Below are 65,000 nucleotides of genomic sequence, written 5' to 3' on the forward strand. Positions count from 1 at the left end.
CCAAACCCATATGACTAAGTCCCAACCAACACACCCAACACAAAACATTAAGTCCAACCTACACATATAAATACACCGCCTCCAAAAAAAAAAAAAAAAATAACAGTTGTATAGAGAAACTCAACCCTAGGGCTGATCAGCTGTATAGAGAAACTCAACCCTAGCCCTAGAACTGCGAAACTCAAGTAAGTGATCAATGCTATATCTCGGCACCTGGTGGAGCTAGAGTGATGAAACCAAGTGCAATCGACTGGGCATCATCCATTTAGTATACACACCAAATTTCAGCTCTCTAGGTACAACAGAAATGAACGATCAATACCATATTTCAGCACCTGGTGGCGCTAGAGCAACGAAACCAAGGGCAATCGACTGGAGGGGGCCCAAGGAGTATAATAAACTAAGTTTGAGCACTCTAGCACATACGGGTCACGAGACATGGGGGGGTCGACCACTTCATAAGTGACCACTCTTCGCATTTATCTATATAACCTAACCCTAACCCTAACCTCTAACACTAACACCAACCTGTAACCACTAACCTAAAATAACCCTAACAATAACCCTAGTAACCCCGGTGGCTATACCCACCCTGGCTCTAAACTTAACCAATGGTAACCACTGTGGCGTAACCCTGGGCAAAATACCTCTTTAACTGCCCTTAACCCTAATTACTCTAACCCTAGGCTTCTTAAACCTAAGTAACATTGCCCTCCAAATGACAGCCCTAATTCTCTTAACCTTGATGTTAATACTAAGAGGGACCATTGTGTGGCTGTGTTGGTTTTCGGAGGAGTCGGGAGGTCGTGCCCATAATCAGATGTAAGGATGAGAGGGGATGCGTGCTTGTGAACTTGGCCTGGCTTGGATGGGTCTTTAGTGGTCAGTGGACGGATGGACCGAGCACAACCAGGTTCAGACCTTAGGTTTGAACCTTGGACGTTTCATTCCCCTACTCAGTATCGATGAAGAAGAGGATATTACTGGAGCAGCACATTTTCTTTCACAAATTCAGGAGCTTCCCTCAAGCTGTAACCATGTTAGTTTGCTCTAACCTTTATTTTTTATGGCACTTTATACAATAATAACAGATTGTTTCTAAGCAGAAAACTTCAAATCAAAATCCAAATGCCGCTATAAAGCAGCTGATACGCCATTGTAAGTTGTTCATTTAGGGTTATATTAAGGGTGTTGTTGTATAAATATAGTTAGAACGTTTTTATATAGTTATAATATGTATAAGAGAAAACTTTACAGTATGTGCGTTGCTGCATCACTTGCAGACAGGAGGGGGCAGCGCTGCACACTTCTCCCTCAAAATCTCGTGATGACATTCCACGGTTGCTAGGCAACTCAGAGGCGAGCGTTTGGTTTGCCTGTTAAAGCAGCTACACTATACGAGTACAAACAAAGGTAAAGGTAAGCGATCACTTATTAAATCACGTAAAGTTAATTTTACTTGATTTACTTTGGTTTGTAGCTGAAAGGACTTGTACAACGCTGTATTTTATACCTCATGTTCTCTGTACATTCAGAATGACAGTAGACTGATGAGCTGTAAATCAGGGTGTTTTATTTAAGCTGTTTGTCTCAAACATTGATATAATATTCCCATATAAACAGCGTGTTTAATTGCTCTGTTGTTCTCATTACTCTGTTATTGAATTCAGCTTCAATATCCAAACATCCTACAGTTCGTCCTGTGTTTTCTTCTGGCTGTGTAGAATCACATCTGGCGAATAATTCACTCTTATGAGTCGGTTCTTTTCAATGAATCGGACATGCATAATGGCAAGGGTGTACCTCATAAACCCTGTTAATACCACGGTAATTTAATATGGTACTCAGTGGGTAATGTGGTGTTACTCTCTGATGTTATGATTGTCATTATGTCATGGTGCTCCCACTGCACCTTATTATAATCATGCATTTAATCTTATTACAGCTGTTTTATTTGTTTTGTATTTTAAATAAAGTGGCATTATCTTGCTGTGTCTCTAAACTGCTTATTAATATTCAAGAACCAGAATTTTTCATAACTTCATTTTGACTTTGTATTTTTAATTTAATACATAATACTTATGTACATCAAATGTTGTCATAAAAATAGATCAGGAATGTTTCCACTGTCGTTTCCCAAGTGTAAAGTCTGGTATTCTGCTCTTAAATGGTGTAAAAATGCATTCTCCTGTATCCAGAATGATGGCGTTCATTCTTTGTTCTTCTAGCATCTTCTTCACATTTGAGTTCATACTTACAGTGACTGTACGATGTTGAGAACTGTCTTTTCACAAAAACTCATCTGCAATTTGTTCTACTGTGCTGTATTATACTCTGCTCTAATCTAATATATTATAATGTGCAATATATATATTTTTTCTTTTCAACTTTACATTTCAGACCACAATGGCAAGCCAGAGACCCGTGAGCCGTGGTTTTTTTGGACCGGTTTCTGGACGACCGCCTACAGCCCTCCGACCCCCGCAGACAGCCGTCAGAGTCAGCACCGTGGTGAGCAATCATTATTACAGTCATGCTGTCTGATATCATGCAGCATTATAAGAGTGTAGCGACGTGTGTGTGTGTGTCTCTCTGTGTGTGTGTGTGTGTGTGTGTGTGTGTGTGTGTGTGTGTGTGTGTGTGTGTGTGTGTGTGTGTGTCTGTGTGTGTGTGTCTCTGTGTGTGTGTGTCTCTGTGTGTCTGTGTGTCTGTGTGTGTGTGTCTGTGTGTGTGTCTGTGTGTGTGTGTGTGTGTGTGAGGGTCACAGATGATCCCGGGCTCCACTCGTCCAGGCAGCAGAGCTGGAACCGTGGCTTCTCCTGGTGTTTTATCGGCTCAGATTAAAGTCGCTGATCGGCCGGTGACTCAGCAGGGTCTCAGCGGAATGAAGATGGCCATGAAGGGTGAACGAACTTTCCTTTTTCTAACGAACATTAAAGTGATGTGAGACCTGCACTGATTGCTTTATTTTCACTTCTTGAGGACCACAGAGACAAATCCTGGATAAGTCATATTACCTTGGGTTATTACGGTAAAAAGTTATGAAGGACAATTTTTTTTTTTTACCACATTTCAGATAAGACAGCCTTATAAATATTTCTTTGTTTGCTTCAGGAGTAAAATAAGTGAGCTAACGATGGAGTCCAGCAAACTACAGAAGGACATTGACACCTTCAGTCAGGAGAATTCAGTGTATCTTTCTTATGAAAAAAGGTAATTCAAATTTTAGATCCACCAGAATAAAAAATCAACAAAACTTTACAATACATGCATAATATCAAATAATCCTTATATAGCAAATAATCAGAAACAGTAATTATTATTACAGTTTAAGGTCCCACTTTATATTAGGTGGCCTTAACAATGATGTACTTACAGTAAATTAAACATTTGGTACAATGCACTCATTGTGTACATACATGTTTTTACATTATAATTATATTTTTAAAAATATATGTAATTACATCTGTAATTAATTTCTGTAATTACATTTATAATTACACTGTTGACCCTTCCCTTACACTAACCCACCCTTAAACCTACCAAAACCTGTCCCTAACCTACCGCAGAAAAAGTGTTTTGCAATTCAATATGAACACAATGAGTACATTGTACTTATTTTTAGATGTAAGTACATAGCAGTTAAGGCCACCTAATATAAAGTGTCACCCAATTTGAAATAAATCATCAGTTTGAATATATTTTACAAGCAACATTTCTTATTTTGATCAGAATCACCACTGAAAATATTTGGAAACCATAATAGAGTTTTCTTTTTTAGGTCAGAAAGTTTAAATAACATTGTTTATTTGAAATAGAAATTAACTGTAATATTGCAAATGTTGCATAATGTCTTTAACACCACTGTGATCCCAAACTGTATAGTCTTTTAAAATGACATGGACCATCTTACGCTTAAATTCTATATATTTTCATTGTATTTTATGGAATTTCCTCTAGTAAGACCCCTTAACTAGTCAGTGGTTTAGCACTGATGACATCAGGATGCAGTAATTTAATGTAATGTTTTAATACTTTTTCTGTGAACAGAGCAGAAGTCCTAGCTGGAGAAATCAAAGATCTTCAGGTTCAAATCACTAAAAACAATATAATAAAATAATTTAAATCAGTACTACAAGTCTCTTTACAAGCTCTGCATGTAATGACCTAGAACGCTGTCTAAGCCTTGATGGCTGCTCTGTCAATTCTTCGTCATCAGTTAGGAACCTAAGTGTGCTATTTGATAGCAACCTTTCCTTAGAAAGCCACGTTTCTAGCATTTGTAAAACTGCATTTTTCCATCTCAAAAATATATCGAAATTACGGCCGATGCTCTCAATGTCAAATGCAGAAATGTTAATCCATGCGTTTATGACCTCAAGGTTAGACTATTGTAATGCTCTATTGGGTGGTTGTTCTGCACGCTTAGTAAACAAACTCCAGTTAGTCCAAAATGCAGCAGCTAGAGTTCTTACTAGAACCAGGAAGTATGATCATATTAGCCCGGTCCTGTCAACACTGCACTGGCTCCCTATCAAACATCGTATAGATTTTAAAATCTTGCTTATTACTTATAAAGCCCTGAATGGTTTAGCACCTCAGTATTTGAACGAGCTCTTGTTACATTATAGTCCTCCACGTCCGCTCCGTTCTCAAAACTCTGGCAATTTGATAATACCTAGAATATCAAAGTCAACTGCGGGCGGCAGATCCTTCTCCTATTTAGCGCCCAAACTCTGGAATAACCTACCTAACATTGTTCGGGAGGCAGACACACTCTTGCAGTTTAAATCTAGATTAAAGACCCATCTCTTTAACCTGGCTTACACATAACATACTAATACACTTCTAATATCCAAATCCGTTAAAGGATTTTTAGGCTGCATTAATTAGGTAAACCGGAACCGGGAACACTTCCCATAACACCCGATGTACTTGCTACATCGTTAGAAGAATGGCATCTACGCTCATATTAGTCTGTTTCTCTCTTATTCCGAGGTCACCGTGGCCACCAGATCCAGTCTGTTTCCAAGTCAGATGGTCACTGCAGTCAGCCGGGTCCAGTATGTATCCAGCCCAGATGGTGGATTAGCACCTAGAAAGGACCTCTACAGCCCTGAAAGACAGCGGAGACCACGACTAGAGCCCCAGAGACAGATCCCCTGTAAAGACCTTGTCTCAGACGACCACCGGGACAAGAGCACAGGAAACAGATGATTCTTCTGCACAACCTGACTTTGCTGCAGCCTGGAATTGAACTGCTGGTTTCGTCTGGCCAGAGGAGAAACTGACCCCCGACTGAGCCTCGTTTCTCCCAAGGTTTTTTTTTCTCCATTCTCTCACTGATGGAGTTTTGGTTCCTTGCCGCTGTCGCCTCTGGCTTGCTTAGTTGGGGACACTTCATTTACAGCGATATAGTTGACTTGATTGCAAATTATTGCACAGATACCATTTAAACTGAACTGAGCTGCATGATGACATCACTGAATTCAATGATGAACTGCCTTTAACTGTCATTTTGCATTATTGACACAATGTTTTCCTAATTAATGTTGTTCAGTTGCTTTGACGCAATCTTTATTGCTCAATATCTAGCTAGATCCACCAACTAATTTTGAATCAGTAAAACCTTTGGAATTAGATTTTGGGATGCATAATGTCATTATTTAAATAATCTTTTAATTACCAGCTGGTTGACAAGCTGAACACAAACAATGAGATGGATGAAGTGGTGAATGACATCATCATGGTGAGACGACATTATTTACACAGCAACATCTTCCTCTCTGCTTTTCTCATATTCCTGCTCACTTTATTGTATGTATGTTTGACTCATTAGCTGAAAGCACAGAATGACAGAGAAGCACAGAGTATGGACGTGATATTCACCAAGAGAAGAGAGTGAGTAGTTTTGTTTCTTCACAAGAAAAGGTTTGGGAGAGTTTGTGCACAAGAGGGCAGCAGCTGACCTGTGCAATTTTTCTCGATCTCCTCCCGAGTATGACTGCTTTTCAGCTCAATCATGCCAGAGCTTCTTTTTAAATAATTCTATATGATTCTACATATTCTACAGAAAAATTACATGCAGTCAATTTACATCCTGGATATTTTGTTGGATATTAGAGATAAGATATTGCACACATCACTAAAAAGCTTTTAAAAAGAAAGATCTCTCATTAAAAATTTGAAATACTTTATGATAAAATGCTGTGACAGACAATTTTACACACTATTACCTGATGAGATACATGCATTTGCAATTCCAGTTCAGTGATCTTTGATTTTCATATTTTAATGACTTTTTCATATTGCACTTCTACACTGGAATAAAAAGATCCTCACAGTTTAATGCAAGAGCTTGGAGCTTCATTTTTCCACCCGCTTGCAGCCCCTGTCCTCCTCCTGCTCAGATCTCGCTCATGACTCGTCAGCATCCGCGTGTTCTCTGTAGTTTCCCGGCTCAATGTAGCCATCCTCTATAAAGCCATCATCTTCATCCTCAAAGGGCTGCAAGCTCAGTCCAGTGTCCAGGACCTCGTCCAGCTCCTGAGCGCTCGTGTCCGTCTGCTCTGTGTCCAGACTGAAGTTGGAAAAGCGTCCGGTATTGAAGACGCTGTGCTCCACGTCCTCACGGAGCCTCTGGTGCCGATAATTAAACAGAAGCTTGTACCACGAGGGAGATTTGACAGCGCATACAATGAGCATGGAAGTGCTGAGGGTTAGAGCCACGACACCAAGCAGGAACTTCCAGCTGTGGCTTCCTGTGGGTGTCTCACCATCCCTCGCCATCAACCCTGAGGAGAAACACATGCTCTGTAGAGTACACTGACTTCAGCTGTGTATTCAACAGTGTTTGTGAAAAATGTTTTTCTCATTGGCTACACAGTTATCTATCCTGTGTCCACTAAGAGGATCCACAGCAGAGTGCTATAACTTCATCTGCTTTTGTTATTGGAGCTGCACTCAGGGCTTAAAGTTCTCCGGCATTTTTTTTTTCTGCAGCGTTTGGCATGCAGAAAAAAAATAATACTACATTTTAAAAAAATCTTGTTGATGGATATCACTTTCGAGTCCATGAGTTCACCTACCAATGGTATGAGAGGAGCAGCTCTCAACCAAACTAACATTACTAGCCAATCAGAATGTTTTGCTCTTATAAACACGAGACGCGCATAATAACGAGAAGCGTGACAAAAAGCTGCGAGTTGCAATGGTCAAAGATGTCCATCTAGTGCATATTTAAATAGAAAAGCTAATTATAAAGCAGCAGAGCTTTGTAAACAACTCAGAGTAATCATATCATCTCCATAAGAAAGATATGATTTCCAGAACATATTTACCGGGATTTTTGAAAAGGTCCTGTTCACACATGATCTATTAATAGTAACTTACCTGTAATTTACCAGTAAAGACTGTATGTGTGAAAGGCTAAACTCTTCCTCTGTATATGCTATGAGTTTGAATTGCAATAATATTTATCTGGAAAAACAGTGTGCATTATCTCATTAGATTTGTAACATAAATCATTTATAAACATTTGCCAACACATATGCCATGTATTGTACATCGTGATATCAAAATAAAAGTTTCTGAAAGTGGCCAAATATTACAATTTAATGGATTTAAACATTGTTTAATCGCGCAGTAAAGTGAAACACCACCAGGCAGTTGGTGCCCTCTGCAGGTATTTATTTTAATACATCATATACTTAAGTTTGTTATGTTCATATTATGTACGGGCATATTACATTATGTATTTTAACAGTGTTGTTCAACACACTCATGTAATTTCTTGGTTTTGATATTTTATTTGAGCCAATTATTATTGCCTCATTAGTTTATATATAAATAGTCATACTAAAGCCTGGTTTTCACTTAGGTCTGTTTGTGTTACTAAAAAATATCAGATTACTCAGTTGTCAAAATAATCAGTAGATTACTTGATTACCAAAATAATCATGTTACAGCCCTAGATTAGTTAAAATATTTTCTAAATACAACTGCATTGTTTTACTTTTTGTAAGTGAAAGACAAATATTTTGTCATTGAAATTTTCTTAAAAATAGTATCAAAATATTGTCACGTTCTAGTGAACTAAGTATCTGTATTTTGTCTAATCTCGTGAGTTAAGTGTATTGTCACACCCCTAGTGTTGATAAGCGGTGATATAGCTCATAATTTTCCAAGTGTATGATATAGCTTTCATTCTTCAGGTCAACCATATATTCATGAAAAAAAATCAGCTTGAATAAAGAAAGCAAATATACAAAAATTAAAAAATTCACACACACATCACACACTTCAAAAGCTCCTCCACCCCCCCCCCCAAAAAAGTTCAGGCTCAGGATTTTTATTTTTTTTGCTTTAACCCCTGTGCACTGTTTGAGCTCAGCACAAGTTAGTGTTTTAGAGACGTCAGGCGTGTTACTGCTTGTGTGTTTACCTTTGCTGGAGCTGTTGACGTGACTGCTGTTGCTTGGCTCTACGGTGGGTGCTGGTGTTGATGTTGATCTGGTGTTCAATGTGGTGGCTGTAGATTTCTCCACAGATGTTTTGACGGTTGTGGCTTGAATTGAGCAGGAATGGTTTCCATCAAGCACAGTTGTTTTCTGGGGGGTGTAACAAGTGACTTCTTTCCCTGAAAGACCAACACGTAATTTTGCAGATTATTAAATCCAAACAAACATTAAATAGGCAAAGACTTATAGACCATATCTGAAGACAAAAACCAACTAAAGGGCTCGTTCTCACCTATCAATACGCCGGAGTCGTTCAGCTCTTTGATGAGGCTTGTGAGCGAGCAGGAGCAGTTCAATGGGTTGTCCTTCAGATCCAAACTCTTCAGATTTCTCACTCCTTTAAAGATGTCTTTGTCAAGGGTTTGCAAGCTATTTCCCCTCAGTTTAAGAATCTCTAGGTTTGTGAGTTTGTCAAAAGCTCCAGGTGGCAGCATCTGTATGTGGTTATAAGAAAGGTCTAGCATCTTAATCCTGCGATATTTCTGTAAGGTGTATATATCCGAGGTGGACATCACAAGTGAGTTGTTGCTCAGGATCCATCCGGTGATGTTTGTAGGTGTATCATTAGGAATCTCTGTCAGGGATGTGTTGCTCATGTCCACCTGAACACAAATGGTGAATGTTTGTTTGACACTGGAGTGTAATGCTCGACGAGCCACAAGGACAGGAGACTGCAGGTCCCCTCTTTTCACTGTAGTTTACATCAACTTGTAACTCTCCAGTCTATGATTTGGCTGTGACTTATTGTTAAACAGTGACTTAGACATGAATATCACTTTGATACAGAACATGTTGGCATAACTGAGTGTGAAAGACACTCACCTGCTGTGCGATCACACCTGAGCTCATGAGAATTGCTGCGACCCACACCACGTGCATCTGTCTCCCGGCCATGATCTCTGTTACCTGTGATAACAGCACTGCATCAACCAAACAAACAGCGTCCTGTCCATAAGAGGAACCACAGTTCTTGCTAAATGGTCCTGTCTGTTGTGAGCTGTAGTCCTAAAGAGCAGAGAAGGCTCTTGAGAAAGTAAAAACCTTCTTCATGAGTGTCACACAAAGAGGATCTTTGTGCAGACGAGTCCCTCTCCTATCAGCATGCTGCTGTCCCGTGTCTCTCTGCTTGTGTTTGTTGCTGTTTTATGTTATCTGCCATCAGCCACAAAGATACTCATGGTCTTCTCTGGCTGGCATGAGACACAAAGTCACCCAGTGTTCTCTAGCGGAGAGAGGCCTGTTTTCTTGCTGTGATGCATTATTGTTCAGTTGCATTAAGGACAGATGCTTGTTTCTTTCTTATCTTATAAACACAGACCAACTTGAAGAATGTTTTAAAATATCTTTAATAAAATATATTTTTTCAATTGCAGAATTAGTGTCATATGCTTTGCGTTTGCTCTCATGTGTGCGATTCTCAAGGTCTCTAACAGAGACTTGGTCATTATAGTACGTTGTCTAATATAGTTGCAATTTATTGAATTACCACATCTTTAATATGAATGTGTTTATCAGAATCTGTTTTAATAGTAATGTTGGGCCAATTCCTATTACTGGATTTAAAAGACTCTCTAGTGATAATTGTAGCTCTGTTTTCCTCCTAAACTTCTCCAAAAACCTTTGTCGTTGTCTTTTCCTGTATTGCCTGTATACCACTCACAGTCCCTGTTGGATATTTACATGTGTCAGTGTTTTGCGTCCTGTGCACTCCATTTGAGACTGGTTTATCCCCCCCACCCCCAACATTGTCTTCTGCTGTAAAGCTCCGCCCATCTGTCTTGATTGACACACCTGACAGCCCGTCGTCTCTATTTGCTTTAAGGTTTGTTCAGTTCAAAATGTATATTTGTTTTTCGTTTTGTTTCAGGTCATGCTTAACCATACATGGAAATGAAGTTGCATTTAATAGATCATTTGAAAAGCCTCTTTGAACCTTTGAAGTAAAGAAAAGCCTGTGGTGACCATTATATGGCATTATTCCAGGTTTTCATAATGTAATCAGTTTGTTTCAACTGGCTGCTATAACATTTCTTTGAGTCAATCTAAAGTCAAAGTGTTATGATAGCATTGAGGATCTTTGCCTCATAATCTGCATAAGACATCAGTTTTTCACTTTTGTTAGGGTTAAAATAAAAAAAATAAAAAACTTTATAGATATGAATGTAAGAGTCACTTACCCTTGAGTGCTGTGTAATAGTCTGTGTCAACTCATGCTTACAAGATCTCAGACAGAGACAAACCTTTGCTCTCTGTAATAAAAAGACTGGCTAAAGATTGACCACAGTCACTGACTTAAGATAGTGAACTATAGGTTATATTGTGCTGTTCCTGTATCTCAAGCAGTAGAGCACGCTAATAGCAAATCCAAGGTCATGGGTTCCATTCCCAGGCAATACATGAACTGATAAAATGTATACCTTAAATGCAGTGTAAGCTGCCTTGGATAAACTTCTGTCAAATTCATGAAGTGAACTTTGGTACAGTCTCAAAGTTTCTTAATACAATCATGAAAATAATCTTTAGTCTCTTTTTAAAGGCCAATATATTCTAGAGCTTTTTAATAAACTTAAATAATTATCTAAATTTGTTTCGAAAAGTTGCCATGGAACTGTAAATTGTAAAAATGTGGATTATTATTGACAGCAAAGTTGTTTATTGTGGTTACTGTTATAGTTTTTGTGAGGTGTACAGAGATGTGAAGTGTGCTTAAATGCTCTCTTTAGGCTCAAGTGTGTTCAGGTAGTTCAGGACAGAGAACCTGGACAAGGAGTTGTGTAACACGACCAGTTTTTCTTGAAGTTGTAACACAGATGTGCACACCTCTGTCTGTGAACTTACCCTGATCTTACTGTCTGTGCTGGGGTGACTGGAAAGGTACAGTAAGATGATCAGTTTTCATTAGATGGAAAAATGGGAACCACTGGAGATTTTTTTATTCCAAGTCAAGATTCATGCAGCTACTGCAGGATCAAGTCAAGTCAAGTCAAGTCACCTTTATTTATATAGAGCTTTATACAAAACAGATTGTGTCAAAGCAACTGAACAACATTAATTAGGAAAAGAGTGTGTCAATAATGCAAAAAGATCATCAGCCTGGAGAAGCAGAGATGTGTGTCATCAGCACTAGTGGTAGGAAACATCATGTGCCTGGATAAATAGTGATGTTGTGTATACCAGGAAAAGTCACAAGTTTGTTTGAAAAGATCCAAACCCAGTTCACTTAAAGTGACCTCAGTCCTTTTGGTGTAAAAATTATAAAGGACTCAAAATAAAAGTTTCTTTGATTGGTCCACTTGAGCACTGAAGTGATCTTAAACCCTTTCTTGATCACTCATGGAGTTAATTGGTTAACAAATGTTCAGGAGCAGGGGCACGCCCCAAACAATCGCCTGACTTCCTGAAACCTCCATATATATCGGGTCACCTTATACCATACTGCTAGTCTTGTTCTCTCGAAGGACAGATGGACTTGCCTGGCCTGGACGGCGCTCTGTTCGATTCAATGTCACTGGCGACACTTGACGATCAACTCTCATCGCCCCGATCGCAGTCTCTTTCCGAGCGGTCGCGTTCAGTCGCGCACATTCTGGGCCACGAGTGTCTATTCCCAGGCTCATCTCGGGAAGACTCTTGCGCGGTGGACGCAGAAACTGAATTTTCGCTCCCCTCGCGAGCCACTTCTCTGATGCTTCCTAAGCACTCCCATTGAACGTCTTTTAGAATCCAGAGCCGAGGACAACTGAACCACGGGTCACCTTAAACACGCACTTAAATCCAAGGTATCCAATTCAATCGTGCAGATAACAAACAGTTATTTCAACTATATTCAGTATCAATAAAACTTCTGTCATTACAAACTTTGAGCCCTCAGCACTTCCGGCAACTCCTAGGGAGTCACTCTCCATTACACGTGACGTCACAAGAATTCTCCTCCAAAGCATCAGACAGCAGCTCCCTCTAGAGGCAGGCAAGACGTAATTCCACCTGCACTCGCTCAGTCTGATCTCTCCCAAAATTCTTCTCTTCTCTATGCTCACAGTTTGCTCATAAAACTCCACTCACAAACATCCTTTCATCCCAAAATCCATTCCTATACCCTTCCCTTCAGCTGATTACAGCAGTACGGCTCACAGCCCAAAGACATGCAGGCTGGTTAAATTGAACATTCTAAATTGTTCCCCCTTGACTCGTATGTATTACAGACTTGTGTATGGATTGATTTATGTATTAACACTGTAAAACCTGACAAGTAACTTAACTCAAACCATTTGAGTAAACAAATACCCTTAAAAACAATCAGCAATACGGCTCCATGTTTACTAATAATTATCTATAGCTACTTCTAAATTCCAGATGCCCATTCACTGTCCCTCATGCCAAAGTCCTTTTAAGACAAGTCATGTCACTCGGTGGCCATCTTTGAAATGCCTCTTAGAGCAACTCCTATCTCTTTGTATGGGGAAACATCAAATTCTCCAAAACTGTTCACTAAGCTTATGATTAAATTTCATATTTGAAATCACCAAAGAAATCTGACAACAACTGTGTCATAAATGTTGTTACTTTTGCTTAAATAGCGTTATTAAAAGCTTAATTGTTCAGGCTAGATCAGTCAGTGCGCATGTGCAGTCCTAAGCGCACGTCTCAGACCACTGACTGTTTCTATAGCAACCGGGACGCTTCTAACAGCAGCTGCAGTGACATGCTCACTTTTCAGATTAGCAATTAGCTCTTTCATTCAGAAGGCGGGGCTTCCTGCGATTTAGTGGCCATATTGAGCATTGCATATTTCCCCATTCAAAACTAAAGGAGTGACACGTCTTGGGTATTCTATAGTCTTTGCTCATGCAGACCAGCCGGTCTCCTTCAACCTCCAATTCTATTTCCAAATCTTCTATTCATTCTCCCCCTCCCGCCCTCGCTCCCTCCCTGCATCTTGCAACACACCCCACTCATACTCATTCACTTAGCAAACCACGGAGCTTGGCTCGCCAAAGCGGATACCACTAATGCCAAGTCTTGCCTATCCATCAAGAATCCAGTGAGGCTTCTGGGAAGGTGCCATTAATTCACCGTGAGCCACATTCGATTGCAGAAGCAGCCCAATGATGTTAGACTCTCTTTCCGAAGCTACGATGGATTTTTACTAACAACTACAGACTCCTTTACATTCTTCACTTGCTCAAAGACTTCAAATCGTTGCACCTTCATCTGCACCACCATAATTAGGATATCCACACCAATCTACTTTTTCACTAAAGCAAGCTTTTGACAGAAATCTACTCATCCGCTCAGACTATGCAGCAGAAGTCAAAATATAAAAAAGAGATGATTATGTTTGGCAGTTATGCAATTCATGCATTGGCCTACTTAATCTCTACTCAACAACAATTCCTCCTACGAGCAACTCATATACCAGGACTCCTCAATCTCATGGCTGACTGTTCGTCTCATTTCCCATTTCCAGAAGTTAGACTTGGCCCCAGAATAAACATGCATCCCTCCCCGGTCATACCACAGATCAGACACCAAGAAGCCATTCTTAATTGCCTTGCTCCAGGCATGATCTCCAGAATACCTCTCCAGCTGGAATGGTCTCAAAGCTTCCTTTCCCATCAACCGACCCGTCGTCCATTCACAACTTAACATCTTACGCTCATTCCTTCCTAAGATCCACATGTGCGTTTATAAACCTACTTGTCAGGGATCAACTACTTGTCAGTCTGTCCATTTCTCCCTCATCAATACTCTCTCATCCTGCCATCTATCAACAGGTTGGCTTAAAACCCACTCACAAACATCCTTTCAGGCCAACATCCATTCTTCCACCCTTCCTTCAGCCACTTACAGCATATGGCTCCCAGTTTTCTAATGATTCAAGCAGCTACTTCTGCAGTCCAGGTGCCTCATCCAGTGCCCAAGGGACCCTACCTCACGTGGGCCAGCCAGGACTCCTCCAACCACCAATTCCATTTCCTCTGGTCTAACATTTCCCCTTTTCCCCTCCATCAATACCTGCACATCCTGCCATCTAGCAATAGGTACATACTTAGCCAAAGCCACACCACCTACTCGGCCAGCTTCAGCAGTCCATCACCTTCTGTCTCAGTAGCTTTACGCTCACAAATAATTCAGCAGCAGGTTGTCTACAGCATTCCAACCAAGGGTCATTCAGGAGCCCTCTCAACCCTGAACTCTACTGCTGGATATTCAAATTTTAAACATCTCTTTACGTGAACTTGTGGAGCCCCCTCAAATACAGCTTCAGCATGCTCAATTACAGCCCCCCTCCCCCTTAAACCTCAGCACTTCTCCATGCAAACTACAGCTATCTGTTGCAGCTCCATCCCCTCCAGTTATTCCAATGCTGATAGAAATGCCCCTCAGTAAACATTAACCTTTCCTTAAATCATTGACATAGAGGCCGGCCAATCCTGCAAGAGAGAGGCAGGATGGCACCCAACAACCTCAATCATCTGGGCTGCCACTTGTCTAACTGCAGGCTCCTTCACACCTGCACGTTCTGTGACAGAGCCCATTCGAGAAACTCCTGCCCTCATAACCCTACAACACCAGCAGACTGACTTGCAAAGCACCTCCACACTCCTATCAAGAACCTGATATAGTTGACAGGCCACTAGCAGAAGAGGCTGAATTAAATCAACTTATCTTCTCTCCACGACACTCGCATTCCAACCTTTAACAGTATCATCACAACCCCAGAATACTCATTCACTTAGCAGGCCACAGAGCTTGGCTCGCCAAAGCCGATACCACTAATGTCAAGTCTTGCCTATCCATCAAGAATCCAGTGAGGCTTCTGGGAAGGTGCCATTAATTCACCGTGAGCCACATTTGATTGCAGAAGCAGCCATAGGATGTTAGACTCTCTTTCCGAAGCTACGATTGATTCTTACTAACAACCACAGACTCCTTTACGTTCTTCACCTCCTCGAAGACTTCAAATCAGTACCAGAAGAGGCTGAATCAAATCAACTTATCTTCTCTCCATGACACTCGCATTCCAACCATTAACCATATCATCACAACCTCAGAATACTCATTCACTTAGCAAACCACGGAGCTTGGCTCGCCAAAGCAGATACCACTAATGCCAAGTCTTGCCTATCCATCAAGAATCCAGTGAGGCTTCTGGGAAGGTGCCATTAATTCACTGTGAGCCACATTCGATTGCAGAAGCAGCCCAAGGATGTTAGACTCTCTTTCCGAAGCTACGATGGATTTTTACTAACAACCACAGACTCCTTTACATTCTTCACTTCCTCAAAGACTTCAAATCGTTGCACCTTCATCTGCACCACCATAATTAGGATATCCACACCAATCTACTTTTTCACTAAACTCTGCCTTTCATTATCAGAGTAGAAATCTCAAAGCCTCACCCTTCATCTGAGCTAGACAGGTGTATTAAGCGTCAGCTACCAGGACTTCTAGGCCACCTTAACAATGCCATCCAGATAATACCTCAAGGGAAATCTTTAAAACAAGAAACACCACATCAGAAATCTACTCATCCGCTCAGACTATGCAGCAGAAGTCAAAATATAAACAAGAGATGATTGTTTGGCAGTTATGCAATTCATGCATCTGCCTACTTAATCTCTACTCAACAACAATTCCTCCTACGAGCAACTCATATACCAGGACTTCTCAATCTCGTAGCTGACTGTTCGTCTCATTTCCCATTTCCAGAAGTTAGACTTGGCTCCAAAATAAACATGCATCCCTCCCTGGTCATACCACAGATCAGACACCAAGAAGCCATTCTTAATTGCCTTGCTCCAGGCATGATCTCCAGAATACCTCTCCAGCTGGAATGGTCTCAAAGCTTCCTTTCCCATCAACCAACCCGTCGTCCATTCACAACTTAACATCTTACGCTCATTCCTTCCTAAGATCCACATGTGCGTTTATAAACCTACTTGTCAGGGATCAACTACTCCTATGAATAACCACTGGCTACGATTGCCCAGCTTTCTTTTATTCTCACACATTCGTACTAACAAACGCTTACGAAAACAAGAACCTGCATTAACCATCGAACGCCTGAACTATTTAGCCTCCGCATCCTCTCTGTATGATCAGGCATTCCGAGGTCACGCTTAAATCAGCTCTCCCCAACTTTGGGGGTCCTAATTGTCCGGCCTAAATATATGCTAGAGACGGTACCCCACCCTGAGTCTCACTGAGCCAACAATTCTAGATGCCCTGATCAACCTGACCATCATCCCATTCCCTTGACCCCTTCATCCTCTTTCTACTCTTCCCCAACTCGCTGTTCAACTAACAGTTTCATAGCTTGTTTGTGGTGTGGTCCTAGCTAGTGAAATGGAGTTAATTGTTTAACAGATGTTCAGGAGCAGGGGCACGCCCCAAACGATCACCTGACTTCCTGAAACCTCCATATATATCGGGTCACCTTATACCGTACTGCTAGTCTCGTTCTCTTGAACCCACCCTTCCCTCCCTTCCTCATCCATTCAGCCAACCTTATCCCACATTATCTTTCTTTCAGGTTGTATCGGGGGGTCCTAATTGTCCGGCCTAAATATATGCTAGAGACTGTACCCCCACCCTGAGTCTCACTGAGCCAACAATTCTAGATGCCCTGATCAACCTGACCATCATCCCATTCCTTTGACCCCTTCATCCTCTTTCTACTCTTCCCCAACTCTCTGTTCAACTAACAGTTTCATAGCTTGTTTGTGGCATGGTCCTAGCTAGTGAACACAACTTCATAAAAACTCAGAATCTAGCTCTCTGTGCAGCAGTGAAATGCTGGAGTCTGACCTACTGGAAAAGATGAAGAGGAAAGAGAAGAGGTTGAGGATGAGGTGGAAATTTCTGATAATATCTCTGGTCAAGACATTCACAGAACTTTATCAATGCATTTCAGTCCAATTTAAGCTTAAATGGGAACATTAAGTATAAAGTTAATTTAACCTTATTTTTCTCAGATAAGTTAAGATCCTTTTTTCTCAAAATTTCAAGGTAAGCTGTATTTCATTATTCAGTTTTAGTAGTTATAGTTTTCCATTAAGAATTCTATAATATTATATCATGGTCTGTCTGAAAACTCAATTCTGATTGGCTGTCAGGTATGAATTAAAACCGTTTAATGCACAGGTAGTTCAAAGTCAGTTTAATCATTGTTCTGTATTAGACCACTGCTTTCATTGATGCACACACACACACACACACACACACACACACACACACACACACACACACACACACACACACTCATCAGTCACACACAGAGGTCGGAGATCATGCTGCAGATGCACAGAAAGGAGCACAGCATAGAAACTGAAGAAACTAAACTCACATACGCAACTTTCATCTCTCTCTCTCTGTCTCTTTCTCTCTCAATAATTCATCTAAATCAATGCTATAATTCTTGCATTCAAATAAAATATTATATAAATGACAACATAATTATTTTATATTGTTAGAATTAACAGTTGGTTTATTCACCAATTTCTTTTTGAGAAATGTGACAAGAGTCTAAAACATATTAAATTACTTTGGTTAATAATAATAATAATAATAATAAAATAACCTATACATACAAAAAAACATACAAATAATAAACTGCTTAGTTAAACCTCACCATTATGTTGGTTCATAGAAAAACGTACTGACACCTTGTTGCTTTGACAAGTCACGAAGAAACTGAACCACAAACGAACCATACAGGGTTCTGAGTACTTTTCTGGCTTAACTGTTTAGAAGCAGATCTCTTAGAAGTGGTGAACGCCTCACTTCTTTCTGGGACATTTCCAAACTCCCTGAAAACTGCAGTTGTAAAGCCCCTCCTGAAAAAGAGCAATCTTGATAACACCATTTTGAGCAATTATAGACCAATATCTAATCTTCCTTTTATAGGCAAATTATAGAAAAGGTAGTTTTTAATCAGCTGAACAAATACTTAAACTCAAATGGATACCTGGACAATTTTCAATCTGGTTTCCGACCGCATCACAGCACAGAGACAGCGCTCATTAAGATAATAAATGATATTCGCTTAAATTCTGACTCTGGCAAAATATCAGTGCTGGTATTGCTAGATCTCAGTGCTGCGTTTGACACTGTCGATCATAACATACTACTAGAGAGACTGGAAAACTGGGTCGGCCTTTCTGGGATGGTACTCAAATGGTTCAGGTCATACTTAGAAGGGAGAGGTTATTATGTGAGTCTAGGAGAGCATAAGTCTAAGTGGACGTCCATGACATGCGGAGTCCCACAAGGCTCAATTCTGGCACCGCTCTTGTTTAGCCTGCATATGCTCCCACTAAGTCAGACAATGAGAAAGAACCAAATTGCCTATCACAGCTATGCTGATGATACCCAGATTTACCTAGCCTTATCGCCAAATAACTACAGCCCCATTGACTCCCTCTGCCAATGTATTGATGAAATTAATAGTTGGATGTGCCAGAACTTTCTTCAGTTAAACAAGGAAAAAAAACTGAAGTTATTGCATTTGGAAACAAAGATGAAGTTTTCAAGGTGAATGCATACCTTGACTCAAGGGGACAAACAACTAAAAATCAAGTCAGGAATCTTGGTGTGATTCTGGAGACAGACCTTAGTTTCAATAGTCATGTCATAGCAGTAACTAAATCAGCATACTATCATTTAAAAAAAACATTGCAAGAATTAGATGTTTTGTTTCCAGTCAAGACTTAGAGAAACTTGTTCATGCCTTTATCACCAGCAGGGTGGACTACTGTAATGGTCTCCTCACCGGCCTTCCCAAAAAGACCATTAGACAGCTGCAGCTCATCCAGAACGCTGCTGCCAGGATTCTGACTAGAACCAGAAAATCTGAGCATATCACACCAGTCCTCAGGTCCTTACACTGGCTTCCAGTTACATTTAGGATTGATTTTAAAGTACTTTTACTCGTTTATAAATCACTCAATGACCTAGGACCAAAATATATTGCAGATATGTTCACTGAATATAAACCTAACAGACCACTCAGATCATTAGGATCGAGACAGTTAGAAATACCAAGGGTTCACAAAAAAACAAGGGGAATCCGCCTTTAGTTACTATGCCGCCCGCAGTTGGAATCAGCTTCCAGAAGAGATCAGATGTGCTAAAACATTAGTCACATTAAAAATCTAGACTCAAAACTCATCTGTTTAGCTGTGCATTTGTTGAATGAGCACTGTGCGATTGCCTGAATTGATTGCACTGTATTTTACATATTCACTGTATTCTATGTAAAATCATTTTCTATTTTTAACTGTTTTAAATTCATTTTAAATAAGTCAATTTTTAAATAATTTCCAGTCTTTTAAAATTGCTTGTTTTACTTTCTTTTAAAATTGCTTGTTTTATTTTTGTTATTATTTTTCTTAATGATTATTTTACCTTCTTTTATGTAAAGCACTTTGAATTACCATTGTGTACGAAATGTGCTATATAAATAAACTTGCCTTGCCTTTTAAAGAGCCTGAGATCACTTGGTTTATTCACTAGAGTTGTAGTCAAGTCCAGCTTTGTCGAGTCCAAGTCAAGTCCAAGACCAGGACTATTTGAGACCGAGTCCAAAGAGGTTCGAGTCCAAGTCAAGTCCAAGTCCAAGTCCAAAAGTTTCGCGTCCAAGTCAAGACCGAGTCCAAATGAGAGGAAAAAAAAGGATCCTCTTCAAGACCACACTTAACTCATGTATGTGATGTGAGAGACAGCATATCTCCTATTCTAAGAAAATAATGCTGCTGTTTGCTGACATTATGTCTGTGGTCAAAAATTAAAACGACTGATGCCTTGGCGCAGCACACACACATGCAAAGCTAAGGATATGACAAATGCGCGCAGTTAAGGCTAGAAGGGATACGTTTGGCTCTACTGGGCATGCGCACATAAATACAGCAAATTTTTTGTCATACTGCACTAGGGCTTGCATAGACTAGTCAAGCGCTGTCGGAAACAATCGACTACTCGAACATGTATTAACCATAATGCAAAGAGTTTGCAAGTACGTGAATTTTAGGATTACAATATTGCGTGGAGCTGTTACTTTCTATGACCTAATCTATGTTGCATGTAAAAATAAAATATGTAATGTAATAATTAGGGGTGTGCCTGAAGCCGAATACCTTATTCGGAATGGCACGGATAATGGCTTCAAAAACAAATAACGGACAAGGAATAATTCTGCCTGAATATTCGGCTGAAGCCGGCACAGTCTGGTGTTTGCTAGATAACAGTTGAACCAGGGGATCAGCGCAATAGTATACACAGACCTCTAAAGTCACGAGTGTGAAGTTTATGAATGTAAACTTTATGAGTGGAAAGAGCGCAAATCAAACACTGCATTGCTGTTGCCTCTCCTTGCATCTTTTAGAAATCAGAGCTTTGCAAGAGTAATTTCACCTATAATAATACATCATACACGTTATATTATTTGTATATATTTAAAAGGCAATGATTTAAACCTTAGGAATGAATGAATGAATGAATGGAATGAATGGAATAAACACAGCGCGCTCACCAATCAAACAGCTGCATTGCGCATCTCAGTCTCACAAAAACCAAACCAGTTCTCTCTCAAAAGTAGGCTAGTAGATACGGATACATTTTCTACTTGTCCTACATGTTTGCATCTTTATCTTTTGCTGGTTTGCACTGGACACTCACATTTGTTTAGTGAAGTTCACCAAACATTAAGACTCGCTTAAAGAGTTCTGCGTAATGAAAATGTGCGCATTGAATGGATTCATTTGAGTTCAAATGATCACAAAACGTTTGTCATGACATCTCTCTGCTTGCATGATAAATATTATTTTAGAAATTAATACTTATTTTAGTTTAACATGACATACTTGTTCAGTGATAACTATGAAAAAAAAGATAAAAAGTGATAACGGTCTTATCAAGTAACTGTACAACGTTGTATCCGAATGCAGATATGAAAAATGTTTTGATTGTTACAGATACAAGTACTGGCTGTTACATGAAAATTTAAATATGTAATGTCGTAATTATAAAGTTTTGCAAATGTACATATGTAATTGTTGCATAAGGCTATAAATTAATAAGCGTTTATTGCTAAAAAAAAAACTATTTAATGTGTTTTCATTTACAATAGAATGAACCACGAGTAGTCGAGTAACTCAAGTATTTTTTAAATAAAAAATCGACTAGTAGAAATCAGTAGTCTTGCAAACCCTATACTGTACAACATTAATTAGTATTTCATTATTGTAAAGGGTAAGTTTAAGGCTTCCTAGGCGTAGACGTAAATAAAACAATCTAGGGGGAAGAAAGTTAAATGAGAAACATCTAAACTTTTCAGAACGCAGCAAGTGCACCGCTGGTCATGCACATAATTTCCTGTAACAAAAGCTAAGCCAAGATGGTGTAAGGGAAACAGGTCAATTTAGCTCAAAGGGAATCATTTAAGATTTTAAAGGGAATTTGAACAGAATCACTGTTTCACGGCTGATCACTGAAACGGCCAGCGATTCACTGAACGAGCTGTTTAACATCAAATCTGCGCTGGATATTAATATCCAAAGTATAGTGAAAACACTATTAATTAGCACAGTAACAAGATCGGCAGTTTAAGACATTAACTTGTAAGCACAAAACACAAGATACTTCTCTTTTCAATATAAATAAGTCTTTATTGGATAAATCTAAGACATATAAACTAATCTAACACATAATCACACGCACTCACACATTCACACAAGTTGCAGGAGGATAGAACTTTAGGAAAGAATGAGTTTAAGAGAATGAAAATGTGAAATCCCAAGTTTACAGCAATACGTGAAATTGCATAGACATGAACAACCATCAATCACTTAATTAACCCTCGCATTGAGTTCCTCAATGAGGTTAAAATTATATTAGATAACACCAGTACAGATGTGAGTCTGGAGGTTACTTGCGTTGCCTGTGTAACGGGGTTCCCTTTGTTGTCGCTGAAAAGGGGTTTTCCCGAAGTTGCTGATTGGCTGAAAGTTCAGTAGTCGTTGAAGTGACGTCTTGGGAAGCCCGTGGTTGGGCGTAGGCTGAAGATGCGGAGTTGTGGGCTGGTTGAAGTTTCAGACGGGCACGCGAGGTCAGACTCGGAGACACGCCGTTACAAAACTTAACTCAGAACACGAAACTCTCAAACGGAAAAGAAACTAAAGTAAAAGAATAGGGTTCACCCTAACCCTAAAAGAATAGAAGTAAAGTTTGACGAGACTAGGTGGTGTTTCTTCTCATCGTGGCTAAGTAGCAGCAGGCGTGCAGTCCGAAGCACACTGGAACGGCGCTCGAAGAACACTAAAATTGATGACAAAGCATGACTAAAAGCAGCAGCTAAAAAGCAGGCTAAAATCCGGCATGACTGATAGCAAAAGCTAAACGAAAGCTAAAAGCTAAAAGCGAAATTTGATGGTGTCCTGAGTATTTAAACTGGCCTTTTGGCCACACCTCAAATGTTGTCTTGACCAATTAGATATTGTCTTTTGTCGGGGTGTTGCAGTGTTTGTCCCACCCATTCATAAATCATATGTTATCAAGCACGAGGTCCGAATTTTCCCACTCTTGCAGGGTATAATTTGGACATGATTCCTATAACAAGAATATGATACATTTGACAAATAACTGATGGTCAGAAACGTTTCAAGCAAGAAGATTCGAACACACACATACTAAACATGAATATGATCCCTTAAGCTATTCAAGAGTTACTTAAAAAGACATACACAATAAGTGATTAGAAACATTATAATCAAATGTGTGGGTTACATGCATGATATGGAGTTAAGCAATGGACTGATATCCATTTAGAAGTCTTTCTTGAGTTCATTTTGGTGCATATATGCATTGGAAGGCATTCTCTGTGCCATTCTGTGGAGTAAGGATATGTCCTGTGAAGACCAAAGGGGTTAACAGGTCTCCTTAGGAATTTCAGTCTGGTTCTGCTAGGTGGGGGGAAGTCAATCCAACGATCTTGTTTACTCTCATGGCTTTACATGTGAGGGTCAGAGTGTCCATCTCTTCGATTACTTGCCCCAAATTAGACAATCTCTTCTTCGAATTGAAATTGTCAATAATTGTTCTAATGGGGTTAATGTTGAAAGCTGTTCTCTGAAAGAGTTGGTTAGTTATCTTGCTTCAGATTGTGGTGCTAGGAGTTGATTTACAACATCCTGCCTTTCTGTGGAATTCGGCTCATTATTCAACCATAACCCCAATCTAACATTTAATTTCACAAACTAAACACCCAAAATCTACAATGGAGAAACAGCTGATCAAAGCTGTACAAGGATAGCCATTTTTAAAATGAATTTATTAGCAGAGCTACTGCAAGGGATTTTTAGTGCTGGAAATCCATTTATCCTTTGCTGAAAATTCTGCGTCTTCATGGAGAGCAGGTCATGGTTGCTTAGCAATGGCAGACGCCACTGGAGCGCAAGCATAGAGCGCAGGCTACTGAGTGCTTTGGAAAAGAGGAGAAAGCGGCGCGCCTAGCGTTTTCCACATGTTTTCAGTCGCGACATGCAAATGTGGTTTTGTTTTGAAGGAGAATTTTATTTAAAAAAAATTTTTGCTGGACTCGGCGGGACCAATGAGAACATTTGGTGAGTCCAATGACCAAGTCCGACAAAAGCAAAAACCAAAAAACCAAAGACAACTACAAAACGAAAAAAAAATAAAAAAATCTGCAGAATCCGAACCCAATAACAAAGCCCTAGTCCCTAAATAATAAAATGTGAAAACATCTGCAAACACTGCTCCTCTTCTGGATTCCCTGAAGAATAAACCTGTACATCCAGAGAAGTGTGGTTCCTGTGATTCCCAGAGTCGAGCGCTTGGAGACGAGCATCTGATGAAAGCTGCAGACAGATTCAGTGTTATGAGGATGGATGATTATGGTCTATATACTAACAGCTTTCTCTTTCTTTGTTAGGAAAGAGGATATGATCAGAGCTGTGGAGGGTGACATAGTCCAAGAGAAACAGGCTGCCCTAAACATAATTCAGAAGATGTCTGCTGATAAACAGGCCAAGTACACTGGGATGAAAGCCACCAGTGAAGAGCTAATGCAGGTTTGTCTCATTCCACCCAGTATCACCACACTAAGGACTGTCTATGGTGTCTCAGACCACCTGAGCACTAAACAAATAGACATTTTATTTACATTGCTTCAACAAACTGTTGACTTTCACCTGGATCGACCATCTTGACTTTGTTTAAAGACCTGAAAGAATTGTTTTGTTAGTATTTTTATACATTTTCTGTGATGCATTATTGGAGTGAAAGATACCAAGTATGTAGGGAAATGGGTGAAATTTGGTATTTTTTTAATTTTTAAGATCTGGACTACCAGCGATGTTAGTATGTTGTGTTGCGTTGCTTATATTTGTGTATTTGAGGAAATGCTTTTTATTATTCATTTGTTATAATCTTGATGTCTTTTTTAAATTATTTTTAATGCTATATGACTGTAAATGGTGTTCAGTAAGTTATTGAATCATTGTAGTACCCAACCCAACGTTGATTTTCTTTGTATTTGTTTACTTTGATAATTTGTGTGTGTGTGTGTGTGTGTGTGTGTGTGTGTTTTGTTTTTTGCACAAGTGAGCAGATTGCACTTTACTGGCTTGGGGAGAGAATAAAATAAAAGGGGAAACTGGCATTTAACTTCCTCAGTTTATTTTTTAAAGGATGTTTTCAGTTGTTTTCCCCAGTTTATTTTTGACGGTCGTATATGAACAGTAAAACATGTCGGGCGTAAGCAACACCAGTGTCATAGGTTTGAATCCCAGGCAATGCAAGAACTGTTAAAATAACTAGTCACTTATCCAAGTCACTTTGGATAAAAGTGTATGCCAAATGGATGTTAATGCTGAAAACAAAACTCAACAAGTGACGCAGGTCCACATAAAGTCGTTTACTTCAGTTGACAGCTTCACTACTAACTCTAAGCATCAAATGGAAGTCTGTGAGTGATTTGTGAGGTTTACTGTTATTCACTGACACGCCGCATCCGCCGTGGTCTCTCATCTGCATCCAGGAGCTGGATTCCCTTCAAGAGGAACTGGACACTCTGATGAGTAGGTAGGAGACGTTTGAGGCAGTGAGTGGACACACACACACACACACACACGTTTGTTTCTGTTAATTGTGGGAACTTTCCATAGACTTCTATTACTTTTATACTGACCAAACTATAATTTCTATCCCCTAACCCTAAACCTACCCCTTACAGAAAACCTGTTTGCATTCTTACACTTTCAGATAAACATCATTTACTATTTTTATTTATTTATTTTTTTCGTCAAGGGGACCGCAGGCCAAAATGTCAAAAATGTCAGGTTTTACTATCCTTGTGGGGACATTTGGTCACACACACACACACACACACACACACACACACACACGCACACACACACACACACCAGTAAACTCTTGATGAATCAGGACTTTGTTTGGCTGTAAGGAAACACTGTACTTCTTTGTTAGCGTGTTTGATGCAACTTTATTCATGCACTAAACAGACATGTTTGTTATAGGTTACAATACACAGCTGGTTCACATAAACTTTGCAAGTTGAAACCTTTGACAGAGTGACAGTAGACCTACATTCAGTGATTATTGTCAAATCCTTTTATGGCAGCTCTCTAAAATGAGTTCAGTTGTGGAATAAACTGCCTGATTTCTACACTGCGTGTCACATTAGAAATCGCTGTTGCTACAAACATTCACACTCTTGTGTCTTGTGTTTGCAGGATCTGGTTCATTCTCAAGCCAAACTGAAAGCAGTTGTGCTGCATGAGAAACTACTGGAGCTGGAGAACCGTAGAAATGCCATGCTGGTGTAAGACAGGAACATGGGTTCTCCACAAGAGGATCGAGAAGGCCTCTTTAAACAGGTCTCTATCCACCTTATTTTTCAACGTGGAAGTAAGCCGTTTTCTGTCAATGTGCGAGACTTCCGGTTCATTAACCGCTGTAGGGAAATAACGAGAAGAATAACAAAGTGCAGTAAACGGTAAAACGGTTTGCACGTGTTCATATTTAGGCTAATACATTAAAATAATATGGTAAGACACACCAGCTTGAAATATCAAGCCGCAAAAGGAGTCTTTTTATACATACAAAAACTTCTTGAATAAAGAAAAACCATAAACCAGAAACATTAAAGGGGTCATATGATGCGATTTCAAATTTTCCCTTCTCTTTGGAGTTTTACAAGCTCTTGGTGAATAAAGAAGATCTGTGAAGTTGCAAAGACGAAAGTCTCAAATCCAAAGAGATATTCTTTATAAAATTGAGACTCGTCCACGCCCCCCTAAAACGGCTCGTTCTAACATGCCCCCACATCTCCACGTCAGTATGTGGGAAGATTTGCATAATGCTGTACAGATGTTCATGCAAAGAAAGAAGGCGTAACTTTAATTCTTGTTGTAGTATTGTTGTTGCTGCCGCCGTCATGTCGTATAGACACTGTGTGTTTCACTGTGAAAGCGAAACTACTTTGTTTGGCCTTCCAAAAGAGGACGATATCCGCTTCGTCATGCCTGGAGCTGATCTGTGCTGGTCGCTGAGGAAATACATCAACTTTGCACTGTGGATCACTGGATCGGCTTTCACTGTGGACAAAGTGGAGTCCAGCCCGGGGTCGTCACATGTGGTTGCTGCAAGACCAAGGTCTAGGCTCCAGCCTCTGCTCACTCAAGCCGTCCGCGGCTCACTCTAGACCTCAGGGGCCGAATTCACAAAAATCTTCTTAAGAAATAAATTAAGAAATTTCTTAAGATAAATTCCACGAAGTTCGTAAGAATGTTCTTAAGTGCAATTCTTTAAAATTTCTTAATAAGTTCTCAAATATATTCTTAAGAACATCTTAATTTATTTCTTAAGAAGAAAACAACAGCCGTTATCTGAATTAAAACATGACGCACAGATAAAATCATACTATTGTCTTTTTGCACTTCCTGCAGATTACCCATAGACTGTATAAAAATATTACCTTGGCCCAAAGGTTCACGTTTTTAATGCGGTGTGTTTTTGAACAGTTACTTTAAAAATAGCCTGTCTCAAGCTGCAGCGATATGTTTATAATATAACAATTAATTTGAAATAACCCAATAAATTAATTAAATCATTCTTACTGTTTGGGATTTAAGACCAGTCAGGGGCTGTCCTAAATTTAAGAAGTTATTTACGATGATTTTTAAGAAGATTCTTTTCAAGAATTTGAATTCTTCTTAGGTTTTGTCTTAAGAACAATCTTAAGAAAAAAGACAGAATATTCTTAAAATGGATTTTTGGGAATACAAAATATTCTTAACTTTTTTCTAAAGTAAAAAAATAATAAGAAAAAGGCAGTTAAGAAGAAATTTCTTCTTAAGAATGTTTCGTGAATCCGGACCCTGGCCTCTGCTCACTCAAGCCGGCCACGCCTCAATCTAGACCGTGGCTCACTCTAGGCCTCCGGCCTCTTCTCACTCAAGCTGGCCACGCCTCACTCTAGACCTCCAGCCTCTTCTCACTCAAGCCGGCCGAGCCTCACTCTAGGCCTCTTCTCACTCAAGCTGACCGTGCCTCACTCTAGACCGCGGCTCACTCTAGGCCTCTTCTCACTCAAGCCGGCCGCGCCTCACTCTAGACTGCGGCTCGCTCTAGGCCTCTGGCCTCTTCTCACTCAAGCCGGCCGCGCCTCACTCTAGACCACGGCTCACTCTAGGCCTCCAGCCTCTTCTCACTCAAGCTGGCCGTGCCTCACACTAGACCCTCACTCAATCCAGCCCTTCCTCACCCTATAACTTGCCTCACTCTAGACCCACTCTAGACCGTGGCTTACTTTAGGCCTCCTGCCTCTGCTCACTCAAGGCTGTGGTATGTGACGCTGTTTCGTTGAGAAAGCAAAACTACTTTGCTTTTGCCTTGCAAAAGAAAACATGACTAACAATCATGTTTATATCACGTTTATAATGGGTTTTATGTTCATGTCTCGTCGCTCTGGCCGGACAAGGCATCACAATATGTTAAGAGGCGTAACATTTCCGTCACACGCTTGAGGCATTCGGCCAGTCACAACGCGCTGGATAGCTGGCCAATCACAGCACACCTCGCTTTTCAGAACGATGAGCTTTGTAAAAATCGACGGGTTCCAGAAGGCGGGGCATAGAGGAAAAACTATAATTTACAGTATGTGGAAAATAATGTTTTTTTTAACCTTAAACCACATAAACACATTTCATTACACCAAATACACAAAATAATGTTATTTTTAGCAGCATCATATGACCCCTGTAAATTTACAAATGGCTGTGCCTGCTCTTATGGGAAAAATAAGGTGGATATGATTTATTTATATTTTTGCATTGAAATATTTGATATAAGTGACTTTCCTTCATGATTGTTCTTTTGCTGGTTTCAGGTGAAAGAAAACAACCAGGAAATAGCCAGCATGGAACGACAGTATGTGTTTCTAAAACATATGAATGTTTCTTTTTTTCAAACATGTTTGTCCAATCAAAGTTAGTTAGTAGATGCACATTATTGCACTGAAAATTCCCATGTGTTGTTTGCAATTTTCATTTCAGTTTATCAAATTTATTTGTGCATCTTATGATCGATACATAAAGAAACCCCTAATTAACATCCTGTTTTATGTAGGCTCTCCAAGGTACGTGAGAAAATTAGCCATCTCACTGAAGAGATGCGACAACTAGACGCTGATATGGAGGAACATCAAGGTGCTGTTTTCTATACGTTCATGTGATTGGGATGATCATAGTCTGTGCTGATTTAGAGAGAATGTAATGGTAAAGGGGAACTAGTAGATGACAAGCCTGATTCAATCTAAGCATCACATTCACATCACATGACTGTCTAATGTACGTCTCAAAAATACAAATGCATCGTAACTTGCAATTAAAATAAAGAACATTCTCAAAAAATTACAATATAAACAAAAAACCAACTAAAATAAATGAATATACAGGTCCTTCTCAAAAAATTAGCATATTGTGAAAAAGTTCATTATTTTCCATAATGTAATGATAAAAATTAAACTTTCATATATTTTAGATTCATTGCACACCAACTAAAATATTTCATGTCTTTTATTGTTTTAATACTGATGATTTTGGCATACAGCTCATGAAAACCCCAAAATTCCTATCTCAAAAAATTAGCAAATTTCATCCGACCAATAAAAGAAAAGTGTTTTTAATACAAAAAAAGTCAACCTTCAAACAATTATGTTCAGTTATGCACTCAATACTTGGTCGGGAATCCTTTTGCAGAAATGACTGCTTCAATGCGGCGTGGCATGGAGGCAATCAGCCTGTGGCACTGCTGAGGTGTTATGGAGGCCCAGGATGCTTCGATGCCTTAAGCTCATCCAGAGTGTTGGGTCTTGCGTCTCTCAACTTTCTCTTCACAATATCCCACAGATTCTCTATGGGGTTCAGGTCAGGAGAGTTGGCAGGCCAATTGAGCACAGTAATACCATGGTCAGTAAACCATTAACCAGTGGTTTTGGCACTGTGAGCAGGTGCCAGGTCGTGCTGAAAAACGAAATCTTCATCTCCATAAAGCTTTTCAGCAGATGGAAGCATAGAGTGCTACAAAATCTCCTGATAGCTAGCTGCATTGACCCTGCCCTTGATAAAACACAGTGGATCAACACCAGCAGCTGACATGGCACCCCAGACCATCACTGACTGTGGGTACTTGACACTGGACTTCAGGCATTTTGGCATTTCCTTCTCCCCAGTCTTCCTCCAGACTCTGGCACCTTGATTTCCGAATGACATGCAAAATTTGCTTTCATCCGAAAAAAGTACTTTGGACCACTGAGCAACAGTCCAGTGCTGCTTCTCTGTAGCCCAGGTCAGGCGCTTCTGCCGCTGTTTCTGGTTCAAAAGCACACGCCTGTGCACGGTGGCTCTGGATGTTTCTACTCCAGACTCAGTCCACTGCTTCCGCAGGTCCCCCAAGGTCTGGAATCGGTCCTTCTCCACAATCTTCCTCAGGGTCCGGTCACCTCTTCTCGTTGTGCAGCGTTTTTTTGCCACACTTTTTCCTTCCCACAGACTTCCCACTGAGGTGCCTTGATACAGCACTCTGGGAACAGCCTATTCGTTCAGAAATTTCTTTCTGTGTCTTACCCTCTCACTTGAGGGTGTCAATGATGCAGTCATGTCGGCAGTCAGGTCGGCAGTCTTACCCATGATTGCGGTTTTGAGTAATGAACCAGGCTGGGAGTTTTTAAAAGCCTCAGGAATCTTTTGCAGGTGTTTAGAGTTAATTAGTTGATTCAGATGATTAGATTAATAGCTTGTTTAGAGAACCTTTTCATGATATGCTAATTTTTTGAGATAGGAATTTTGGGTTTTCATGAGCTGTATGACAAAATCATCAGTATTAAAACAATAAAAGACCTGAAATATTGCAGTTGGTGTGCAATGAATCTAAAATATATGAAAGTTTAATTTTTATCATTACATTATGGAAAATAATGAACTTTTTCACAATATGCTAATTTTTTGAGAAGGACCTGTATTTGTCAGATTGGTCACACACTCTTTATCGGTTGGGGTTTGTTCACACAGTCAGTGAAGCATTTGAAGTTTAATGGCAATTACAATTAATGTTTTGATCATGTACACGGCAAGGCTCTGACATAAACACCCTGCCTGCACATGGAAATGAAAACACCTCTAACATGAGCAGTGAAGCTGTGTGTGCTGGACCTTCTGTGTCTGCAGCTGTTTCAATTCAGTGATAATACAAAGTGCATTTTCCAATCTAAGGTAAAAGAAATGAGAAAACAAGAAAATCCCGCACACTATCAACTTACTTACTCAATCGATCCACCATCGCAAACAGCAAATATTTGTGCTGTTTAATGCAGTTGAGACGTTGTGTTTTCCTCTGTGCATAACTGACACGTCACAGGTATATTTTTCATCTGTAAATGTTAGAAAGTCATGCAGATATATCCATTTTGTTGTCAGGTGTGGACAAGGCTTACGCGAGCGAACGAGGGCTAAACAGATGGAACGCAATAGAATAATATAGCAATAATTCTGAATAAAATATGCATTCTGCTAAAATATTTGTCATCTAGGTGAGTTTAACTGAGGATAGAGATAAACTCTGCAGGAAAGTCAACCTCAAGGGCCAGAGTTGACAAGCCCTGGTATAAATAGTGTGATTTATAGTGTGAATAAATAGGGTTAAATAGTGTGATTTATTAATATCTACAGGAGAACGAACCCAAAAGTACAAGGAGCTGCAGAAGAGAGAAGAGGAAATCGACAGTGAGTCATTGTCACTTTCCCACAAATATTTAATGTAAATGTTGCATTACATCCAACTCTATTACATTAAAATGTATGAAATATCTTTAAATATTTTTTTAGTAATTAAAAAAATAATAAAATTAACTTGTTTTGCAAAATGCAAAAGTAAAACAAAAATGTTAAAGCAAAATAAGAAAAAAGGATAGGCTTTCATGGCTTGTTTTTTGTTTGTTTTTATTTATGTTTTTTACTTTTGTATGAAATGACGGGCCAAAGCAAAGGTCATTAAGGGCCAGTGTTGGCCCGCAGGCCCTGGTTTTTACACCTGAGGTCTAAATAAATGGCCATGTGTTGATTATTTGATTGATGAGCTGATCATGTGTGTTCTTACAGCATATCTGAACTCATTTGAGGAGAATAAATCTCAGGAGCAGCAGCGGATTAGAGACGCACAGAGCAGCATTGTGGCATTACTGGAGCACTCCAGCAAGGTACAGCACATCTGACCTCACATCAGTCCAGACTGGATCAGAAGTTTTACACGCTTGAACCTAGCAGAGACTCAGATGTTGTGTTCTCTCCAGAACATCAATCATCTGCAGCAGCTGTCAGCAGTCACCGCTCAAGAGCTCCGGTCCATGCAGGAGGATCTGAGCTTCAAAGAGACAGAGATGCAGAAGTCTCAAAGCACAGCGAAAGGCCTTTCCTCAGGTTAGTCTCTCTCTGCTGTATCTGTCTGTGTGTGAGAAGCGGTTGTGCATCGCTCACTGCTGTTTGCATGTCTGTGTAAGTCTGCTGATCTTCATGAGACTAACCCATGAACACAGAACGGCCTATTTGAGGAACACCGTCAGATCAGACTGTGTGAAAATAACAGCATTAACAGCTAAAGATCCTACTCTCTTTCTCTCTGTCATTTATTAAGGTGTGAGCTGCTGCCCAGAGATGGGCCTTTCCTTCTTTGTATACAACGTTCTCCTCTAATTCCCAAACATGGTCTTATCTCCTCCGAGCCATTTAGAAATGCACCACATGGCTTCCTCTGAGCGTCTCTCTTCCTAGCAGTCAGGCATTGTCCGTCTCTGTTTGTTGATCTTGTATTTTCATATTCACAGTACAGCAGAAACACAGATTTTCAAGATATTTGCTGTGTGTGTGTGTGTGTGTGTGTGTGTGAGAGAGAGAGAAAGAGAGAGAGAGAGAGAGAGTGTGTGTGTGTGTGTGTGTATGTGTGAGAGAGAGAGAGAGAGAGAGTTTGTGTGTGTGTGTTTGTGAGAGAGAGAGAAAGAGAGAGAGAGAGAGAGAGAGAGAGAGAGAGAGAGAGAGAGAGAGAGAGAGTGTGTGTGTGTGTGTGTGTGTGTGTGTGTGTGTGTGTGTGTGTGTGTGTGTGTGTGTGTGTGTGTGTGTGTGTGTGTGTGTGTTGATGGTCAGATTGAAGCGCTGGTGAAAGGACCCCTAGAGAAGGAAACAGTCCAGAAGGCTCAGAAGTGCTGACAGGGTTTTTTGACTGTTAGACACACACACAATCTCTCTCTCTCACTCTCTCCAAATAGTGAGTTGGGCCTTCTGCCTATCAGAAGGAAGCGGCCCTCTTCCACTTCCTTCCTGTAATGCCCCCCCAGCACTCAGTTCAGCAGGTCTCCTGGTGGGACGCAGATTAGTACTCGGTGTCCCTGAGGATGGGCATCTCAACGGGTCAGTCTCAGTATTTCTGCGTCTCACACTGACCAGCAGGCACATCCTGTTTCTGCAGCGGAGCCTGTTTCAATGTGTCGTGAATCTTTGTAATGGAGTAACCAAAGCTGCTTGTAATCGTTTCCAAAGGTTATAGATCATGAACTCTGAACCCTGTACTGCTTCCTGCTTCCTGCTCTCCTCACACTGTAGTTACACATCTTCATGTGGCACAAAAATGATCATGGAAATTAGCCAAAGGCATCATGTTAAAAGATACCTAATGGGTAAAGCTTCATGATGTTTGCTGTCACTTTAACCCTTGTATTATGTTCCGGGTCAATTGGACCCATTTTGATTTGTGAGCTGTCGGAAATACCAGTTAAGTTTTTTATTTTATTCTTGATATGTTGTGATATGTGTCAATTTAACCCACTTTGTTTCAAGGCAACTGTACAGACCCAAATTAAATATATTTCTTGGGTATATGTTATGTTGGTGTTTTACTACCCTGAAAAGTAAAAAAAAAAAAAGAGCTTTTTCTCATTTAGGACCATGAACATGTCTAAATAAGTTGTGTTCCAAATTTAAAGGTGATCTATATATACAAAAAAAAGGTTCCTATGCAATTTTGTTTAGGCGTTATACCAAAACTAGCCACCGGGTGCCATTCAAACTCACAAATGTATAAATATTCTCTCAGTCTTACTTCTATCACAAAACAACCACCACATATGGAATCTTGAGACTCAGACCTTTCAACGTTATGTATTTTGTCACGATTATAAAAAGTTTTGATTTTAAAAGACCATAATACATTTTGTAAAATCAAACCCCCGTACTAAGGGGGAGGAGCCCGCTAAAAGATTTTAAAGTACCATTTCCATGGTAATGCAATATCCGATTTCAAAATGGTTTTCACAGGATGAATTTTGAGGTTTTAAGTTTTCAAATGATATATAATTTATAATGATTACTAAAACATGTGATAGGGAAAAATAAAATGAAAAAAAAACTTTGTGACAGGCAAGAACTCCTATTATGATGTAGTATATGTTTTGAGGTGCACACTTATCATAAATGAATCTGTTACTGTTCCTACATAATTTGTAACAAAAAACAGTATCTATTTAGTAGTCTTATAGTTTGTAATGATTAGATTAGGATTTAACTGTAATATAGTAGTATAGAATGTAGTAATATAGAAGTGAACTTCTACCAGCAGGACGATTAGCAGTTAAGGGGTTAAAAAATGTGGTTCAACACATTTTTAAAAATCATACTTTTTGATATTAATTGTTTCCACTGTGTGACAAATACTGATATTAAAATGTTTCTGTTCATACCTGATTCCTTCTTGTTTTTATTAATGTGATATTTAGAGAATTGCATTGAAGGCAATTAGGGTCAACTTGACCCGCTCCATCAAAATCAAATCCCAGAAATTGAACATAATACAAGGGTTAATGACACTAGTGTCTTCTGTAGAGCTGCTTTACTGCAGATCTGTATTTGTCTTATATTTAAAGAAGTTTGCATCACTGATTCTGATATTTTCCTGTGTATTACTGTGACGTTGTGAAAAGATCCGTCTTTTGTGAAGTGCTATAGAGAGTAAATATAGGTGACTCAATATGTGTTTGTAGTGACACCTGTAGGATAAACAGCAGCTCTACAAAGTACAAATACAGCGTTTATATTAGAAATGCTGATGTATTGTGACGTGTGTTTGTATGGTGTGCTTTTTCATGCAGAGAGTGAGCGTCTACGACAGGATCTGCTGAAAGTGGAGCAGCTGGAAGGCAAAGTGAGCGCAGAGCTGCAAACTCTGAGAGATCAGCTCAAGGCCATGATGCAAGAGATCCATACATACAGAGATCAGGACGCTCTCAGAGCTGCCGGAGAGGACCGCAAGAAATCAACCGTTTACACACTCAGCAGCTCTATTAGTTTAATAACGATTTCTGTTCATTCTGAAATATAAATTTCCGCAAGAATTAAAACATGACTTAACCTTCGGTGTAGCCAATAAATGTTTAGCCATCTGAAGCACTGAAATGTAAATGATGTTATTCTTGATTGCTGATGTGTGTCTTTGAGGTGGGCTGTAACATGACTAGTCTTGTGAGATCAGACCATCAGTGTTTCAGTGGGAATCTGCTTCTCACTTTTCTCTCCCAAACTGTCCACAGTGCTCTGACATTATTCTGTCAGATGATTTGACAGTTTAAGTTCATCTTGGTGCTCCAACAGTTCAGATTTCATAATCATGAACACCACAGTACTGGGCTGTTAAGGTTACAGACACTCCTGGTAAACAGGCTTCCATGATTTGCCCTTTTTGGACGTCTGACAGTCACTCAGTTCACCCATGATTTGTATTAAACATTGCTGAACCCAACATATATGATATACAAACTAGAGAATAATGACAGTGATGAAAAAAACATAATCACAATGATTTTTTTTTCACTGTAGCCCATTCCATAAATTTATATGAACCCCTATAATAATAGATATGTAACATAATATAATATATATGTGTTGTTGCATCAGTCACTCTTCTAGTGATAGTCTCACAGCACTCTGGTTGACGTTTGTCCCATCAGAGACTGCAGGAGGATCGTTTAACACTCACTCAGAGGAAGGACACACAAAAGAAGATGATACACAACATGAACGAGGAGTACCAGTTTCTTAAGGAAAGGTTACAAGAGAATGAGACCCATGTGGAGGTGAGAGACACTCGTGTCTGCATATACACTCCATTCAGCTTCAGATGTGTTTCTGCTGTTCACTAATAGCTGTGCCGCGCTGAGATTTCACTGTTTCTGTCTAACAGAGGAAACCGATCTGTCCAGACATCGCATTGTGTTGATAATCTGTTGTCTATAATCATGAGTGTCTTGCTGTACTGTAATTCGGTTTGGTATATGAGTTTATCTGTTAGTCTTAAAACAAAGCTAATGAACTTACTAAAAATGTGCTCTAAAATAGTGGGTCAGCCACTTCAAAAAGCATATGAACTATCCCATAATATTCATAATAATCTTGTAAGAATAGCTAATAACATAGTTCCTGAACCTAATCATGTGTTGTTTAATGAATTTGTACTGTTGCCATCTAATCGACGATATAAGGTCCCAAGATTCAGTCAAATTAAGTTAAATTAATTTGTACATCAAGCTGTATTAGCATTGAATAACTCATATAAAAAGTAAATGTTCTTTTTTGTTGTTGTATGTGTGTGTGTGTGAAAACTCTGTAGTCTGTGCTGTTTATTTAATGAAGTATTATAATTTTGAGTGAACCTGCTGTAACGCAAGACAAATTTCAGACTCAGTCTGGTAATAAAGTGTATCGTATCGTATAAAGACAGAGAATAATCATGATGTCACCGTGTACATTTCTCCCATAATGCCCATGCTGACACTAGAGCTGCCCCGTCTGAACTGTTTTAGTGTAGGCAGCACCCAGTCAAACTCCAGAGAAGTGATCTGGTGGAGAATAGATGAACCCTTTCTCTCAGTCACCATGTTTACATGCACTCAAGAAAACAGCTTGTTCCAGTGTTTTTGGAGACAGCATTTGTATTCTGTGAACGCAAACAAATTGACCTTATTTCATCTTTAAATAGGGGATGATCCCATCACAACAGACTGATGGAAAACCTTGTCATAAAACAAACCGGTTCAGTTCTCAAAGGGAGTCAATATATTTTCATCAACCGTTTGAGCGAGCTCATCACTGTATGAGATCTTTGTGGAGACATAAAATTCTGTAAATTCAGTGACATCATTGTGATTTGAGATCAATAACATGGTCTGTGATTGATCCAAGACATATTTTGGCTACACAGTACAGTCATTTTGGTTCCTTTTGTTGTTGTTGTTGGATGGATAATGGAATAGTGGACTTTAATTTTTCTTTTGGATAATAATGAAGTCAGTCTTATTGTAAATTAGTGTCCAACACAGATTATGAGAAGGTATACTTTTAGCCAACCTTTACCGAAAATAACATTATTTCAATTTTACACCTGTTGTTACATTTTTGGAGGCTTAAAGGGGTCATATAATGTTTTTTTTTAAAGATCATTAATTTGTGTATTTGGTGTAATAGAATATGTTGACATGCTTTAATGTTCAAAAAACACATTATTTTTCAAATACTGTACATTATTGCAGGTCCTCTATGCCCCACCTCTCTCAAATGCATTGTTTTCTACAAAGTCCCTCCTTCTGAAAAGCGCAGTCTGCTCTGATTGGCCAGCTGACCCAGTGCATTATGATTGGCCGATTGTAATGCCCCTTTCCTTAATCACAATCTTAATCTTTCAAAATTAATGTAAAGACAGTTAATAATGTCCTTAGTGTTGCCATCAGTTCAAGCTGAAAGAGGAACAGAGTCAGTGACAGACACAGTGATGAAGCTCCTGTGTGTTTGCAGTACACAAGCCACGGACGGTTAAGACAGCTGACTCCACTGTGATGTGACCTCTCTCTCTCTCTCTCTCTTTTTTTATATATTTATATAGCGCTTTTAACGATACAGATTGTGTCAAAGCAACTGAACAACATTAAATAGGAAAATAGTGTGTCAATAATGCAAAATGACAATAGTAAACCCTCATTTTTCAGTTAAAGGCAGTTCATCCTTGAATTCAGTGATGTCATCATGCAGCTCAGTTCAGTTTAAATAGTATCTGTGCAATCATTTGCAATCAAGTCAATGATATCGCTGTAAATGAAGTGTCCCCAACTAAAGAAGCCAGAGGCGACAGCGGCAAGGAACCAAAACTCCATCAGTGACAGAATGGAGAAAAAACCTTGGGAGAAACCAGGCTCAGTCGGGGGGGTGGGGGGCAGTTCTCCTCAGTAACTGTGTTACTGAAACCACGCCTTCTTTCTTTGCGCTAATATTTCCACACAGTGACGTAGAGATGTGGGGGCATGTTTGAATGAGCCGTTTTAGGAGGGTGTGGCAGAGTCTTAACTTTGATAAAGAATATCTCTTTGGTTTTGAGACTTTAGTCTTTGCAACTTCAGGGATCTTATCTTTTCACAGTCAGATTGTAACACTCCAAAGAGAAAGGAAAACTTGAAATCGCATCATATGACCCCTTTAAAAAAATCCTGGGGATGGATGTCAGACCCCTGAAACCTGCTCTAAGCATTACGACCTTTTTTTTTTTTATGGTGCTTAATAGAAGGCACATAACAGTATGACTTTCTGTAAAGCTGCTCTGAACCAGTGTTTATTGTAGAAAGCGCTATACAAATAAAGTTGACTTGAGTTGAATTTGAGACTAAAGGTGTGTATCTGCATGACAAGAGCAAAATAGAGCTAAATGTGAGCACCGCTTTTTGGTGTCATGGAAAGTTATTCAGGTGTGTTTTGTTGTGTGATTTGATGTTTTGCTGTCTGTTTTCTTTCCAGCTGACCAACATGGAGAGGAAGTGGCAACATCTTGAGCAGAATAACTTTGTGATGAAAGAATGTATCCTTGTATCATGTATCGATCTCTGTGAGAAGTGTAAATACAGTTCAGTTGATGTGTAACCCTCCTTAACTCTATTGTGCAGTCATCGCCTCCAAAGTTGTAGAGAGCCATTACCGCCCAGTGATGAAGAACGTCAACAAACAACTGCTAGAGTACAATAAGATACTGGTTGATACCCTGCAGAGAAACTGAGGAGGGGGAGCACTTCCTCTCTGCAGCAGCTCACAAACTCACTTCCTGTTCAAGATGAGCCCTGATCAGCGTTCTAAATACAACTATAAATGATTGTATTCTAGAATATGATCCATATTTCGTAATCTCAGGTGTATCACAGTCATGTGTTATCGGTGATTCGAGTCATGTCGTTAGTGTCAGTCACAGAGCTAAATAAATATACTGGTGTGAAATTCATGTTAGTTTTTTTGTTTTGTTTTTTCTTCCACCTTAAAAGGCTGATTTTATTTATTTAAAATTCTTGTTGTTACTGTTAGTGAAGCATTACTTTTTATAGTGAAAGCTGAGCTTTGATAGGTGAGGCGTTTACTGTAACTGTGAATGCAGGAATCTTAGATTAACAGCAGGAAGATGGAAATATATTCTGTTGACTGACTGACTGACTGACTGTTGACATGGAATTGATGTTGATGGTGTTGAAATTATGCAGCCAAGCGATGATATCTCAGATCATTATTTAGTTTTGTGCAAACTTCATATAGCTAAAACTGTAAATTCCATTTCTTGTTACAAGTATGGTAGAACCATCACTTCTACCACAAAAGACTGCTTTGTAAGTAATCTTCCTGATGTATCCCAATTCCTTAGCATATCCAAAACCTCAGAACAACTTGATGATGTAACAGAAACTATGGACTCTCTCTTTTTCTAGCATTTTAAATACAGTTGCTCCTTTATGCTTAAGGAAGGTTAAGGAAAACAGTCTGACACCGTGGTGTAATGAGCACACTCGCACCCTAAAGAAAGCAGCCTGGAAAATGGAGCGCAGCTGGAGGAAAACAAAACTAGAAGTATTTCGTATTGCTTGGAGGGAAAGTAACCTATCTTACAGAAAAGCATTAAAAACTGCTAAATCTTATTACTTTTCGTCTCTTTTAGAAGAAAAAACAAACATAAACCCCAGGTATTTATTCACTACAGTGGCTAAATTAAAACTACTTTACTTATAAACAAGTGTTGACATTTCTCAACATCACAGCAGTAATGACTTTATGAACTACTTTACTTCTAAAGTCGATACTATTAGAGATAAAATTGTAACCATGCAGCCATCAGCTACAGTATCACATCAGACAGTGCACTATAGATCCCCTGAGGAACAGTTCCACTCATTCTCTACTATAGGAGAGGAAGAATTGTATAAACTTGTTAAATCATCTAAACCAACAACATGTATGTTAGACCCTATTCCATCTAAGCTCCTAAAAGAGGTGCTTCCAGAAGTCATAGATGCTCTTCTGACTATTATTAATTCCTCATTGTTATTAGAGTATGTCCCAAAATCCTTCAAACTGGCTGTTATTAAGCCTCTCATCAAAAAACCACAACTTGACCCCAAAGAACTAGTTAATTATAGACCGATCATAAATTTCTCTTTTCTTTCAAAGATACTAGAAAAGGTAGTATCCTCACAATTATATTCCTTCTTAGAGAAAAATGGCATCTGTGAGGATTTCCAGTCAGGATTTAGACCGTATCATAGTACTGAGACTGCTCTCCTTAGAGTTACAAATGACCTGCTCTTATCATCTGATCGTGGTTGTATCTCTCTATTAGTGCTATTGGATCTTAGTGCTGCGTTCGACACTATTGACCACACCATTCTTTTGCATAGACTAGAACACTTTGTTGCCATTAATGGAAGTGCATTAGCATGGTTTAAATCACACTTATATGACCGCCATCAATTCGTAGCAGTGAATGAAGAGGTATCATATCGTTCACAACTGCAGTATGGAGTACCGCAAGGCTCAGTACTAGGGCCATTACTCTTCACGCTTTACATGTTACCCTTGGGAGATATCATCAGGAAACACGGTGTTAGCTTTCACTGTTATGCTGATGATACTCAGCTCTATATTTCATCGCGGCCTGGCGAAACATGCCAATTTGAAAAACTAACGGAATGCATAGTCGATATAAAAAACTGGATGACGAGTAATTTCTTACTGCTAAATTCTGAAAAAACAGAGGTGTTAATTATAGGGCCTAAAAGCTCTGCATGTAATGACCTAGAACGCTGTCTAAGCCTTGATGGCTGCTCTGTCAATTCTTCGTCATCAGTTAGGAACCTAGGTGTGCTATTTGATAGCAACCTTTCCTTAGAAAGCCACGTTTCTAGCATTTGTAAAACTGCATTTTTCCATCTCAAAAATATATCTAAATTACGGCCGATGCTCTCAATGTCAAATGCAGAAATGTTAATCCATGCGTTTATGACCTCAAGGTTAGACTATTGTAATGCTCTATTGGGTGGTTGTTCTGCACGCTTAGTAAACAAACTCCAGTTAGTCCAAAATGCAGCAGCTAGAGCTCTTACTAGAACCAGGAAGTATGATCATATTAGCCCGGTCCTGTCAACACTGCACTGGCTCCCTATCAAACATCGTATAGATTTTTAAAATCTTGCTTATTACTTATAAAGCCCTGAATGGTTTAGCACCTCAGTATTTGAACGAGCTCTTGTTACATTATAGTCCTCCATGTCCGCTCCGTTCTCAAAACTCTGGCAATTTGATAATACCTAGATTATCAAAGTCAACTGCGGGTGGCAGATCCTTCTCCTATTTAGCGCCCAAACTCTGGAATAACCTACCCTACCTAACATTGTTCGGGAGGCAGACACACTCTTGCAGTTTAAATCTAGATTAAAGACCCATCTCTTTAACCTGGCTTACACATAACATACTAATACACTTCTAATATCCAAATCCGTTAAAGGATTTTTAGGCTGCATTAATTAGGTAAACCGGAACCGGGAACACTTCCCATAACACCCGATTTACTTGCTACATCGTTAGAAGAGTGGCATCTACGCTCATATTAGTCTGTTTCTCTCTTATATTCCGAGGTCACCGTGGGCCACCAGATCCAGTCTGTATCCAAGTCAGATGGTCACTGCAGTCACCCGGATCCAGTATGTATCCAGCCCAGATGGTGGATTAGCACCTAGAAAGGACCTCTACAACCCTGAAAGACAGCGGAGACCAGGACTAGAGCCCCAGAGACAGATCCCCTGTAAAGACCTTGTCTCAGACGACCACCGGGACAAGACCACAGGAAACAGATGATTCTTCTGCACAACCTGACTTTGCCGCAGCCTGGAATTGAACTGCTGGTTTCGTCTGGTCAGAGGAGAACTGGCCCCCCCTTACTTGCTTACACTTCAACAACACATATACAGCTAAATCGATTACAAAATATCAAACGGTTTCCTTGCCGCTGTCGCCTCTGGCTTGCTTAGTTGGGGACACTTCATTTACAGCGATATCGTTGACTTGATTGCAAATTATTGCACAGATACCATTTAAACTGAACTGAGCTGCATGATGACATCACTGAATTCAATGATGAACTGCCTTTAACTGTCATTTTGTATTATTGACACACTGTTTTCCTAATTAATGTTGTTCAGTTGCTTTGACGCAATCTTTTTTGTTTAAAGCGCTATATAAATAAAGATGACTTGACTTGACTGACTTCTGTAGAAGTCAATGGAAAATCCCCACTAAAATAAAAAATTAAGTGTTTTTGTGTGAGTGAGTGAGTGAGTGAGTATACTGGTTTGTTATGAGGACCAAATGTCTCCACAAGTAAAGTAATACCAATAAATTTTGACATTGTGGGGACATTTTTAAAAAAAAAATTATTTTTGGTCTCCATGAGGAAACAAGCGTATAAATAATACAGAATGAATTCAAGTTTTCTGAATATCTAAATATGCCTGTGGTTTTGTGTGAGGGGTAGGGTGAGAGGATAGACAATACACTTTGGACAGTAGAAAAACGATTACACCTATAGAATGAATCCATAAAACATGGAAACCTGTGTGTGTGTGGACAGACCTATGTGCTGTTCGACAGAAGGATAAATGGTCCAGAAAGAACTGTTTGTTATATTTGAATTTGAATATACTCAATAACCAGTTTGACGATAAATCATGATAAAATTCCTCACAGTTAGTATTACCCTTACATATTTTAATTATCATTATAACCGTGTTTGATTACCGCGATTTGAATAACTTAGGATAAATAAAGCACAGTTTTAAGTAACAGTCTCAAGAGCGACAGCACACAGAGTAGTTTCGTTTTGTGTGAAAACATGGAGGAAAAGGTAGAAGGTTTTAAAAGAGTGCTAAAGGAATTATACAAATGAATATATGAATGTAGCTCTGAAAGTTCTGTCTTCAGAAAAAATTCAATGGCATTTTATTTTCATCTTCGCTCCATGTAATACCTAATAAAGCAGTGTTTTAATCACAATGCTGCTTTGTGCAGGAGGTTACTGGAAACAGCTGTAATTCTGCTGCCCCATCAGCGCCCCCTGCTGTCAGAGAATGGATTAACATAGACTCACATTCAGTCACTGAGCAGTTTCTGTCTGGACAAAAAAATGGACTGAATTTGTATGCCCTGTTGTAAATTTCGACCGGTTGATTAAAAAAAGGCTTATGTGGATTCTACACATTTAAATAATTCAGATAAGTTACACAGATAAACAATTCAAATAAAATACATATAATCATGTATTAATCAATTACCATTTTGACAACCTTTTTTTTATTTAAAGGCTGAAATGTGAGGTTTACCTTTTTTTATTAAACTTTTTCAAAGCTTTATTTGAACATTTACATTAGATATTTGAACATGCTATTTAACTGTTGTCAGTCAAGTTGTCATTTAAAATCCAGACATCATTAGTAATTTTTTTTTTTTTTTTTTTTAGTGATTATGCAAACAAAAAGTAATTTAATTGTATATTTTAAATATAAAACTAGGTAACGTGATTTATGTGCCAGTACTTTTTGAAAATTTTTAGCACATTTGGACAATACCGTGATAATACTGATAACTGTGATAATTTTGGTCTAATTTGAATGTGATTTAGGTTTGTCTTTTGGAGGTTTTTCCAGGAGCTGAGAGATGCTGTGAATGTTTCTCAAACAAATGCATATGGAAATAGTATTATTGAAAATATAACTGGCCCCATTGAGTTTTTACGTAAGTTTATATATATATACACTGCGGGGCTGTTGAATGCTTGAATTTGATTGGCTGATGAACGCTCTGAGGTGTGCAATTATTTTCTGGGAAACGTACGGCGAACGTAGTTCCAGGCAGCTCTCTTGACCGCATTACACTTCCATATCACTTCGAATAGTAAAACTGTAATAACGGAAATTTCAGGATTAACAATACAACAACATGACAGACTTTTTTCTGAAAGTAAGTACACATGACATTTCTCACTAGCGAGGTAATAGCAGCGCTGTTTAGAGACGCTGCTGCAGAACACTGGTGAGGGACGCACAGATGTAGCCTTCATTAATAACTGCAATAACTTCATTAATAACTGCAATAGAATGATATCAGTGGCTCAAGCCTCCATTACCAGTATTAAAATGACGTTTTGGAACTAGCAAAAGAGGCGTTGGATGAGATGCGGAAGAAATACTCCTACTCACAATAGCGATTTAAGTATAAAACCGGACAAATCCCTTTAAATATATCATCTGATCGATGCCCTAAGGTGTGGTAACCATATAAGTGGAATAATTGACTCCGGGCCGTTTAATTATTTGAAAAATAATGCACACCCGAGGTGTAATGCTGTAAATCAGCTTCGCGTCATGGTCACATCACCACCTCGGGTGTGCATTATTTTTCTAATAATTAAACGGCCCGTCGTCAATTATTCCTAACATATATAATTAATTTGACTTTGAATTAATTATAAATATTTAGAAGATCTGCTGAAAGTATTTACTTGACATCTCAGTGTCAACTGTGTCAATTCTAAGAACGTTAATTTCTTGGTTAAGGAAAATAGCTTTCTTACTGTACAATATCACTCAGAGCATGTAGCAAAAATCTGCATGATTAGGGAATCCAGTTATAAGCAAACAATGAACACTCTCAAGTGTGATACAAGTAAGACTTTATTAACTACATAAACACTTAAACTAGTCTAACACACACGCATACAGTGGGCATAGGGAAAAGGGTTAAAGCTTAAACAGTAAAGAGAATAGAAATAAAAAGATGAAGCTATCATACAATTTAATATTCAGCAGATACACACCCTAGGAAATAAAATATCATTATCTCAGTAAAAAAACACCTTTGTAAAGGCGACAAATGATACTTAATGTATCAATTAATAAGACTAAGTTTGATACTTGCACGTCTCGCCTGTTTGAAAGACAGTCCTGATGCACTTTGGGGCTCCAGTAGGTTGGCTGAAGTTAGGTGATGAGAAAGAACCATTTTGAGCCTGAGGTTCTTTGGTGAATGGAAAGTCTGGCACATGCTTAGGGTGTCCTTAGAAGTGCTCTAGCTCACATCCTCACTTCTCAGAATCTAACCGACCCACAGACTGTCCGAGCTATGAGTTGGGGCCCACCGGGGCATGTCTGCACCAGCTCAGGCTCTCCACACGGACAGAGAAGACTTAGCAGAAGTAGAATTGGGCGGAACTGTGCGTGAGCCTTTTAAGGTCTGAGACAATTTACGCCTCTCAAGGTTGGCTTGTACAAATGAGAAAGGCTGAAATTTCCAGCAGGAGGTTGGAAATACTGGGGGGTTTTATAACCCTTTGTATGAGAGCATGGCACTTTGCTATGGAAGCAGATTAGTCTCAAATATAATTCACGCAAAAAACACGATTCACACATGCGTAGACAATTTCACATGCATGAAACCTAATTCACGTACACACATTCACGTATTCACTGTGCGTGAAAAAAAATAAAAATTAACAAAAACCAATTCACATGCACAAAATAAAATTATATATTCATAAAATACATTTCACAAATGCAAAACACAATTCGTAGATATACAACAGTGCACAAAAACCTTTGAATGTTTAAAATGTACGAGTGTCTGAATGTCCAAAATCAGGCGCGCTGGAAGCTGTTTCATGCGGGGGGGGCTGAGGGCTGGGTTGGAAAATATGTGACGTCATTATGACGACATGAAATTTCTCTACTAGTCTTCTCCCCTGGCGTGATTGTTACTGTTTTATACACAAAAATTGTACTTGATGTACTTGTACTTTGATGTTTAATAAAAATAACTAAATAAAAAAATCTCTGTACTGTTTAGGCTATGTGTTGTAGCCATTAAAGAAAACATATTTGGTTTCATATTTGTTTAAATATTATAGGCTAATGTAATTTTTTTATTTATTTAATCAATGTTTATTATGAAAGTGAGCATGCAGCATGAGAAAGATATGATACATCATGCGCAATAGCCTATGAGACATGGAGTGGGTAAGACATGATTTTGACCACTTTATTGAGTTTTGTTTTGTAGAAAGACTCTGTTTAAAAGATTTTCGTTTTGTATAAATTGTATCTTAATTTTGATCAATATTTTTATCAACCCATTGCCTGTATTTAATAAACAAGCAAATATATTAGCAGACAATGTAATAAGGTGCCGGCACATCACTTGTGTTGCACGTGAACTGGAGGGCGCAGAAACTCAGCTTGTGCCTCACAGGACAGTTTTGAGAAATATAGGCTATCTATTATAGAAAGCTTAAAAATGTCTACTTTTAAACGAAAATATTCAAAACCAAAAGAAATAGGCTACTCTCTGAATATGTAGGCCTAATCCATATGAAATGTGCATTTCTCTCTGGCGTTCATGGCGAGTCCGCATCGTCTTTGCAGCGACACAGAAAACACCATTTTATTAATAAACAATTAAATGTCTCCTTGACAAATTCATAATCATTAGGTTAGTCTTTTATTAAAATAATTAATCATTAGTTTATATCTTATACACTATATCTTAATCCCACATTAAACACATTGTTATGTCTGTTTTTTATTTTTTTATTTGTATTTTTTTCACGTTTTTAAGTACAATATTAGGTTAGTCCACAGCCCCCCACCAGGGGGGGCTGATGCTATGACGGGGGGGGCTGCAGCCCCCGCAGCACCCCCCTTCCCGCGCCATTGGTCCAAATCGTCATTTACTACGAATCCACTCGGATTTGTGTGTGTGTGTTTTTGAGACTTTCCTGGCAGAGCTCTCTTCCCACGTGGGTCTGTCGTACTCTTTAGCCAATCAGATGCGAGCTTACCATTCAACCAATCATATCATAAGCCACTGAGAGTGCATCAGAAGCTCGCAGGCAATCGGGGAGACCTCAAGAGAGAAGCCCATAGAAGCCCTGGCGTTACATTTTAAAATACTATACAAAATAATTAATCAGAATACTGCTCACTCACGCCAAAGAACCCCCCGCTCAAGCTCGCCGTCTCTGCAAGATTAACGATGGCAGTTTGCACGCACAGATACTAGAAGATTTACATCTGTCAGACAGGTTGCTGACGTCATCAAGCTTAGTTTGAGTCTGTGCGTCAGAAACGGAAGTGCTAAAAATCGCTAAAAATGGGCTTCACTTGTCTCAACTGAGTTCCAATTGGGTCGCTGTGTCTAATTCTTTTACTGTCTATGGGATTACTGATGTAAAGGCTTAATTTCCGATCTAATTAATCCATATTGCGCAAAAGGTGCGCAGAATCGTGCTCCTTGAATTCACTCTCAGTGGCTTATGATATGATTGGTTGAATGGTAAGCTCGCATCTGATACGACAGACCCACGTGGGAAGAGAGCTCTGCCAGGAAAGTCTCAAAAACACACACACACAAATCCGAATGGATTCGTAGTAAATGACGATTTGTACATTCAGACACTCGTACATTTTAAAAATTCAAAGGTTTTTGTGCACAGTTGTATATCTACGAATTGTGTTTTGCATTTGTGAAATGTATTTTATGAATATATAATTTTATTTTGCGCATGTGAATTGCTTTTTGTTAATATATATTTTTTTCATGCACGTGAATTTTTTTTGTGTGTACGTGAATTAGGTTTCATGCATGTGAAATTGTCTACGCATGTGTGAATCGTGTTTTTTGCGTGAATTATATTTGAGACTAATCTGCTTCCATACTTTGCATATGGAACTGATGCAAAATTACTACAGATTCTTAGAACACTGATATATTGCCTATGTACTAAAATATAATATACACTCTCATTTAGATCATCATAAGATAAATTCATAGATACTAAGCATGGTAAGATTACATGAACGAGTGGTTCTATCATAAGCATGGATAAAACAGTCAAATACAACAGACAATATACAAGAACAGCAATAATATACACAATGACCTGAAGGATATGTGTGTTCATTCAAAGAGAGGTTTTCTTGTGAACTTATTAGAGAAGAGTCCATTTATATGGGCATTATGTGTCTGTTTTAGAAAGACTTGTATAAGGGTTGCTTTGCCCGCATTCCTTTGAGCCATAAAACTGGTGTTATCTTTTACATAACATTTATCCAAAGTGACTGATAGTGCATTCAGGATATACATCTTTTTTTTTTTTACCTAACATGTGTTACTCTGGGATTCAAACCCACAACCTTTTGCGCTGCTAACGCAATGCTCTACCACTGAGCCAGAGGAACACTACACGACTTATCAGATAGTTTGTCTTTGGTTGCTATGGAACCAGAGGCCTGTTCTGCCTTTTTGACGTGTTTGTTGCTTTTCGGGGGAAGGGTCCATAGACCCTTTGGTTAGATGAGGGGGCGTTAGATTTTATTTGTTAAATATAGCAAATTGTAGTGTGTCTGATTGGTCCAAAAGCTACATCACATTGACTTAAAGGGTTTGATTCAGAAACTCTTTAGCTGATTAAAACAGTAGTTTGTGCAGGCAGTTGCACTGATGAGCGTTTATAATAGTGTAGAGCCGTCTCTGAAGCATTTAGTGTACAGCCATCTCTGAAGCGTTTATGACAGTGTACAGCCGTCTCTGCCCAGGTCTGGCTCCAAGCCCATTCTGGGTGTGCGGACACAGAGAGGAAGTCCACCCTGCTTCAGTGACTGACCTCATAGATCCTAAAGAACCCTCCTTCATCATTTCCTCCGTGCTTCAGGTCATCTTGTGAAGTGAGGTGATGTGACATACAACAAAGTATGGTGACCCATACTCAGAATTCGTGCTCTGCATTTAACCCATCCAAAGTGTACAGTATACACACACACACACACACACAACCATTTATGCTTCGGCGACCGGGGGCATTGCCCGAGACTCGAACCCACAACCTTAGGGTTAGGAGTCAAACTCTCGAACCACTAGGCCACAACTTCCCCATACTACAAAATCTTGTAGTTTCTTACCATTGAACAGATGCTGCTCACCATTAGACACTGATAAGATGGATGTGTGTGATCTGCATAATTAAAACTCTTTCTAAAAGAGTAATGAGATATAGCTGTGACACACACACACACACACACACACACACACACACACACACATATCTACACACAGAGGAAGAAAAACTAAGCTCTGTCTAAACATTCGTTCCTTAAACTGTTCCTGCCTACAGTCAAAGGGCTGTGAGAATATTTTTCCTACCACATGTGGGTAAGTGGCCACAGCTGAAATAGTTCTATCATTATTTTAGTTGTGAATAAAACAAACTCTCGACTTTGTAATTATTATTTAGTAATTACTATTTTTTTAATTATTAATTATTATTTTGGGGAAGAATGGTAATATTTAAAAAGTAATATTTGAGTGCCAGACACTTTAGATGCAGTCAGTCTGGGATTACAGGAACCATTCCATAGAAGAACTGGCTTCTCAAAGATCTTAGAACAAACCATCTGCACACAGGTGTACAGTAGGCTACATTGGACAAAACTGTTCTAGAAAGCAAAGGGTGGAAACACCAAATGATTGACTTAAGTTAACAAATTAATAACTATGCATAGAATTGTTTTTGAAAACATCTCCAGAACTTTTCACGATACTGTTGTTTTAAGGTTAGATAATGAATTTTGGAGTTTTTGTCACTACTTTTTAAGACTAGCCACTAAGGAAGTTATCAATCACAGGTTGTTACTCTGCATTACCGACAGAAAAATACAACACCAGACAAGAACATTAACTAACGCTGGAAGATACACCTGCAGTGTGTTTGTTGATTTCCTAGAAATCATCAAATGATCGGTTCTCCTTCCTCTTCTGCCCTCCAGAGTTCATCACTTCATCTCAATGTTTGCAAACTTTACTTGAAAGTTGGCTAAACCAATGAATTATTTGTGTTTTACGGTACTTGTTCTGACCAGTGGAAAGTGTGTTTCAAATAAGATTTGGTTGTGTGTTGTCTGTCCAATCCTCGTTCTCATTTCTTCTACAGTGTGAGAGTGGAAACCCAAACACATGCCGTTCATTTGCATACTATAAGAAGGTTTTTTTGGTCAACATGCTGCTGCTGCTAAAGATCTCCAGCATGTTCTGATGCAGCCCGAGGCCTCTGAGTCTGTTGATGAAAGCTGAATTTCATCAATCATTCAAAATATGTTTAAAAAATCACAGTAAAACAGACATGCGCTCAGCAGCTTGACTTGGAAGTTTGGTTAGTAGCGGTAAAAATCACTGTGTCTGATTAAGAGGATTGATTGATTCTTTCAGGAAGGCTGCTGCAGAATATCTCTCTCGTCTCAAAGTGGGAGCCTCCCTTCAGGAGCCGCAGTTAATGACATGCAATTGTTTGAGCTGTGGCCTTTCCCATCCTCACAGCACAGAGAGAGGAAACAGGAAAAAGGAACTTCAACTCCCTGTTTCTGGACGGCAGACGAGAGGGTGGAGACACTGGGAGGAAAAGAAAGGGAGAGTTCATTTGTGTCTGAATCGAGGGATGTGTGCGGACTAGTTTTTCTGACAGACCGTCAGAAGATCTTCTCTGTGGATGTGGACGAAGCAGCCGGCATTGACTGTGCTCCGTGGGGACCATGAGGCACCTGTCCTCCTCTGTCACGCTGTGCCTGATTGGCTGCTTGATCACAGGTAACACTGTGTTTTCATTCGCTGTTTCTCTGCTTCGTGGGACGCTTGAGGCGTCTGTGGTTTGTCTGCATTTGTGTTTGTGGTTCTGATGCACATGAAGGAGCTTTAAGATGAAACAGACCCATGTATCAAAGCCAGAATTTCTGTTAAAATCCAAAAGATTATTATAGTTCACTTATTATGCCATTTTGTGTCACTAAATATATCCATAACAGATAATTATGGAGTTGATAGTTTTTACTTTTTACTTTTTTAATTAGAAATTATAATATTTTGTTGAAGTTAATCATATATTACTTTGGTAAGTTAGATGGTTTGACATGGGTGGGTGCTCTTAACCTCAAAAATGTGTGTGTGTGTGTGTGTGTGTGTGTGTGTGTGTGTGTGTGTGTGTGTGTGTGTGTGTGTGTGTGTGTGTGTGTGTGTGTGTGTGTGTGTGTGTGTGTGTGTACCTGGTGTTCCCTACATTATGGGCTCCAGATGTCCCCACAAGGAAATTAATACTTGTACATTTTGCCCATGAGCGAGAGAGAGAAAAAAACAACAACAAAAAAATCACTGAATTAAGCATTTTGAGAATCTAAAATGCCTTTAGTTTTAGTTTTGTAGGTTTAAGCAAAGAGGATAGAAAATGGATTAGAAAAAGCATTATTAGAATGAACCCATAAAACATGGAAAACATTTTTTGTTGTATCTTGTGCTGTACATGGCCCATGTCCAATCATTATAAACATAATCTTTTGTGTTGAGTTTCTGTGAAAGAACCCAGAGTCTTGTCATGATACTACAAAAGTGCACAGTGGACAGTATAATGAGTTAGTTATCTGCATAATGCAAGTTTAATTTTGTAATCCTCTTAAAGCAGGAGCTTGAGTTTCATTCAGACCTTCCTCCCCTCGTCTCTTAACTCACAGATCTACACCCCGCTTCATTCTGCCAACTCTTCACTCCCCTTTGGGCAAAATTACGCCCATCACCAGCAAGCAGAACATGTTAAACAATGCAAGAGACTGAGCCCGACCTGACCCATGAGGCATTTGTCAGGAACATGCTTACAAAACGAGCATGAAAAGATTTATGCACTTACTTTCTGCTGATGTTGGCAGAGAATATGAAACTGATCAATTACAAATAGAGCTGCACACCTTTGATGATTTATCCTTAAATATGACGCAGTGATGAAGTTGCACTGCCGTGTGTGTGTAGCTGGATGATCTGATACCAGACGTGTGTGTTAGAGACGGTGACACCTCTGTCTGTTTCCCTCACTAATCATTAAAGCTGAACAATAATATCAAACCAGTGCTGTACTACTAAACCCAGTGATAAGAAACAAGTCATCATTCATCTTGACAGCTTTGTTTGGATGTCTGTTTAAAGCCCAACACCCTTTACACACACACACACACACACACACACACACACACACACACACACACACACACACACACACACACACACACACACACACACACTCTCTCTCTCTCTCTCTCACTCTCTCTCTCTCACACACACACACACACACACACACTCTCTCTCTCTCTCTCTCTCTCTCTCTCTCACACACACACACACACACACACACTTATAGTAGTGTGTATCGGTGACCAACATCCAGATGCAAGATCTCATCCACACACATGATTTTACACATACACACATACATAAATACAGTGAAAACTGCAGGGAGAAGATTTCAAAACCCTTCTCAAGCATAAATCATTTTCTTACACCATTATAAATAGTCAACAGTGAGTTCAGTGGACCTCGCTTACTGTATGTCTGTTAGTAGTAAGGTTTTAAACTGGGTAGGTTCAGCAATGAGTGTGAGAGAAGTGAAATGGGTTCATGAGAAAGTGAAACACAGAGACACCAGTTTGATCTACTCAATCATTTTTCACTGATAACACATGTAAGACCATATAAATGGTTTTATTTCTAAAAAAAAAAGCTTGTCTGACTCTCCATTGTTTTCAAAATGACATACACCATATACATTTACTAACTACACAATCAGAGTGTGGCATGTTTTCACTCCCACATTTAGACGTTTCTGAGTTGATCCTGCATATTTACATTTCCAGTAGTTTTATGCCAGTATTTCAGTTTTGGTGCATTCAGTGTTTTATGTGGTCAGAGTTGCTAAAGTGTTTGAGTCCTGAAGTAATTTGACGGGCGTAAGATCACAGAGACAGTTTTAAAGCCACAGGTGTGAGTCTCATAATGTGCAGACCACATAAAACCAGTGGTGGACAAAGTACTTGAGTAAAAGTACAGATACGTATAATAAAATATAACTCCAGTAAAAGTAAAAGTACTCTTTTTAAGTACCTTTTTCAATTTTACTCGAGTGAAAGTTCAAAAGTACTCGATTTTTTAAGTACTTAAGTAAAAAAGTACTGATAGACATACAGTATTTTGCAATTTTATATTAGCACATATTTTTTTATAATCCTACTGCTCAAAATACCTGGAATTTTCCCAAAATAACCACTAAATGGAGTCAAAATATATTTTTGTTGTTGATATGGACTACGTTGATGAAAGTGATGTAGTAATGTTCACTGTGAAGCTTACACTGCGATGTACCTGAGACAAAACAGATGTGTGACCCTGGAGCACAAAACCAGTCAGAAGGGTCAATTTTTCAAAATTGAGATTTACGCATAATCTGAAAGCTGAATAAATAATCTCTCCATTGATGTGTGGTTTGTTAGGAGGACAATATTTGTCTGAGATACAACTATTTGAAAATCTGGAATCTGAGGGTGCAAAAAAATATTGAGAAAATCATCTTTAAAGTTGTTCAAATCAAGTTCTTAGCAATGCATATTACTAATGAAAAATTATGTTTTGATATATTTATGGTAGGAAATTTACTAAATATCTTCATGGAACATGATCTTTACTTAATATCCTAATGATTTTTGGCATAAAAAAGGTGTTCCTGTGGCTCAGGGGTAGAGCATTGTATTAACATTGTAAAAGGTCACAGGTTTGATTCCCAGAGAACACACATACTGTTAAGAAATGTATAGCCTGAATGTGCTGTAAATCGCTTTGGATAAAAGTGCCCGCTAAATGCATAAATGTAAATAAAAGAAAAATTGATCATTTTGACCCATGCAATGTATTTTTGGCTTTTGCTACAAGTATACCCCAGCGACTTAAGACTGTTTGTGCTCCAGGGTCACATATGACCATCAGATTTTTACCAGCAATAAAAAAGTGTTTTAAAGTTTGTTGTTTTGCAGAACATCACAGTTATATATGACATGAGAATAAGGCCTGAAGTTAGGATAACATTTTAAAGAAAATATAATTATATTTTCATAATGATTATTTTTTTCTCAAACCTTGTCTGTGGTGTAAACATCTCTGGCCCAATGTCCCCAGAGGGCATCACTTCCCACTTTGATAATTACTGTAGTTACCATCTTGTGAACATCACATCCTTTCTCTTCCCCCAGATGTAATCTATCTAGATGGTTGAATAATAATATTTGGACTAAAAATGTCCTCAATTTAGCACCAGCAAGCTTGTTAGCTAGACAGTTACCATCAGCTAACAATATTTACTTATTTTCAGTATGGTTATGAATAAACATTCATATCTGTCTACTTGGGCAGTTAATCCAAACAATATAAAAATTTACACTGTGGATAAAAAATATAAAAACAGACGTAACATAGGGCATGCATTTTAATAAAACTGTTAACGTTACGGAAGCGGGGAATTTGAACGTGCATGAGTTATTTTATTTAATCTGTGTTATTTTAATGTTTTTTTGTTGTTGTTGTTGTTGTTTTAACCTACAAGGCACTTATGCTGTAAATAGATCACCCTTTACAGCAGATTTAGTTCACAAGCAAATGACAGTTTTTACTTAAATATGTTTTTATATGTTTTTCAGTTACAATAATTAATCCTAAAATTTGACACTAGTAACTTACTTTTAACAGAACAGCTGCAATCGGATCATTATAATTCATGAATGAATCGTTTGGTGCGATTTGCGAACCGATTGAAAAGGTTAATTGAAAATAATCATTTAGTTCTTGAATCAGAAACCGCTTCTGCAGATCGGAGCACGTGATATATTATAAGGAGTAACGATATGTTTTATGAAATGTAGTGAAGTAAAAAGTACGATCTTATGCTTTGGAATGTAGTGAAGTAAAAGTAAACGTTACTCAAAATAAAACTACTCCAGTAAAGTACAGAGACTTGAAAAATGTACTTAAGTACAGTAACGAAGTTACTCCGTAAAACAGGTTCCCTTTCAAGGGAACTTCGAACTGTGTCCTCTAGGGGTCGCTATGGGGAACACCTCGTCGTGACCCGTGTCTGAAGCGTACAATGAAAAAACACCAACGAGTTGGCCGGCGACAGCCTCTGACGTCACTACCGGTGCAACTATAAAACAGGCACCGGGAAAACACGTCATTCTCTTCTTCGTCTTCAAAAACTGACCATTTTGTTTGAAGCGTGCAACTGAAAGAACCGGTAAGAGCGCTCTTTCTCTGTCTATCATGGCGACTACTAGCAAGCATTTAGACGATGTGTGCATCCGTGTCGGCGTTATTTGATACCCGATGACACACACACGATTTTTTACGTCATTTGTTTGGGTAAAGAGCACGCACGCGATGTCTTTGAGGAGGCAATCTGCGTGCATTGCGAGCATTTTTTCAAGGAAAAAGCTCCGCTCTCGTTCGTCTCGTTCGGACCCGCCGCTGCTGAGGCACGGAGGAGAATGAACTTGTGAGAATTTCAGGTGGATCTGTCTGAATAGTTTAAAGAGGGACTTTCCCTTTCGCGCTCATAATGGCGGCAGACGAGAGAGAGCCTCGGGAGGATGATGTTATATCTTTAACACTTTCTGATACTGAGGTTAGTGCTCTGCTGGGTTTTTACCCAGGAAAAGCAGGAGATATTTGAGGATGGTGAAGAAGCTGAGGCTGAGCCTTCTCAATTCTCCTGCCCTGCGTATGTAGAGCTGTTGGAGGTTATGGATCGCGCCTTGACCATAGCCCTCCAGCTCAGGTGAGCCTTCCATTTCTGCCTGATCTCCAGACAGAGATCAAAAGGAAATGAAAGAGGCCGTTTTCTTCTCGCATCCATTGGTTTCGGCATAAGAGTTTTGCCGACATCGAGGTGATGCGCAAAAACGGCTATGAGAGGATGCTTCTGTAGAAAGAGCTTTCATTCTGTGGGGGAGACATCCTCTCTTAATCTCCCTCCTTCTAAGCCCCTTCAAGAAATACATCTCGCTTAAATGGCAAGGCATACGCAGCAGCAGGTCAGGCTGTGGCTTTATTACACATGATGGTGGTGCTTCAAGCATATCAGACTGATCTGCTAAGAGACCTGGATAGAGGCGAAGGCCTTTTTCCTGAACAGGTAGCTGAGCTGCGCCGCACCACAGGCCTCTCTCCGGGCTACCAAGCAGGCCGCCTCTGCCAAGCGCAGGATTATGGCGGCCATGGTGGTCGCGGAGAGACTTTCTGTGGATGAACCTGGCAGACATCGGGAAGAAAGAAAAGGCTTTCTTCACGATGCTCAGGTTTCGCCTTCTGAACTTTTCGGTATTTCCGTTGAGACAGTGATCGAGAAGTTCGGGGAGACGAAGGCGCACTCCGCTGCTTTCAGATCCTTCGTTCCACGAAGGTCCGGGTCTGAGCCCGAACAACATAGGGGTCCTGGCCTGTCTCGATCTGAGGATCAAAGATGGGCACAGAAGGCTAGTGTCGCAACTCACGCTCCTCCCCCACCTGCGGGCAGGGGTAAGAGGAATTTGTGGTCACAAGGAGGTAAGCAGAACCTAAGGGATGTGATCCAGACGAAGGCAGCGTTCTCGTCTGAGTCAGAGTGATACTGAAGTATCTACTCGTTCCCTTTAGGGATTTTTAACTTCTGCTTTTATCCTCCCCTTCCTAATTCCCCTGTAACCACCAGCTCTCCACCTGGTCGAGGTTAGGTGGAAACCTCTAACGCATAACAGTCTCCTATGCTGGACCTATAATGTTTTTGGCTGGTTCTATGTTCATAGCAACCACCTTACTGATGGTCCGGACTAAAAGGAGGCACCCCTTGAGCGGGGCTCCAGCGCAGGAGGGTGGGAGTATAAAAATAACCCCTTTCTGTATATACTTATGTGTAAATTGCTGGTGGTTATGTGTCTACTAATAAACTCTGTGAGTTTCCTTTGCAGTGCTCAGTTACAGTGTTTACTAAACACTCGTCAGCACCAGCCATCCGGCTTCATGTTTCGGTATTAGGCGGCTGAGATCACAGGTTTCTGTGGGAGCCTCCTTGATCATCAGGCCTGGCACAGCATTGCAGGGAATTTAATGGATGTACAGCCAGGTCACCCTGAGGGGTCTCCTGGCCGCTTAGGTGCTGTCGCATCCAGCGGGAAGTGAAGGTGGCAGTTACAGAAGTCTTCTTGTATATGCTGCCTCAAGTGATGCTCCCCTCGCTAGAGGTTTGTAAAATTTGAGCTTGCCTCTCCCGTGCGGTTCAGTGCCTCTGAAAACCACATGGTGGTCAGTGTGCATGTGAACACTTTGCGCACTTTCTAAAAATCCACGTATTGGTAAGTGTGCACGCAAGGGTTACGTGCTCCACCTCGTTCCCTTTCTTGAGATGATTAGACCGTGGTTCCTTGGGCTCCATTCAGCCAGTGTGTATTCGTTTATACACTTCAAGCATCGCTTCCCCTCAAAATGAGGGGCTATTCGGGCGATTCTCGTGGTAGTTTAGCAGCGCTCCCCTTTTCCAAGAAGGGTCGCCAATGAGCGTGCTACTCTGGATTCAGGAGTTCTCCTCTCATATGAGACTGAGTTCACTGTTTTTACCCCAGAGCGCTCCAGCATTATTTTCACAGATCGAGTTGATGACTCTCAAACATACTGTTTTGAGATGCACTATTCCATCTATGAGCTGCTCTACCAGAGTGCCACGAGAGCCCTTCCTTAGAACAGTATTTGAAAATCCATGCTATGGTAAGTGTGCACGTAAAGTCTTTGCACACTTTCTGAAATCCACACTGTGGTAAGTTCGCACGCTAGAACTCTGCGTTCTTTATAAAATCCTATATGGTGAGGGCTTTGCGCGGTTGCTTCGTGCCCTTTCTTGAGCTGGTAAAAGCCCCCGTTCATCTTGGGCGCCACTCCACCCATGCATCCTCGGATACCTATCTAAACAGGGTGTTGCTACTGGAGATCTGTTGAGACAGCTCCTTCAGCAAGCTTTTGGAGGAAGCAAGCTGTAGCCCCTGTGTGACAGGCAAGACTTAGTATAAAATGCTAGGTTCCTAGCCGTATCCCTTTAAAGGAATCTTTCCTGATTCCAAGCCTTTAGCTCTACCACCGGGCCAAGGCCCCAACAATTAAGTTGGGTATGTAGCTTAGGCCTTTGGCCGTAAGGGGTATTGTCACAGACAGCCATCTAAACGTCCCCAGGGCAACTCCCATTGAAATGGTAGAGTTGGTACTTAGTGTTCGCCATGATTCTGGCCTGCACTCCCCTCAGCATGGCGGCGTGGGTATACTGTTCCACTTAGCGACCCCTAGAGGATGCAGTTCGAAGTTCCCTTGAAAGGGAACGTCTCATGTTACGAATGTAACCATGGTTCCCTGAGTAGGGAACAAGACACTGCGTCCTCTAGCTCCCTGCCATGCTTCGGACGCAAGCTTCAGACGAAGAAGTGAATGACGTGTTATCCCGGTGCCTGTTTTATAGTCGCAACGGTAGTGATGTCAGAGGCTGTCGCCGGCCAACTCGTTGGTGTTTTTTCATTGTATGCTTCAGACACGGGTCACGACGAGGTGTTCCCCTATAGCGACCCCTAGAGGACGCAGTGTCTCGTTCCCTACTCAGGGAACCATGGTTACATTCGTAACCTGAGACGTTATACATCACCTCGTTTCAATGCCATAATGGATTTGTATGGAGTCAAAATAATGCCGTATATATACGCAAAAAAATAGTTTTGCAAAAGAAAATAAGTTTTGCAAATGAAAATTAAAGTATTGAGGAAAATAATTTTGCTTTTTGCAAACAAAAATAAAGAATTGCAAAACATAAATGATACCACTCCGCGCGAAAGCAATGATTTTGCAATACATATTTTCCATGGTCATATCTATTATTTTATTTGCAGCACTGATTTTATTTTGCGTGTCAGTCTAGTTTGAGCTTGCGATGCCGTTTTTCCTTTGCGCTTCATTTTTCTGCGGATCTCGCTTTGTGGCGCTGTTTTGACGTGGGGGTGAAGTCAAGGGGCAAGGGGCGTGTACAACATGCCCGTAACATTTATGTTTTGCAATTCTTTATTTTTGTTTGCAAAAAAACAAAATTATTTTCCTCAATACTTTATTTTCATTTGCAAAAACATATTTTCTTTTGCAAAACTTTATTTTTTTTTGCCATATATATATATATATATATATATATATATATATATATGACATTATTTTGACTCCATAGATTTGTTGTCAGTATTGGACAGCTCAGAATTGCATGAGCTGTGTTACTGTGTTACTGGCTTTTAACAGAAGTATAATTTACTCAGGTATACACAGATTTACAGCAGAGGAACAATACGGACAATAATATGAGTCGTAAATGTACAGAGATGAGTTAGATAGTGAGTTAGATAAGCAGATTGAACAAACTGAAATGTAAAACAATGAGCACTGAGTGGGAGATGTTGCTGTGTCACTAGAAGAGCTCACTGAGGAGGTTCATGAGTGGTTCTGCAGGACAGTCCTAAGCCAGAATGGTTCTTTGATTCACTAAATAATGATGATTCCTGTCATGTTTCCGCAGGCAGAGCTCTAGACGTCTCAGATGTGACTCTGATCAATCCGGACCCGATCGTGTCCTCGGTCAACTCGCCGTCTCTGCTGTGTGTGAGCAGCGACTGGACTGTTTCTGGCACCGGATCACTGAGTTTGGGCCACGGTTCATCCTGACCAGGAAGCTCATGTCCTGAGCGCCAAACCGGACAGAAGCTACCACTCTGCCGCTAAAGTCACCTGGATGTCCCGCAATCACACCTTTGGAGCATTTTACTGCCAGCTCAAAAACTCTAACAGGAGTAAAATCTACACCCTACAAGATGCTCCATGAAGGTAATAACACTGACATGTGAGCAGTGCTTTGGCTCCTCTGAAGGGAAAGACTTGCGTTTGTTTATGCATACAACACCTGCACTTCTTAACCAGACGGGGTTTGACTGTTTCCTTTTCCTTCAGCTGCTTTCCTCCGCTGAATCTCTGACAATCACTGTTAATGAAGTGAAGACGTTAACATCTCTTACTCGATAAAGACATATTTACCAGAGGATACAGTCAGTCCGTAAAAACGGTGGGAACTCGGTTGTACATTTAATAAACAATATAAACAAACATCTGTGTCTTGTTTTATAGTAGTATAAGTCTCTATGCAGGCACTATAAAGATTTAAAATTTTTATTAATAATTATTTGCTTCTATTTATTTTGGCTTACAATTTCTATTTTTTTAAACTGCAATTACATGTGTTCAGTATTTATCACATAATCCTTGTGTTTTTCTGGCAAAAAATTCAAGATGTCAAACATTATAGTTTTTGTTGTTCTAGCTGATGTTTTTTGTTTTGTTTTTTCAGGAGTTTTATGAACACACATCACCCCAAGGGGATTTTATGGATGTAATTAATTACCAAATAATCAATGCAAAAGCCCAAACTCATGCTGGAATATATGCGATCCCAATACATTCTCTGGAGCTCCGTTCAGCTCAGCAATAACCCGACTGATCGTCAGAGTAAGTGCACAACCACTCTCATTAAAAGTGTTAAGAACCCTATATGGTGAGGGCTTTGCGCGGTTGCTTCGTGCCCTTTCTTGAGCTGGTAAAAGCCCCGTTTCATCTTGGGCGCCACTCCACCCATGCATCCTCGGATACCTATCTAAACAGGGTGTTGCTACTGGAGATCTGTTGAGACAGCTCCCTTCAGCAAGCTTTTGAGGAAGCAAGCTGTAGCCCCTGTGTGACAGGCAAGACTTAGTATAAAATGCTAGTTTCCTAGCCGTATCCCTTTAAAGGAATCTTTCCTGATTCCAAGCCTTTAGCTCTACCACCGGGGCCAAGGCCCCAACAATTAAGTTGGGTATGTAGCTTAGGCCTTTGGCCGTAAGGGGTATTGTCACAGACAGCCATCTAAACGTCCCAGGGGCAACTCCCATTGAAATGGTAGAGTTGATACTTAGTGTTCGCCATGATTCTGGCCTGCACTCCCCTCAGCATGGCGGCGTGGGTATACTGTTCCCCATAGCGACCCCTAGAGGATGCAGTTCGAAGTTCCCTTGAAAGGGAACGTCTCAAGTTACGAATGTAACCATGGTTCCCTGAGTAGGGAAAGAGACACTGCGTCCTCTAGCTCCATGCCATGCTTCGGACGCAAGCTTCAGACGAAGAAGTGAATGACGTGTTATACCAGTGCCTGTTTTATAGTCGCACCGGTAGTGATGTCAGAGGCTGTCGCCGGCCAACTCGTTGGTGTTTTTCAATGTATGCTTCAGACACGGGTCACGACGAAGTGTTCCCCATAGCGACCCCCTAGAGGACGCAGTGTCTCGTTCCCTACTCAGGGAACCATGGTTACATTCGTAAACTGAGACGGTTATACATCACCTCGTTTCAATGCCATAATGGATTTGTATGGAGTCAAAATAATGCCGTATATATACGCAAAAAAATAGTTTTGCAAAAGAAAATAAGTTTTGCAAACGAAAATTAAAGTATTGAGGAAAATAATTTTTGCTTTTTGCAAACAAAAATAAAGAATTGCAAAACATTTCTGCATACCGCGCGAAAGCAATGATTTTGCAATACATATTTTCCATGGTCATATCTATTATTTTATTTGCAGCACTGATTTTATTTTGCGTGTCAGTCTAGTTTGAGCTTGCGATGCCGTTTTTACCTCGCTCTTCATCTCTCTTCTGACATCGCTTTGAAGCCAAGTTTCAACGTGCGTGTTAAAACAAGCCTCCAAGGAACTTATACAACATGCCCGTAACATTTATGTTTTGCAATTCTTTATTTTTGTTTGCAAAAAAACAAAATTATTTTCCTCAATACTTTATTTTCATTTGCAAAACTATATTTTCTTTTGCAAAACTTTATTTTTTTTGCATATATATATATATATATATATATATATATATATATATATATATATATATGGCATTATTTTGACTCCATAGATTTGTTGTCAGTATTGGACAGCTCAGAATTGCATGAGCTGTGTTACTGTGTTACTGGCTTGTTAACAGAAGTATAATTTACTCAGGTATACACAGATTTACAGCAGAGGAACAATACGGACAATAATATGAGTCGTAAATGTACAGAGATGAGTTAGATAGTGAGTTAGATAAGCAGATTGAACAAACTGAAATGTAAAACAATGAGCACTGAGTGGAGATGTTGCTGTGTCACTAGAAGAGCTCACTGAGGAGGTTCATGAGTGGTTCTGCAGGACAGTCCTAAGCCAGAATGGTTCTTTGATTCACTAAATAATGATGATTCCTGTCATGTTTCCGCAGGCAGAGCTCTAGACGTCTCAGATGTGACTCTGATCAATCCGGACCCGATCGTGTCCTCGGTCAACTCGCCGTCTCTGCTGTGTGTGAGCAGCGACTGGACTGTTTCTGGCACCGGATCACTGAGTTTGGGCCACGGGTATCCTGACCAGGAAGCTCATGTCCTGAGCGCCAAACCGGACAGAAGCTACCACTCTGCCGCTAAAGTCACCTGGATGTCCCGCAATCACACCTTTGGAGCATTTTACTGCCAGCTCAAAAACTCTAACAGGAGTAAAATCTACACCTACAAGATGCTCCATGAAGGTAATAACACTGACATGTGAGCAGTGCTTTGGCTCCTCTGAAGGGAAAGACTTGTTTGTTTATGCATACACTGCACTTCTTAACCAGACGGGGTTTGACTGTTTCCTTTTCCTTCAGCTGCTTTCCTCCCTGAATCTCTGACAATCACTGTTAATGAAGGTGAAGACGTTAACATCTCTTACTCGATAAAGACATATTTACCAGAGGATACAGTCATCCGTAAAAACGGTGGGAACTCGGTTGTACATTTAATAAACAATATAAACAAACATCTGTGTCTTGTTTTATAGTAGTATAAGTCTCTATGCAGGCACTATAAAGATTTTAAATTTTTATTAATAATTATTTGCTTCTATTTATTTTGGCTTACAATTTCTATTTTTTTAAACTGCAATTACATGTGTTCAGTATTTATCACATAATCCTTGTTTTTCTGGCAAAAAATTCAAGAATGTCAAACATTATAGTTTTTGTTCTTCTAGCTGATGTTTTTTGTTTTGTTTTTTCAGGAGTTTATGAACACACATCACCCCAAGGGGATTTTATGGATGTAATTAATTACCAAATAATCAATGCAAAAGCCCAAACTCATGCTGGAATATATGCGATCCAATACATTTCTGGAGCTCCGTTCAGCTCAGCAATAACCCGACTGATCGTCAGGAGTAAGTCACAACCACTCTCATTAAAGTGTCTGGTAATGTGTAAAATCTATGCACTTGATGTTTAAATCATGTGTCATGATCATGTAGATTAATAACTCTACACCTCACTGTAAGTTGCACTATAAATATTTCATTGCTGGCCATTAAGTTGGTTAAATACCCATTTAGTGATTCATGGATTGGTAAGTCATAATACATTTGTCTGGACCTCCAGCAATATTTGGCTGCTTTAAACTGTTTGCAGGATGTGAGTCTGCATATCGCTCTGTATCAGGATCATGCTTTCTTAAGAGTGTTCACTGAATGCCTTGATTTATTTATTGACATAAAAATGTGATGAATAAACACAGTGAATCCTTCCACTGACCTGAACGCAATAATCTTTATGAAGAGATTATTAAAGATTGTTAATGGAGTCTGCATTCAGTCATATGGTTTATTCAGTGATCTGCTGGTGTCTGACGAATTAAAACACGTAATATTGACTTCAAACACACTTCTGATCTGTTTTATACAGGTCTTTTTAGTGATTTGTAATAATGGTTTTGAATTATATATTTTTTTTCTGCTAATATGAATGTTACAATATTGATCAATGTTTTTAAGAGTGCTGAAATGATTACCAATGATTTTCTGTCACAAAGTTAAATAAGCATACGTGTTTTCAGCTATTTGCCACGCCAGAAGTATGAGCTTATTTTAAATACCGGTCGTTTGTTGTGTAGTAACCAGGGTGTAAGGCTAGGTTTTTGTGGGCGCAGATATGTGTATGAAATCATGTTCTGCCTGCGCTATACGGAGGTTTGTGGTGATGATGTAACGGGAGAGAGAATGCATCTGAGCGCCAGGGTTTTAAGGGCCCACCCCACCTGTTGAAAACAGGTAACAATATTTGCTCCAAATACTCAATTGTCACATTATTTATTCTACAGCGTCACATGCAGAGTCAATATATTATATATGATTAATATATGATTGGTCAATATTGGTTAATATATTCACAGTAAGGGCTCATATCATGCAGAGTCAATATATTATATATGATTAATATATGATTGGTCAATATTGGTTAATATATTCACAGTTTAAACAGGAGAAGTAGGACAGATGTTTATATTCAGTGTTAGGCTGCTGTGGTGTGTGTGGTGTTGTGTATTTGATGTTTGTTGTGTTGTGTGTGTGTAGTGTGTGGGTCACCGTGATTTTGACAAGTAAGACATGTTCCTGGATCAACATTATTGTCCAAAAATATAGATTTAACCCAAATCCCTAACACCAAAACCTGACCCCGACTCATAA

General features: G+C 39.6%; 3 protein-coding genes and 1 long non-coding RNA gene across 8 annotated transcripts in view; 3 read left to right on the forward strand and 1 right to left on the reverse strand.

The window, feature by feature from the left end:
• The first annotated feature begins 1,336 nt into the window (after nucleotides 1–1,336).
• Nucleotides 1,337–4,093, forward strand: LOC109076802. Its single transcript, XR_006154778.1, has 6 exons — nucleotides 1,337–1,419; nucleotides 2,401–2,511; nucleotides 2,768–2,903; nucleotides 2,991–3,031; nucleotides 3,115–3,213; nucleotides 4,051–4,093. It is a non-coding gene; the product is annotated as an uncharacterized LOC109076802 (long non-coding RNA).
• A 1,564-nt stretch (nucleotides 4,094–5,657) lies between these two features.
• On the reverse strand, nucleotides 5,658–10,823 carry LOC109076807 (leucine-rich repeat-containing protein 19-like). Of its 2 annotated transcripts, none has more exons than XM_042723350.1 (5): nucleotides 10,697–10,823; nucleotides 9,342–9,524; nucleotides 8,752–9,121; nucleotides 8,444–8,638; nucleotides 5,658–6,794 (listed from the first exon to the last, which is right to left on the reverse strand). In XM_042723350.1, exons 2-5 carry the CDS (start codon nucleotides 9,411–9,413, stop codon nucleotides 6,418–6,420), a joined length of 1,014 nt encoding a protein of 337 aa, XP_042579284.1. In that variant the 5' UTR covers nucleotides 9,414–9,524; nucleotides 10,697–10,823; the 3' UTR covers nucleotides 5,658–6,417. The 2 variants fall into 2 exon arrangements, with proteins under 2 accessions (XP_042579284.1, XP_018948002.2); XM_019092457.2 differs by having other exon boundaries at nucleotides 9,342–9,425; nucleotides 10,697–10,765.
• On the forward strand, nucleotides 10,039–39,392 carry LOC109078808 (intraflagellar transport protein 74 homolog). Of its 4 annotated transcripts, none has more exons than XM_042723352.1 (13): nucleotides 10,039–10,341; nucleotides 24,469–24,607; nucleotides 25,576–25,619; nucleotides 26,291–26,434; nucleotides 28,948–28,988; nucleotides 29,187–29,266; nucleotides 31,787–31,840; nucleotides 32,216–32,313; nucleotides 32,407–32,533; nucleotides 35,251–35,303; nucleotides 36,106–36,231; nucleotides 38,936–38,996; nucleotides 39,082–39,392. In XM_042723352.1, exons 4-13 carry the CDS (start codon nucleotides 26,393–26,395, stop codon nucleotides 39,189–39,191), a joined length of 792 nt encoding a protein of 263 aa, XP_042579286.1. In that variant the 5' UTR covers nucleotides 10,039–10,341; nucleotides 24,469–24,607; nucleotides 25,576–25,619; nucleotides 26,291–26,392; the 3' UTR covers nucleotides 39,192–39,392. The 4 variants fall into 4 exon arrangements, with proteins under 4 accessions (XP_042579286.1, XP_042579288.1, XP_042579285.1 ...); XM_042723354.1 differs by having other exon boundaries at nucleotides 26,291–26,379; XM_042723351.1 differs by lacking the exon at nucleotides 25,576–25,619.
• Nucleotides 39,393–60,265: 20,873 nt separating this feature from the next.
• LOC109058312 (tyrosine-protein kinase receptor Tie-2-like) overlaps nucleotides 60,266–65,000 on the forward strand; it is a 28,486-nt gene continuing 23,751 nt past the window's right edge. Inside the window, exons 1-4 of the mRNA XM_042723485.1 lie at nucleotides 60,266–60,271; nucleotides 62,667–63,036; nucleotides 63,154–63,264; nucleotides 63,546–63,760. Of these exons, the coding sequence (XP_042579419.1) occupies nucleotides 60,266–60,271; nucleotides 62,667–63,036; nucleotides 63,154–63,264; nucleotides 63,546–63,760 (702 nt within the window). The remainder of the gene's footprint in view (nucleotides 60,272–62,666; nucleotides 63,037–63,153; nucleotides 63,265–63,545; nucleotides 63,761–65,000) is intronic.

Source organism: Cyprinus carpio, chromosome B5 (genome assembly GCF_018340385.1).
Source record: "Cyprinus carpio isolate SPL01 chromosome B5, ASM1834038v1, whole genome shotgun sequence".
Taxonomy (NCBI): Eukaryota; Metazoa; Chordata; class Actinopteri; order Cypriniformes; family Cyprinidae; genus Cyprinus; species Cyprinus carpio.

Excerpts from the sequence above, each read along its gene's own strand:
- LOC109076807 (XM_042723350.1), bottom strand. The coding sequence starts at position 9,413 with ATGGCCGGGAGACAGATGCACGTGGTGTGGGTCGCAGCAATTCTCATG. Across the intron at positions 8,639-8,751 it reads CGACTCCGGCGTATTGATAG|GGAAAGAAGTCACTTGTTAC; the intron begins GTGAGAACGAGC and ends TTGGTCTTTCAG. Across the intron at positions 6,795-8,443 it reads CGTCAACAGCTCCAGCAAAG|GGTTGATGGCGAGGGATGGT; the intron begins GTAAACACACAA and ends GTTTCTCCTCAG.
- LOC109078808 (XM_042723352.1), top strand. The coding sequence starts at position 26,393 with ATGGGTTCTCCACAAGAGGATCGAGAAGGCCTCTTTAAACAG. Across the intron at positions 29,267-31,786 it reads TGATATGGAGGAACATCAAG|GAGAACGAACCCAAAAGTAC; the intron begins GTGCTGTTTTCT and ends TAATATCTACAG. Across the intron at positions 32,534-35,250 it reads AGCGAAAGGCCTTTCCTCAG|AGAGTGAGCGTCTACGACAG; the intron begins GTTAGTCTCTCT and ends TTTTTCATGCAG.